This window comes from Rutidosis leptorrhynchoides, unplaced genomic scaffold (assembly GCF_046630445.1).
Source record: "Rutidosis leptorrhynchoides isolate AG116_Rl617_1_P2 unplaced genomic scaffold, CSIRO_AGI_Rlap_v1 contig415, whole genome shotgun sequence".
Classification (NCBI taxonomy): domain Eukaryota; kingdom Viridiplantae; phylum Streptophyta; class Magnoliopsida; order Asterales; family Asteraceae; genus Rutidosis; species Rutidosis leptorrhynchoides.
Window position 1 is genome coordinate 3,675 of NW_027266648.1, and position 66,641 is coordinate 70,315.

General features: G+C 34.7%; 6 protein-coding genes across 6 annotated transcripts; 4 read left to right on the forward strand and 2 right to left on the reverse strand.

Annotated features, from left to right (window-relative positions):
* The first annotated feature begins 4,972 nt into the window (after positions 1-4,972).
* On the forward strand, positions 4,973-7,979 carry LOC139883543 (calcium/calmodulin-regulated receptor-like kinase 2). The gene is given in 11 exon segments (XM_071867707.1): positions 4,973-4,999; positions 6,306-6,353; positions 6,743-6,834; positions 6,879-6,918; positions 6,994-7,077; positions 7,155-7,226; positions 7,497-7,556; positions 7,558-7,683; positions 7,685-7,708; positions 7,801-7,918; positions 7,921-7,979. Coding segments are annotated over 11 exon segments (750 nt in total).
* Positions 7,980-30,858: 22,879 nt separating this feature from the next.
* Positions 30,859-31,434, forward strand: LOC139883544 (secreted RxLR effector protein 161-like). The gene has a single exon (XM_071867708.1). It carries the CDS (start codon positions 30,859-30,861, stop codon positions 31,432-31,434), a length of 576 nt encoding a protein of 191 aa, XP_071723809.1.
* A 2,935-nt stretch (positions 31,435-34,369) lies between these two features.
* Positions 34,370-36,907, reverse strand: LOC139883546 (putative BPI/LBP family protein At1g04970). The gene is made up of 6 exons (XM_071867709.1): positions 36,482-36,907; positions 36,059-36,198; positions 35,208-35,559; positions 34,867-35,115; positions 34,656-34,781; positions 34,370-34,573 (listed from the first exon to the last, which is right to left on the reverse strand). Exons 1-6 carry the CDS (start codon positions 36,905-36,907, stop codon positions 34,370-34,372), a joined length of 1,497 nt encoding a protein of 498 aa, XP_071723810.1.
* A 1,453-nt stretch (positions 36,908-38,360) lies between these two features.
* LOC139883547 (uncharacterized) lies at positions 38,361-41,203 on the forward strand. Its single transcript, XM_071867710.1, has 9 exons — positions 38,361-38,415; positions 38,689-38,822; positions 39,479-39,560; positions 39,676-39,743; positions 39,855-39,956; positions 40,068-40,157; positions 40,401-40,475; positions 40,563-40,703; positions 40,985-41,203. Exons 1-9 carry the CDS (start codon positions 38,361-38,363, stop codon positions 41,201-41,203), a joined length of 966 nt encoding a protein of 321 aa, XP_071723811.1.
* Positions 41,204-41,907: 704 nt separating this feature from the next.
* LOC139883548 (protein IQ-DOMAIN 33-like) lies at positions 41,908-43,441 on the reverse strand. The gene is made up of 6 exons (XM_071867711.1): positions 43,361-43,441; positions 43,102-43,276; positions 42,974-43,066; positions 42,691-42,938; positions 42,340-42,453; positions 41,908-42,246 (listed from the first exon to the last, which is right to left on the reverse strand). The coding sequence occupies exons 1-6, from the start codon at positions 43,439-43,441 to the stop codon at positions 41,908-41,910; spliced, it is 1,050 nt and encodes a 349-aa protein (XP_071723812.1).
* Positions 43,442-56,256: 12,815 nt separating this feature from the next.
* On the forward strand, positions 56,257-58,050 carry LOC139883549 (protein-tyrosine-phosphatase IBR5-like). The gene is given in 6 exon segments (XM_071867713.1): positions 56,257-56,490; positions 56,925-57,024; positions 57,274-57,331; positions 57,541-57,647; positions 57,751-57,841; positions 57,843-58,050. Coding segments are annotated over 6 exon segments (798 nt in total).
* Positions 58,051-66,641: the final 8,591 nt, after the last annotated feature.

Sequence of the window (66,641 nt, forward strand, 5' to 3'; positions counted from 1 at the left end):
GTTTGAGTTCAAGATAAAGGTGACTTCGATTATTATACCGAATAGTTTCCCAAATATTCGTCACTCTCAGATTGGACTTCCTCTATTGTCATCTTCACTAAATACTGCATCAATGGAAGTGTGTTCATCATCTTCAAGTGCAGGCATCTTGAGACCTAAAAGAATACACACCAGAAATTTGCCTTAACACCAAAGTTAAGGAGCTCACATAGTTTTTGAATCTTGAGGAAACCGAGCTCCAACGAACCACAGATACAAATATTGCTCTGCGTGAGGAAATGGAAACTAACAGAAAATAAAATCAACATACTTGGCACCAATTGAATCCATTGTACAGATAAAAGGTTTATTGTCAGCGCCTCATCCCGCAATTACAAGCTGGGATAAGTATGGACAAAACCTATAAATAATAAAGGGAGTTTAAAGTGTAATACAATAAAATAGAGCCACCACATCTGCAGTTCTCTCTGATAAGTTCCATGACTCATCCCGTCTGAATCTTCTCTTAATTGCAAGAATTAGAGAAGAATCAAATTACGACGATCCGGAAATCAGTTACAATCTGGAGACATCCTTTTGGGATTGGGACAAGAAGAGGAAGAATTGGATGAAGAACTCTGACGAAACTTCGGAGCGCGTGGTGGTCGTCACCGGATCGCAAAGGGAAGCAGAGAGAGATCGTCGAAGAAGACGGGACAATGGAGCCATCGATTGAAATCGAGCGGGATTTCTAGAAACCAAAAAAGGAGGAAGAAGAAAGAATTGCATCAACATAATGAATTTACACGCAAAAAATGCGTGAGCAGCGAGAAATGCGAATGCATATAATTAATAATTAATCGATTCGGAATTAAGTTCGAAATTAGGTTCTTAATAATTTTAGACAGGTTCGGAAGCTATTAAATAGGTTTGGAAAACAAATCGAGGTTCGAGAGAGCTCCGGAAAACAGCTTTAGAATGGTTTTTCTTTAATATACAAAGAGATTCTTATTTTGGTTTAATATAATTAATTAATAAGTTTCCATTTTTTAACTCTGCCGATGTCGGTCTTAAATCCGGATGAAAAAGGAGTTGACGGACCACATAAAAAAAATCGATAAGATTTCATTTTGTTTTTCGCCTAGAGCATTAAAAGTGGTTGGCCGGCCTCGCATATACTATAAATTATGGCACTGTTCTCTAGATCATCACTACGTATAAGTAACTATATAACACCACATCTTTTGGGTATCACTTTGCATAATCGTTGTCTTCATCGTGGACTATCCTTGTTACAAAATCGGTCACTCTAATCTCATTGATAGAAGTGATTGTAAAAATTCGGTATATGACCGCATCTTACGCCTATACAAAAAAAATCCAACTTCAAATTTTTAAAGTAATCATTCCAAAATCTAGTCATTATTCCACAATAAAGGTGAATCTAAATGAAGTTTCTAAACATATCGATTCTCTAGAATAAGCATGTATAATATTGCATCGTAAACATTGTAGTTTCTCAAATAACAATTATAACCAAGTTTACAAAATAAGTCATATAATTTCTCATTTAAAATAGTAGTTTAGCATTAAGAAAGTATTTAAGATAATTGTTTATTAGAAAATGGTCATTATCAGGTCCGTCACAATGAAACTATGGTTCGGATGATTCACTCGATCTTCATCACCTATAACATTTAATAATATTGTAATAATTTCGATAGTTAATTTTGTCCAACGAATCTTTATGAAATGTCATGAATACACGAAATGTATCATAATGTCAACGAGTGTGATTAAATAACTATAGATAATTATAGATGGACAAGAACACCCTTAAAAACTCACTAAAACCACACTTTCCTTCATCTTTGTCTCTCATTCCACGATTAAATTGTATGTCTCCCACATCTCTCTTGACGAACGTGATCCGCAATCATTTTTCCAGGTTTTCCTTAAAAAAAACTGATAATGATTAATCCGTTTTAATCCCAAGTTTTCATTTATTTTGTGTTCTTCCTATCTTTCTCTCAATTCTGATTGGAGTAACATCATCTTTCAATTTCAGATTGTGGTGAGTATTTTGTGGATCTCACAATGATTAGATTTTCCAAGTTTAATTGACTTGTAAATAATAAAAAAAAAAATCAGATTAAATATGAACTAAATTCGATGGAGAGCAAAGAGTGGAAGAAGAAATCACAAACGAGAGAGATAAACGTGAGTAGGGTAAGAAAGAAATCATTTTCGAGTGGAAAGTTAAACTATGCATAATTTTAGTGGTTTTTAATCACAATCGTTGATCTATTTAGAATTGACGGTTAAGATGAGGAGTCAAAATAACACATTAACTTCTTGAGTCAATGGATCCCTCCTCTTTTAAGTTATATGAGGGAGAAGAGGAGGTGAGTTCTCACTTTCATGTGCTTTTATTATTTATAAAATGATTAATTAATTACCTTTCACATTAATAAATCTTTATTTGTTCTTTATTAGTGTCGGGTAGTGCTATTTGCACGAAAAGAAATACTAACAACACGAAAAGTTATAGATCAATTCACATTTCAACCTTCATGTTACTTTAACTGATCTTCTCAACCCTTATACAATTTAATAGTGTGCAAGTCATCCCTAAAGTATTGAATTAAATCATGTCTTCCACATTTTCACACTTCCTTCTTTGACGCAATCCATTTTTGAAAAGATGTAAATTCGTCTCTAACAACCTCTAAGATCAACAATCATAGATCCCATCCCACCTCCTAGAGGCCAAATTAAGATAATGATTTTTTCAAGGGTTTGGTGGAACGTCTTTTGTGAAACTAATCACGATTTCACAGTGAATTTCATGGAGGGAGGTTTGTTAGTTGTTACTCTCAAAGAAAAATTGGAGTTGTAACCTCATTAATTGAATTTCTATGAGACTATGGTGGTAATTGATTTCATGGCCACAAAAAGGCAGCTGATCTAATCTGCAGTATATTGTTTTTGGTTTGCCCTCCTCTTGAAGCTTGGGATATTATCCTAGCTGATATGGTGGGTGGTTGCTTTGCTTCGGAATTTTCTTTACTTTCTTCTCCGTTACTATTAGTTATGAAGCATAACAATATTTTTGCCATAGTTTTCTTAAATTTTGCGTCATTGCTTTGATTCCAGAGTGAACCCAAACTCTTTATTTAATTGAAAGAATCTCATGTCATGACAACCATTTTGTTTGTAAGTTCTATGCCTACGTTTTTACGGAAAGGTTTTGGTCAAATCAGTGGCGGATATAGCTATGATTTCAGCCAAAAGAAAAGATATTGGAGGTGGCAGCTCACTTCTTTCGGCAAGACGGCCCATGGGTCCAGCTCCAATTACTAGTGGGTACCTCTAATGCCCAATTGAATTTGATAGAAGACTGATCTGTGATGAAACCATCGCGTATATAATTATGTTGTAGATGTGTTAGATCATTAAAATTATATCTGGATAGAAAAGATAATATAAAATAACAGAAATGACTAGAAGTATAATTTAGCCAAAAACTCTTCGTGTTCTTAGCATTTTGATTCGTATAGATAGCTCTACCCATTAGTGCCTAAAACATGTTGTGCATCTTCTACAGTACAATTTTACAAATCTTGAAAGTAGTATTTTACCTTTTAATAAAAATCAAAAGAATATTTTCAAAAATATGATATAAAATAAAATATTAACCAAGGACAATCACTTAAATAAAGCCCATCAATACATTTAAGGGACTCGGAACTAAAAGTCCATTAATACAGCTAGAAGGCTCAGAACTCACGAAGCCCATATGCTTAACAAAGAGAGGTCAGACTAACAAGACCGGACAGAATAGATTATCACAAAATACACGTGCGTGCACGTTTTTCAAATTCAAATCAATCGGAAGACACAATCAAGTGTATGTCAGTTACATCCCTTTGATGAGCATTAATTCCCCCAATCGCGCCCTCATTAACTTATACAGTGTTCATATCTAAGTTCTGTAATAAGATAGACAATAAATCATTTTCTTGCATACAATAAAAAGTTACTTGGCATTTTCTTGATTGTGAATTACTACCCCTTCCTCAACATACATAATGTTTTTATTAATGTGGCATGATGGAATTAACATGATGTAATGAGGATATTTTTGTCAAAAAAATTTGCTTAAGACTTTCTAAATTAAGCAAAACATCATGTATAACCTAAGGATATTTTCTTTGACTCATTATATCTACCTATATATAACATGCTATAATAACCAAAACATCATGTATTTTGAGATGGAGGGAGTAGTAGTATTTCAAACTACGGATAAGCGAAGAGCAACCTCTAGATAAACATGCCTCAGAACTAATAAATCAGAACAAATATTTTTTTTTGCGTTCCTCATTTAAAATTTCGATTAATGAGTCAGTTTGGTTTTATTCAATTTAAATCAAGTTGTTCTAAGAAGGTTTAGACATATCAAATGGTTAGCTTAATTAGAATACGAGTTTAGGAATGTTTAATTCATGCTATTATATATTTTTGAACAATTTCTGAAAAAGACATATAGGATTTCTCCTTTTGTTTAAAGTAACTCGCGAGTGTCCGTCAACTTCTTTGGATACACTATGCGTGTTGTTCACTCTCTGCTTTTGCAACTGGTCCTGTTTCACGCTTTTAATTTTTTTTTTTACTTTCCATTTGACCAACATCCTCAAAACGCAGCGTTTTTCTTTTACTTCCTTCTCCGATGAATTTCACAAAATCAGAAAGCTCTCTCCTTTGAATAACCAATCTCCTCACACACAATCTCCTCCCCACGACGATCCCACCAAACATCATTAAATTTTATAAAATCTGAAAGCTCTCTCCTTTAATTTTTTTTGGATGTCTGTTTTACGGGCGACTGCGGGATGATGAACGACAGTGGTGGTGGGCGGTAATTGGGAAGGATTTATGTGTAAGGTACGTATTAACTTTGTACTTTGTTTGAATTGGGTCGTTTCAAGGAATGACTCCTCTTCTTCCTCATACAGAGGTTCGTTTTTCATTTCATTTCTATTTATACAATTAGTATTCTCGGTTTTTAGGTTTAATTTAATCACTTTACTGATTTAATTAAATTTTTATATTCAAAAATCAAGAATTGAAAGGTATGAGCTTTGAACAGAGGTCGAATGTGTACTGCATTCTGAGACAGAGCACCGTCGCCGAAGTAAGATCAAAGAGAGGTAAATTTAAAGTTTTTTTTATCGGATAAAAATATGAGCTTTGCAACCAATTTTGCGTGATGGAGTTTTGTTATAGTTTCATTACAAACAGCATAGTGGATTTTGTTAACTTGATCCCTTAGTATGGTAGCATTGGTGGGTAACTCTGTAATAGTTGTTTCATAGTCTCTTGCATTCAACGACTTGATGGCTGGAAACAACATGCAAAATTTAATGAGGATAGTTAATGGGTGTCCCATATTTATGTTCTATTGGTTTCGGGCTAGCTTTGATTATATGAAAGTAGCTAAAAATAAAATTACATATGATTTTTATGTCCTACAGTAGGCCTCTGTAGCATTTATTATTGCAAAGCAATATGTATGTTAGGTATACCAGATATAATAATTAGTCTGTTAAGTGGTGTTATAGTAAGGCACTTTTTTGTAATATTTATTTGTATAAAAATGGATATTGATATAAAAATGGATATGAAAAATCTAAAGCCTCATAACTGGTCTGTCGCCATATCGAGGATATTATCATTTACACCTTTGCTAATCATCGTTTTTGATATTCTTTTCTCTAACAAATGAATGTTCTTGATATGATTTTATTATTTTCTGTTATTTTGAGAATTTACGAGTTCTTTGTTGACTGTCAGTTTTAGAAAATCTCTATACTATTGCCGAAATAATTTTAATATCCACTAAAGGGTAAAAGCTACTCATAAAATTTTTTCTTGAGCTTTCAGATGATGTTTTTACTAATGAACTGGCAATTAACAACACCAGTGAATGCAAATTTTTTGGCACATTTTATGAGATGCTGGAAATGGTGGTTCGCAGGAAAGTTCTCTTATAAACTGAGACATACCGAAACACATAGCCTTACACCACACACGCCATCATTTTCATTTTCAGAGTAAGTTATCTAAGTCCTAAGATTATATTTTGGATTTGATTTTGATCTTTGTAAAGGTTTCCTTATTAGTTCTTCTATTTTATTATGTCCCAGCCATGGAAATGATCTCTCAAAATCCTTATTTATTTCAATGAGTTTCTTCAATTAGTTTGAATATGATCTTGCTATTGTGCCTAATATACAAACCCTTAAGAAGTGGTTGTTGTAAAGGTTCTTGCAGCTGATTTAAAGTCGGGGGAGAGAGAGTTTCAAACTGAGGTAAGCTATTGCTACATCCTGAAGATTTTTGATGACATGCTGCTTTTTTGGATTTCCTTACAATCTGATTTACCACATAAAAGAGAAATCAATTCCATGTTTAGGATTCCAGTTCACTTTATTAGAGTTTCAGTTAATTTGAGTTCAAAATATATAACAATAAACTCTATAGAGACCAATCCATTACTTCTCTGTACTAATTCTTCTTTAAAAGAGTTTTTTTTATGAGTAATTTCCGTTAATCTTACCTTGAAAGATTGGCAAAAAAGAATAGCATTATGGTGATTTTTATCTGCAATTATATCCAGTTAGCAAAAGTATGATTTGGATTTTCTTTTGGAAATTTTTGCATAGGACATTAATTATATAGTATCCTGGTCATTTGTCAGGTATCTCTACTTGGAAGACTGCGTCATCGAAATCTTTTGAATTTAGTTGGATATTGTGTAGATAAAGGAAATCACATGTTAGTTTATGAGTAATGGAAGCTTGGCAAGCATTCTTAATGGTAAGCTCAGAATGCACCTTTTCCCTTCACTGTATTCGGAATTTTGTTTTTGGAGGAGTGTTTAAAGAACTAATGAAAGCCATTTTACGTATTTGACCATGAGATTATCATAGATTATTGTTGCTTATGCAGGTGAAAAAAAAAACTTTAAGTTGGGATGAAAGGCTTCAGATTGCTCTTGATATTTCTCATGGAGTTGAATATCTTCATGAAGGGGTATACTTCCTAAGTTAATTCTACATTTCCTTCTTAAACGATACAATGTCTCCTCAATCTAACTATTCTTAAAATAGGTTATACCACCAATCATACATCGTGACTTGAAGTCTGAAAATATATTGTTGGACCACTCCATGAGGGCCAAGGTTATTTTTCGATTCAGATATTTACTTTAGTCAAATGAATACATGGGAATTTTTTATTTATTTATTTGTTTTTCTATAATTATAAAAAGAAAAGAAAAACTAAGAAAACATAAAGGAAGCTAGAGTGAAGAGTTATCGAAAAGTATCCAAATTGCGTATTACTATCATTTGCATATGTTGTTTGAACTTTGAAGAATTTAGTGATAGTAAATTTTTGGAATAGATTTCTTGAGTTTGATGTAATCAATTTTTTGTCGTTACCATTTGAAGGTTGCTAATTTTGGGTTGTCGAAGGAAGATGTTTATGATGGTAGAAATTCTGGACTAAAGGTACATATGCCTAAATAAACCATTAGACCCAGAATACATAACCACAAAGAAGTTCACAATGAAGAGCGATGTTTATAGCTTTGGCGTTGTCATTTTTGAACTAATCATGGTCATCCATCCAGACCAAAAACTTGATGAAATATGTTAATCTTGTGAGTATATATAGATATCATCTTGCCTTGCATTACAAATTGCTTGAACTATATGATTTTCTGAAATAAGTTTTTTCTTTTCGATTTTTAAGGCTGAGATGAGTTCAGATGGCATTGATGAGATCCTGGAGAAGAAACTGGTTGGAAAATGTAGCACTGAAGAAGTAAGGAACTTATCAAGCAATGCTCATAAATGCTTGCACAAAATACCTAGAAACGACATTCAACTAGAGAAGTTGCACAAGCTATTTTGACGATTAAACAAATGTGAAGACTTGCTAGAGAATATACAATGTCTTTCGGTGGAGGCGACCTGTTAAGAGATGTGAACCGAATTGATGTTCCACAAGTCGATATGACTAGGATTGCTAGCATCAAAGGAATTGACTTGACTAAATAGAATATTACTTGATGGTTGGACATATTTTGTACTTGATTTTTTATTTTATTTTTTCAAATGCAAAAGGAAAAAATGAAGGAACTATTTTATTCGTCTTATTTATTTTTGCTCTTCACATAGGAAAGAATAAAACCATACATATTTTTGCTCTTAACCTACAATATATAAATCTGCTAAAATATCGACTAAATATTTGATTGTTGAATGATACGCGGAATATTCCAAATATACATATAATATAAGAGATCTCAAAATGAAAATATGTTTATATTTGTCAGAGTCTGTGATTTGAAGTATTTTCATTTTAAATCCTCATAATAACATATATAAAATATGAAGTCTTTAGAAAATATATAACTTAATCATTTATCTTTACTTATTGTATATATCAACACAATAAATTATGCCAACCGCGACTTGTCGAATGGTTAAAGCATCCACCTCCCTCCTTGAGTTTGAAGGTTCTAATCTCGCTCGGAATATGTCAAAAAACAAAATAAATTATAACCTCCATTATATAGCTCTCCAAAACGTGGACCAAATATTTGTTCGCCGAAGGATACGCGAGACATAATGTAGGAGATATTAAAATAAAAATATGTTTATATTTGTTGGAGTCCGTACATCGCACGGAGATAAATGCTAGTATATATTTTTTTTTTATTCTGTATCTGTCGAATTCATTTTCCGCTCGGAAACTTCAAAACATAAATTATATATTCATCTCATAACTATATCAGGCTGAGTTAATAATGTTAACCATGGTCGTAATGCCGTAAAATCTTTCAAAAAAATGAGTAAGTTTGGAATAACATTTTTTTTTGATGTTAAGTTAGGAATAACACCTTAACTATATATGTATTAATAAGCTCATTAATTATGCCGTTAGAGAGATAATTGATGAGAGAGAAACTCCCACGACCAAGTCCGCTCTAATTCGATCCTATCGGTGTGATTATTTGGTTCTTGTTTGTAATTTTATTTCAGCTTTCTTAGATCCCTTCTCCGATTGATCCTTTGTCGCCATCTATAGTCATGAGTGAAACTCTAGCTGTGAGTGCCTCCAACAATCTCCCGAAGCTTCCGCCCCCATCGCCGCTGGACGACTGCCAAAAGAAAAATGTGTGTTGAAACTGATGCTGACATGCTAATCTATAAGGGCCTTCCGCCTACCGAAATCCTATTTCCTAAAGAGACAAGCTGGTAACTGGTAATGCTAATATTGTTAATATTGTTGTCAACGTGGGTCATGTCCATGGGTCTGATTGTGCAATGTCCGAGACGGAATTTGACACTGATGAAGACATTGAGGACAATGAAAATGGTGATATTGATTTTCTTAAGAAAGATGACAATTTTGAATTAGAGATGACTCACGGTTTTGAAACTAAGATTGATAAACCTTGGAAAATTGCTATTGTGGCAAAATTAATAGACATAGGCATTAGCTACCTCTCTTTTTGTGAAAAAATAGAGAAACATTGAATTCTAAGGGTGCATACAAGGTGGTGGATTTGGAAAAGAATTATTTTCTTGTTCACTTCGAACAACATGATGACTATATGAATGCTCTCTTGGGCGGTCAGTGGCTGATACTTGGTCGTTACCTTATTATTCAACGTTGGAATAAAGATTTTAATAATGATAAAGTTGTCATTATACTCGCTTGGTTGCGCTTCCCAGGTATGCCAATAGATCTGTATCATAAACATGTGCTTCGTGCTATTGGAAATAAAGTGGATAGACTCATCAAGATTGATTACAATACTTCCTCAGTTAGACCGTGGCAAGTTTGCTCGCATTGCTGTTGAAATAGATTTGTCAAAGCCACTTTTCTTACTTTTATCTTCAAGAGGAAAGTCCAAAAAATTAAGTATGAAGGTTTAGTAATTATTTGGTTTTATTGTGGACATGCTAGTCACTCTATTGACAATTGACAAGTTAGCCTAACCAACACAGAGAAGTTTAAAGCGGTAGATAACATGGCCAATATGCCTCTTCTAAAGGAAAGCTCTCAATCGGCTGAAAACAAATATGATCCTTGGATGATGGTTCGAAGAAAAGGTAGAAAACTTGTTCAAAAAATTCTAACATGACAAATCACAATGGTGCTGCAACTTCAAAAGATGTCAACATGAGTTCTTATATTAAGAATGCCAACTTGCGTTATTTTAGTAGAAAAACATCTACTAGGAAAGACTCTCGATATGCAGTTTCTAAAATTTCGAAGGTGATACTATGGATAACCCTCTTCTTACATTGGACGGTGGCAATCATAAGGTTTTCCATAATTATACTAAGACAAGAGCTAAGCAAAATACTTCGGAATATGAATCAGGTAGCGTGGCGATGACAAGACTGCTTCAGTCGTTGGTGGTTTATCCACTGAGAACATTACTATGTAGAATAGTGAGATAGCTATGGAAGCTTCAGTTGCTCTTGACCCGGAAAATGTGAATCCTAATATTTTTTATGCTTCTTCTCTGATTAGTACTCCTGTTGTCGCCGCTACTCCCCTTGATGTAAATCTTGTCTCCAATATCCTCGATAATTCTTCTCATGTTAAAGTCTCTATGTTATGACCTAAGGATGTGCCTAATGTTTTTCAACATGGTTCTAGTCATGATAGAGTTATGCACAAACCTTTGAAAATTGGGGACAAGGTGCTAATTAATAGTAAAAGTGTTGATGGCATGTTTAAAAAAGAAGAAGACAAAACAACCTCAACATTTGAATTTTACATCTGCTCAACTGTTGAAAAGTGATATTGCTCTAAATTCTGAAAATGTCAATGTGGTGATTAAGACTAAGTCTCCAGTGAAGAATCGACAGGTGTCGTCCTTTCCTTTATTCAAATTTATTTTTTATGAATTTATGCTTGGAATTATCAGGGAACTAAATCTTCTGCAGTAGTATGCTTCTTAAAAGATATGTTGGTGCAACGCTCTATCTCTATTCTTATTTTGATGGAGCCTCGCATTAGTAGTTTTTCAGCAGATAAGGTTGTGCAACGTTTGGGGCTGCCAACGACCTTTCCTGTTGGGAGGAACAATCTTTCTGGTGGTATATGGGTTCTTTTGAAAGATTGCTTAAGCATCAAACTTTACGTAATTTTTTTTGGGATGAGGTTATTTATTTTTCTTCATCTATTAATTTGCCATGGTGTCTTATTGCAATTTAATGCTTTCTTATTCTCTCATGAAAAAATTGGAGGTTCGGGCTGGGGAAGTCGCCCTTGCAAATTGTTTCAGCATTGTATCAACCAATGTCATATAATTGATTTTGGTTTTCAAGGTCCCTCTTGGACTTGGCAACGAGGAAATGTTAGGGAACGCATAGATAGTGCTCTTTGTAATCTTCATTAGCACTTTTTGTTCGAAGATGCCTTTGTCCTTCATCTTGCTCGGGTATTATCTGATCATCGTACTTTACTTTTATCTCTTAACAATCCTACGTCTCACGATGGTCCAGCCCCATTCCGTTTTTTAGCACCTTGGCTTCTCCATGCTGGTTTTCGAGAGTTTGTAAAAGCAACATGGGATAACACTCCTAAAATTTTCTGTGCTATGATGAAGTTTGCTCAAAAGGTTACAGTTTGGAATAGGGAGGTTTTTGGTAATATTTTTCAAAGAAATAAAGTTCTAGCATCGTTGAAGGTATTGAACTTAGTCTTGCTCGAAAATATTTGTCTTTCCTAGTTAGCTTGGAAAGTGACCTAAATCTTGAATATGAAATAGTTCTCAACCAGGAGGAGTTATTTTGGAAGCAAAAATTGCATGCTGAATGGATCTCATTCGGTGACCGCAACACCTCATATTTTCATGCCTGATTCAAAATCCGTAAAAAGAAAATGAGGATCGATCATTTGCAACTATTTTCTAGGTAGTAGTGTTCAGAACGGTAGTTCTGGAAGGCCAAACCATGGACTTCTATAAATCTCTCTATACTTAAGATATAGATACAACTTCTACTTAAGCTATCAAAGGTCTCTTCCCTCCGCTAGACACTCTTGATCGATATTCTCTGAGCTAAGTTGTTTCTGAAGTCGAGATTAAAGATCCTTTGTTTAGTATGGACCCTCTCAAAGCCTCAGGTATTGATGGTATGTGTGCTAGATTTTTTCAATCCTATTGGGATCATGTCAAGTCTTCTCTCATTCATTTTGTATATTTAAGTCTTAATGGATGTGATTTTGATCCTAATATTTGTCTGGCTATCATCACCCTCATCCCTAAGCGAGAGAATCCTGTTACAATTGCTGACTTTCGTTTGATCAGCTTACTCTCGGTGTTATTTAAAGTGCTTATGAAGTTACCATGAACCGAATCAAGCTTGTTTTAAACAAACTTATTAGTGAGACACAATCGAGCTTTGTTCCGTGTAGACAAATTATAGATAATATTGTCATTGTGTAAGAGGTTGTTCATTCTATGAGAAAAAAACAAGGGAAGACAGGATGGATGATGATTAAAGTCGACTAGGAAAAGCTTATGTTCGTCTTCGTTGGGATTTCATTATCGATACTCTTTCTGATGCAAGTTTTCCTAATGACCTGATTCAGGTCCTCCTTAACTCATGGCACGCCAAAGTACTAGTCTTATCTTTAATGGACATTTAATGTGTCCAAGACTTCTTTTGTGTCTCTAAAAACAGTCATGATATCCGCAATCTTTCCGATTTCAAGCTAATTGAAATATGGGATTGTATTTGGGGACCCCTATTCTACATCGGAAGAGTGGTAGACATTACTTTTCATATCTTGTGGATAAAATGAAGAAACGCCTCAGCACTTGGATGGCTAAGTCTCTCTCTCTAGTCGGCCATATAATTTTGGTTAACTCAGTTTTGATGGCCATCCCAACATATGCCTTGTATTCTTGTGTTATTCCTAGGTGTATTTTGGATGAGATCGAGCTCCTTTGTCAGCTGATCATATGGGGTGATACAGATGAAAACAAGAATGTTCATTTTCTTAATTGAAACAAAGCTTTCAAACCTAAGCATTTGGGTTGATTGGGGATTAAAAATCTTCGTTTTGTTCAATGATGTTTTTATTTGTAAACTTTTTTTGAAAATTATTCAAGAACCCTCATGTCTCTTGGTTAAAATCCTTGGAGGTAAATATGAACTTTATTTTTATCCGCTTCCGTATAATCTTAATGCAGGTCAAGAAACCTCCTTATGGAAAGGTATGTGGAGGTTGTGGCCTTTTGTGAGGCTGCAACTTGTTTGTTGGATCGATGATGCACCTATTGCATAAATGTTTTCCATAGATGTCCCAATAGAAGTTAAGCATTCGAAAGTTAGGGATATGGTCTCAAAAACTGGCACTTAGGACTTGGCCTTTCTTCCAAATGTTTTAGCCCTAGAGTTGGTGGAGCTTATCTCTTTTAGCTGCATTCCGAAGGATGATCTTAAAGCGGATGTTCATTATTGACGTCAAACTTCTTATGGTTCCTTCTTGGTCTCTTTGGCCTATTCTCTTTTATTGGATTTTGAGGGTAATACAAATTCTTTGGGGAAACGTATTTGAAAATGGAATGGCCCTCAGCATATTCGTTTGTTCATGTGGTTGCTTGGTCATAATTTTTTATTATCTAACTCAGAGAGGCAAATACGACATATGTCTAACTTATCTTTGTCCTTTATGTGGCCTTGAGGAGGAGTATACTTTACATATGTTTTACGATTGCATTCATGTGCAGCACTTGTGGCGTCACTTTCTTCATAGAGATGATGTTGTTCATTTTTTTTAACCTTCCTTTCTTTGAGTGGCTTGGTTTGAATTTGCAGTGCCATTTTCACATGCATTAAAATTTAATAGCCCTAAATCTTTTGGACTAAGTCACCTAATGTGACAACTGAACGAGATACAACTAGAAACCTATACCAATAATCACTTAAATATAATTTCCTTTTTAACAAAGTGATTAATTAGATTTACGAATAGATCTACTTAAGATTACACTAAATACAAATCTAGCAACCCATTCTTAAGTGAGATACAGAACAACATCGTATAATCAACCAGTACTACCTAAACTGATTACAGTTATTAATCTAAAGATAATCCTAGGCACAATGATTGTAATAAAGTAGTATGGTATGAACTAACACAGTTTATAACTTGTGATCTAATGAATTCATTCAGAGTACAATAAACTATGAAAGATAATGAACAAGTATTTGGTCAGTTATAACTGGACCGGTACTAACAAATCAATTTACGACCTAAAGATAAACTAAGTGTAGTCAACTATAAAGAGATAGTTCAATGAGAACTGAACCAAAACTTACAACGTTAGTCAACGATCTGTTGATGCACCTTAGTATGGTAAACTAATATTGTTTAAGTCTCTTCATATTTGATTCAGTTGAGTTGATACTGAACCAGATACGTCAGTAACAGTTTGCAATATATGTATCTATAGATCTGGTGATCTAGAGATATGATGAGCTGATGGTGCAATAAACTCTTTGTCTTAGACGTCTTTTTGAGATACGTAAGGTTTTGCTTTGAGATTGAATTACTTATAAATATTTTGGAGTTTAACTGATTTGATAAACTGACGTATAAATAATAAGTCTCTCTAAGACTGTTATTGAGATTTAGAGACTTGCAAATAAATCAAATAAAAGATATAATATTGTGTATGTGTTGGATTTGATTTGAACAATGAAGGTAGCACCTGAACGAGTAGCGACTCGACCAGTTGTTACTGGACGGATACAAAAACAATACTAAGTCGACTATTGATTCGATCAGCATTGCAAAAACGTGATTTGATGGAAGAATTGTTCTCATTATAGACTTGATTTCAATAGATCAAACTGTTGGAGCACATAAACGTTGTGGTTAAGTTGGCACAATATAGATCAAACAATTTAAAGAATAACAAGAGATTTCAATGCAAACCCTTTGCGTCTTTTATTTACATCGCTGTTCGGTGTGTTAACGAACACCTAAGTCATCAGACGATTTCGCCAAGTAGCAGTTTCTTACAATGGTGGGAGATTTCCTCCTTAATTACCTAGGAGCTTGGGTACAAGCCACACGCTAAATTAATTCCAATAACTCGCTAATCTCCTATTAAAACAAGACCTAGGCTACCCAACCTATTCTAGGACCCTACTAAACATAGCCGAACCCGAAGTTAGTACTCTCGACTCTCGTTCGCAACCCTTTAATCCTGTAAAATATTTATAGAGAGCCAAATGGTGTTGCAGACAAGCAAGCTAATTTGACCTTCAATCAGATTATTCCATTTTTTATGGCATGATTAGTCCCCTTGAACATTTCTCTTTCAGTATTTGGAGATTGAATCGGCACTACAATGCCTAGATCTATTGTTGTTTAGTTTTTATTGTTATTTATCTTTATAAAAAAAAATCTCATTAATTATATATGTCATGGGCTATATTGACGTTCCACTCTCGTTGGCAACCAAATTTAAAGGTTTTGGATGTAATAAGGAAGAAAACTTTTAAAATGATATTTACATTCAAGTATACAAAACTTGTCATAGGAAGGATCAACACTTTCACAATTTCATTGTTTCACATCACATCCCAAGATAAATTCTTAAGTACACTTGATGTAATACGTCATCCTCATATATTCCATTCAGATTTTAACATGTGTACTATTTGTCTATCTCATTTTTTATTTATATAAATAATTTACTTGCCATATAATAATAGATAGTTATAAATTAGAAATACATAAATCACTTAAATGGAAAATGAAACACACAAATAGTACACATGTCAAATTTAAATGGAATGTGTAATGATGATATATATCAAGTACATCTATGAATTTTTCTACACATCAAAATTTGAATGGAATGTGTAAGGATAAATTACATGCATCTAAGAATTTCGCCACGTCCCAATATAAAACAAACTATATTATCTACAATGAATAAAATGCATGCAAGTTCAAATTGATTACTCTATTGTCAACGCGTGAGAGATTGGCTTTGAATGAATGAATGTACATGATTGATGCGTCACTATACACTGTAATTTTTGAATACGTATACATATGATTTTTGGAGGGTGATCAAACAGTGAATGACAATTTTTAGGAAATATCTTCGATGAAACTGTTTGTATATAAAACATATATAAAAAACTCTGGGAAATAAAATAAACCAATTTAGTAATAAACAGCTAATAGCATGAGTTAGGACACATAGATCCACCCACACTAATTATTTTGATTGATCATTACATACATGCATGCCTAATGCATTTATATTACAATATCAAAGGAAACTCCCTCGTACGTAATTTTAATTAACATAAAGGTGACCATAGTCATTTTAATTTATTCATACATATGGTCGATCTGTCTCGAACATTTTTTAGTTCTGAGGCTGAGCTTGCGATCCGACATCGTCCGGCTTCTCTCCGAGGAACGAACAACACTTATAACAACCGTTGTAACCTCCACCGCGGCAACATCCGTAACGGCAGCCATGACCACCTCCTCCATGACCTCCTCCTCCATGGTATCCACCACCTCCGTGATGGCCTCCACCACCTTGGTAGCCTCCTCCACCTTGGTAGCCTCCTCCACCACCTTGGTAGCCTCCACCACCGTACTTAGCATCTTCTAGCCCATTTGAGTCTGTCACATTGAAAACATTCATTAGGAATTATAAAAGCATGCTTCGGTACACTTAATATAATTATCTCTATTTATAGATATATATATATATATATATATGTAAAACAAATTTAAGTATTTATTCTCACTAGTTTCCTTGGTAGCGGAAGTGTCAGCTTCCACCTCCAATGAGTAGAGCAAGACCAGAGTAGCCAAAAGAAGAGCTAATGAAATAAAGAGCTTTTTCGAACTCATTTTTTTCTCACAAACAAAAGCCAATCAAACTCAAATTATGAAAGATGTGGAGAAAAGATAATGTGAAGATGTGATAATGGTGTGTGCATAGAACCCCAATTTATAGGCAATAATAGAACTTAGAAAGTGACGAGCCATTAAATTCTGAACCCCACATAGTGGTTGGCTGCTAGATAAGTATGTAGAAGAAGCGCGAGTGAGTGAGTGTGTGTGAGAGACGTGTATGTAGTACAGTACTATTACTACACTTGTATTCGATCTATTAATTACTACCGAGTTGACGTTATCACCTGTTCCCTACCGCTTCGTACTGACTATCGCTTCGTACTGACTATTACTGACTAGTATCATGATAATCGGTTGTGAAGATAACTAGCTAAAAAATTTGCAACCAAGTCAGAGCTTATCGCCTGACATGCATCCACATGATCATTGAAAAAAAAAATCTATGCTAATTTCTTTTTTTGGAAATTAATGTCATTTTCAAATTATTGATCATGCAATATCAAAACATATTTATATAAATTTACGTGCACACACATACGGGGGCTTTTAACGATTTGTTGATAGAGAGAGATTGATCCTAATCTTTTGAATTTATGTTTTTTATGAGTTAGGGCACATGATCCAAATGTTTTGAATTTCTTTTTTTTTTTAATAATTTTTATAAGATAAGAAATGTTAAAAAATGTTGATTGACGTTCTACTACTTTTAAACAAATTAAAGCCACTAAATTTGAATAAAGCCCTAGAACATAAATTTATTTAGTAGGGTCTGAATTTCTTCAAATATTAAAGAGAAAAGAAGTCGTAAAAGATTATGTCATAGTACATATATATGGCAAAATCATGCGTTTGATCCCTATTTTCAACGTTTCTGATCCACGTCATGTCTTATTTTCAAAATTACATTATTTCGTCCCTCTCTTTGCTACTCTGTTAGTCTATTTGGTCCTTTAACACTAACTTCCATTAAATATTGTCGAGCTGTCAATTTTAACCAATCCCAATTTGACACGTGGCATCCTATACATTCGATCATGCCACGTAAGAATGAAATAGGCTCTTTTAATAAAACAAGGGTTAAACTTAAAATACGGGAAACTAAACTTAAAATACGGGAAACTAAAGGGAGAGGGACGACTTTTTAAACTAAGGATCTTATTATATATTCAACAAAAATAAGAACTTCATATGAATTGCCAGGTCCCGATGAAGCATGCCGAAACCGAGCGAAGCTCCAATGGATCATATCTATTGTTGCCATCAACATAGCAATCTCATTTTTAATGGGATTTAACTCTAAAGTGATTGAAATTGAATGGGGAACTCAAATATGACAACGAAACACGATTTAACTGTATGAAAATGGATTTCAAATTCCACCAAAAAAATTGAAACAATCAAAACGACCAAAACGTGTTTTTAAGCTTCTGGGTTTGATTCATAATCGCCCTGCTAGACTAATATAACTTGTTTGATCCAATAATTTACACAAAACTATACTAAAACCGACATTCATATTCATGAATACCGACATGACACGAAATTGATTACTTAGATTGATTGGGGTATAACCACCGTCTACCAAAGACTACCACATGCTTTTCTCCATCAATCAATGCCACAGAGCTCCTGCTTTTGAAATATATTTAGACATCAGAAAGAAAGAAAAAACCTGCATTTATAGTCAACCTAAGTCCATTTTGGACGTGAGTGATGAGTGTGAGCATATTCTACTTTAAATATGAAAGTTTACACATCACTCACGGATTGAATCTCCTTGAAATTTATAAGGAAGTCGTAAACAATTATGTCATAGTACATATATATGGTGCAATGTTCTGGTAAAAGTTTTTGAAAATCTCCAAGTCCCAAGTTTTAAATTTGGAATGTTGATGGAATTCTTTTTTAAATTTGAAACGGAAAGAGATCCGACTATGTTTTAAGCATATGATTTGAGATTGGTCTAGCAAGGATCGAGTTGCGCTATTTTACACCGCACGCAAGTGCACGTGTCGCCTCAAGTAATAAAGTGATAAGAATAGTGTCGATCTCACGAGGAGTTGGCTTAAAATCGTCGCTTAGTACTAGTATTATTCTTTTATAAATTTATCCAAACAACACAGATGAATTGAAAATAAACTAACAAAACAATAAAACAGATAAACGGATTACGAAAAATACAGAAAGAGAGAGATAATTTCAGGGTTTCATACTACTACTTTAATCGTCACCAATGTTAATAACATCATCATACTCGGTTTGATTGAATTTTATAATTACCTAATACTCATATTTAGTTAAAAGAATATTTTTATATCGATTAACCCTTTTCATTATACTCTAACCCTATGTTCCCATGGTCTTAGAAGGCGTAACAAAAGCATTAACAGTCAACAAACAAGTTAGATTCATACGACTTATCGATATATTCCTAACCTCTAGGCAAATAACGTCATCGACCTAACGAATTCATTATCATGTGATATCTTATTCAGGTTCTAATCCTAAACGCACTTTTCCAAGATCTTGGAAAGGATAATCAAACAATTCACAAGGTGATCAAGTTTACGAAAGCATTAAGCACACAATAAAAGAAATTTAACCATTCAATAACCAAATACGATAATCATAATCAACATCGGCTAGATAAAATATTCATCTAGCCCTAAAAAAAGTAAATTATCTACTCATGTTCATGTAGGAAAAAAAAAAAAAAAACATGACAAATTATAATTACACAACTACGAAGATAACAGACCACGAAATTTCGTCGCCTCGAATCCACCGCATTGCGCTCCCTCTCGTGAAAACCTGATTTTATCGTGATGGTGGTCTTCCCTTTTCACGCCTGGCTTCTCTTCCTTTTTATACATCACGGTAGCTCCTTTAATTTGCTCACAAGTCAAAGCCTACTCACAAACCTGATCCAATTAGGAATAAAGCCTTCTTAATTAATTAATTATAGGTCCAAGTCAAAGCCTAGCTCTCTTAATTAATTAATGATGGATTGTTGCACGTGTCCAAGCCATCCCTCACGCAGAAACATTCCAGGTCCTTGAAGTCTTTTGGTTTATCCAATTCAGTCCTTGAGGTTTATTTCGGCTTCAATATAATTCAATGTATATCGATCAATTTAAACTCGATTCCTACGATGACATGAAATAATAAAATCAAATTAAAACGTAAATAAAATACAACTAATTTATTCAATAACATACAAAATATTAGATATAAATACAATTAACTATACATAATATATAGTTATCAAATACCCCCACACCCAAACGTTGCTAGTCCTCGAGCAAATCAGAACTAGAAACAAAGGAAAGAAAAAAAAAAGGACAAATTTACGTGTAAGGGTGGGCATCGTTAAAAACCTTAATGAGGGAAAAAGATTACCAAAAATATTCCACTAAAAATCCCTTGCTGCAAATTTACTTTAGATGCAAAGAAATAACAAAAACAAAACAAACATGTGTGGAAACATAGTTATCGTCAAACCATCAAAACTCCGTTATCGTGCAATGCAAGCATGACATATATGCTAGCTAATCAACACTCGTGCACCATCAAAAAGTGAACTCCTAACTGAAATCATGATATAAATTAGATGACCAGCTAATCTTTCAACATTTTATTTGGTCAATTCGCTCAAAACTCACAAGAAATTACTTTTTCCTCACGCACTCGTGCTCTCAATAAATTTTCAATAAGTTTAAGTGTTCATCCCTGCACAAAACTTTCAGTACACAACATAAAATCCAAGTTATGCAATGCTCATGAGGATGTCAAATGCTTATCTTTCATCACAATTTCCATTAATGCAGCAATACAATCATAAGATCAAAAAGATCTTTGGCTTCAGGTTGTAACATAGGGTCAAATGTTTGGATAAATTTCACTTATTGTGGTGTAATGTCTTAACGTCTTATGTGTCACACTCACATCCCCACCCATTGATGCCCTAATTATGAACTTTTGATTTCCAAAACAATAAAACAGATAAACGGATAACGAGAAATATAGAAAAAGATAGATGATTCCTGGATTTTATACTACTACTTTAATCATCACCAATGTTAATAACATCATCATACTCGGTTTGATTGAATTTTATAATTACCTAATATTCATATTTAGATAAAAGAATATTCTTATGTCGATTAACCCTTTTCATTATACTCTAACCTTATGTTCTCATGGTCTTAGAAGGCATAACAAAAACATTAACAGTCAACGATCAAGCTAGGTTCATACGACCTATCGGTATATTCTTATCCTCTAGGCAAATAACGTCAACGACCTAACGAATTCATTATCATATGATCTCTTATTCAGGTTCTAATCCTAAACGCATTTTTCCAAGATCTTGTAAAGGATAATCAAACAATTTACAAGGTGATCAAGCTTACGAAAACATTAAGCACGCAACAAGAGAAGTTAAACCATTCAATAACCAAATACGATAATCATAATCAACATTTGCTAGATTAAAGATTCATCTAGCCTTAAAAAAATTAAATTAACTATTCATGTTCATGTAGAAAAAACTAAAAAAGAATAACAAATTATAATTACACAATTACGAAGATAAGAGACCACGGAACTCCGTCACCTCGAATCCACTGCGTTGTGCTCCCCTCACGAAAACCTGATTTTATCGTGATGGTGGTCTTCCCTTTTCACGTCTGGCTTCTCTTCCTTTTTATACATCACGGTAGCTCCTTTACTTTGCTCACAAGTCAAAGCCTACTCACAAACCTGATCCAATTAGAAATAAAGCCTTCTTAATTAATTAATTATAGGTCCAAGTCAAAGCCTAGCTCTCTTAATTAGTTAATGATGCATTGTTGCACGTGTCCAAGCCATCCCTCACGCAGAAACATTCCAGGTCCTTAAAGTCTTTTGGTTTATCCAATTCAGTCCTTGAGGTTTATTTTGGCTTCAATATAATTCAATATATATAGATCAATTTAAACTCGATTCCCACGATGACATGAAATAATAAAATCAAATTAAAACGCAAATAAAATACAACTAATTTATTTAATTACATACAAAATATTAGATATAAAGATACAATTAACTATACACAATATATAGTTATCAGATCGCCTCAATATCAGAGGTCAAGAGTGCATGAAGAGATACCTATATAGAAAATAGGATTTTGTGCGCAAGTGTATAACCAATAGGATGCCTTCGGATTCCAGAAATATTCGAGGAGTTTATATAGGGTAGAGGTCGTGTCTAATATGACCTAATTGTTCTCGAGTATTCTTAATTAGAGTAGATTTCTTATTTCGCGCGTGTGGGGCAGTTCGGACGAGTGCCGATAGAGTCGTTTTGGACTTCCCTCCGGTCGAACTCCCATAGCTAGTCGACATTGGAGGCCGATCGGGCTACGTTGTACCGAAGCCTATTTCCATACCATATATTACCTTCATCTACTAATACATATTTTTTTTAATTTTTCTAAATACATTCAAATAGAGATGTACCCATTCACTGTTATTGACTAAACACATCTTCGTTTATAGAAAAACTAAAAAGATATATAGTGATATGTATTAATGGACAGAGAATAGTAATTACTTCAGTTCATTTTTTCTCGATTCATCACTCGGTTGATATTAACAATTGTTTGTGATTATGAACCCACTAATCGACATTTCTAGATTCCTAGCTTTTCTACTGATTTTCTTGGTTGTTTTGATAAAAGTCTATATCCAATGGCATATACTCACCACGTACACTTAATTATTTAATACAATAAATTGAATGACCAACCCATATTGATGGGAATGGATAGAGCAGTGGACACCAGTTCTTATTGTATTAATTATATGGACCATCTTTCACTAGCGCCATAGTAGACTTTGTGAGTTCTCTGAAAAATACATGCCTGTCTTTGTTCACAAGATTGATATCTTGTAACTTTTTTTGCTTCAAAAATTAAATAAATATAATATGTATAATTACTATCAACTATACGAAATCACAATTACCAGGAGGTCTTCCAAATTAATAATTATTTGACTAAGAGTATTATTTGAAAAAATAAAATAAAAACTAGGATTTATATTATTATTAATTTTCTTAAGAATAATATAAATGAAAAGTCCTAGTAAATGAATTTTTAGTATAAATAGTGTAGTAAAAAGAAAAAAACTCTAGTTGGCCACTTGTTGTCGCAGTAGGTTGGGCACATGGCTGATGCAGAACTGTATGTACGTATGATCAGAATTTATAGCTTCTTCTAGTTATTACTCCTAGTGAATTATGCCAAAACTTTTAAAAGTACTCTGTAATTATATTACATTACATGCATGCATCAAACAATGCAATCAATATGTACATACCGACATATGCAAAAAAGAATGCAATCAATATGTACATACCGACATATACAAACAAGACGATTAGTGAAATCTACACATCCACGTATCGCATAATTTGGCTTCTGGTCACTTTTTCATAATCGATATCGTTAAAATATCCGTAATGTTTGACCATTTAAATTATCACATAAATATTCTTAAATCTCTCTGTCGAGCCAGTGCCGGAGCCACACAATCAATTAAAAGACTTTGCTTATCCATCTTTTTTTTTTTTTTAAAGACTTGACATATATGTTGTATTCAAGGATAAATTAATCGAACCCAAGAAAATGACACTAAATTTTATCAACGTGCTGAAATTATACTCTTGCTAGTTATTACTACAAAACTGAGTTATGCTGCAATTTTTTTTTTCTTTTCTTTTTTAACAAAAGGATGGTGCCCGAACCAAACATTCAATTTAAAGATTTGCTTATCCATTTTTTTTCTTTTAAAGTGTCGTGACCAAAAAGATCACAGTGACATTAGGGTCACGTAAGTCTACCGCCATGATCGGAACCTGTAAAGTAAACAAAAAAATAGGGATGATAGGTTTAAGCGTCTTCGGTCTGGGTGTGGCCTACAAGGCTCACCTTAAGACCGAATGGTCGATGGTGCGTAGCTTCTTTCGTTGCGAGTTTCTCTAGAAAGCGTTGTGTCATATCCCCGCATACAGTGGGATATATATAAGTGGGATATATATAGGAGGGATAATTAGGATTTCCTAGGTGTGACCTTGTAGACATTGAGTAAAAATCAACTCCTCTAATTGAGAGATTCTCTCAGAATCAGTCTTCTATTAATTTAAGATAACTCTAATAAGCCTTAATTTGGGGGTCCATAAAGTCCACTTATGAGTATCCTTTATTTCCGGGGTTGTCCTGTTGCCTTCACCTCGTCTGGACGACTGGCTCTGCCCTTGTTATGACCCTGTCGAGCTAGCTTGTCCGGCCCGGCTTCGGTCAGCGGATTGCCCCCCATCCCCCCACATATTTGTTCCCTTGCTCGTATTATGGTTTTACCTGGTGGAAGCAAGTACTCCTACAATACAGGGAGGATCTTACGCGTAGCGAGAAATAGCGAGTTTTGGTCCGTTTATTTGCCGATCGTCTCGATATTTTGGCCAGTAGCCTGTTACGAAGACCAGAAGGCGTTTGGTATGAGAGTTTTGCCCGGTGCAGTGCCCCAGGTGAATTTTTCCTTGACCGATACTAAAGGTTCGGTCTTTATGACTTCAATCACTTGTGTTGTCCGGAAGGAGAAATCGTCCTTTTTGTTTTTGATAGTAATCGTGATTTCCTTTCACTAATGCAAATCTAATGCTACATTAAACATGTGAGATGGCAATCCTCCTTGCCAGTTGTTTTTGGAATTGACAATGCAATGTTCAAGGTGGTTGTCATCTCTCCCAATTGATGACATATTACAAAAAACATAGGTGCTTCTAAGCATCCTCATCCTAATGTCATCTATAAAGTTACAATATGTAAGAAAACAAGTATTACTACTATTAGCTGATTTAAAAACAAGGCAGCATAAGAAAACAAGTATTCTAGTAACTTGCCAAACTTTATACTCTCTTTAGTCCAACTGGACAATTTGATGATTTATTAAAATTTGTGTGTTAAATTTCAAAAGAAAAAATCTACAACCAAGCACGACTTAGAAAGAAAATTACAGGTTCTTTTTCTCTATATATATTTGTCATTTTCTGATCGGTGGATGCAGCAAAATATCGTTCCTCTGAATAAACACATATTTAATTTTGAACGATTTCATCAAAATAAAAAATTAAACTATTTACTTATCATAAACTTAATTTATTATTAAATATATTGTTCCACTCAATAAACACATTTAATTTTGCACGATTTCATCAAAATAAAAATTTAAATAATTTATTACTAACATAATTATTTACTCAGTCCATTTTTGAATAGTTATTTTTTGTCATATTCTTACGCATACCAATATTAATATTGGAAACAGAGTTATTTTGACAACCCGCATCGGAAAGGTACGTGGAAGACGATGGAATAAAAGAATTGATTGGTTCTGTCCATATGAACAAGTTTCAACTTCTTTTCGAAAATGCATTTGTAAGAACTCCAAAGTTAAGTTTGGTTGGCATGGAGCACTTCTAGGACTTACCTGTGTAGTGTTGGATTATAATCAAACATTGCGCTTAATATGTAAAAGGATCATATATTATAAGTTGTCGTAAAGTTACGTCTACGAATATGAAAAGGATTAAAATGGATAGTGTAGACTTTTATGTACCAATCAAGATGTTAATCGGAAATATAGGACCTATATAGTAATTCTAATTTATTGATGGACTAAATTAGAATTAAAGAAACATGGGTGTGGTTCCTGAAACAATAAAAGTAACGGTATTCTCTTCTTCCTCCATACAAGAACAGAAATCCAGAAATCCGTCTTTTATCAAGTTTTGAAAAACTTCATCTGATATTCGAAGATCAATCAAGGAATAATCGACGACGATCATTGCATCATCTTCTGATACGCTTCCGCTACGTTATTAATGTCGAATCTTTATTGTTCTACGCAATTAAATTCTAACAATTGGTACCAGAGCCACTGTGTTAGAATAATTAGGATTGACACAATTTTTGTCGTGGCATGATGATGATGTAATTCGGATTCATTGTATATGTGTTTCTTTCGTCATGAATTGGTATCTGTTCTGTATTGCACTGATGATGTCATTCGGTTGGTGTAATTCTTTCGTTATTGTTCTGCATCTTCCGAAACTCTGATTGATTCGGTCTTGTCGTCGTCTGTGTTTCTCTTGTCGGCTTGATTGATTAACATTCGGATTGGCTCACTATTGTAATTACATGTTTTGTTTTCATCACTCGGTTCAACTTTGTAGGAATCGGTTTTCGTTCGCAATTAATTAAGAACGGATCAATTGTAGTGACTGTGATTCTGTTGAAATTGTTTTCTTTTGTATATTGTAAGATCAAACTCTGTTCGTTCTTCATCATGTAATCGCACTGACTGTTTCGGAATTTTTTTTTTTTCGAAAATTGATTTTCAATTTATCCTTGGTAATGGCTTAAAAACGAAATTAAATTCATGGGAAATGCTTATTGATGAGTCCTTGTTGATAATCAATTACAATTAGATGTTGAATTGCTGTTAATTTTCGGATTGAACAAATTAGGGTTCTTCGTCATATGATTTGGGGATTTCTTATTCGTTGCATGAAAATCGAATTGGATGCTATAATCGTGATTGTCGGTCGATATTAATCAAAACCCCTCCGTTTGCTGGTCGGAATCGACCTGTTTTCTGCCGGAATTTGCTCTGGGTCGGGTAGGGTACGGGTTTAAACCCGATCAAAGGTTAAAGATGATTATTTTCATTTTGGTCCCTATGAAATAAACGTTTTGACAGTGATGGTCCTTGTACTTTAACATATGTACTATTTGATCATTGAAAATGCTGAATTGTCGTGTTGGTCCCTGACAAATTGCATGTCTCTCTGAGTATCCGTGATGTTTAATTCTTCAGTATGAAAGTCCCTGATATTTATTTCTCTGTCTGACTGTCCCTGATAATTGTTTCTTCTGTCAGAGTGTCCCTAACATTGTTTTATTCACTATTTGATCCTTGTAACTTTATTTTTTTACGTTTCTGGGTCCTTATATGCAGTCGTGTTGTATTGAATGTGCATTATTGTCGCCAAAATAATTTTATTTGTGCATTCAAAAGATGAAATTGTATGTTAACTTAGGATTGAACATGATCGGCCCAAAGGAAGTTCTATGTTTCGTCTTATTTTAATAAAATATTGGTGTTGAAACATGTGAATATCGTTTAGTTGAATATATAAGCATTTTATTAGCCCAAAGGAGAATTAAATGCTTGTCATGTTGTTTGATTTTCAATGATTCATCACCACTTCGAAATATCAATTATAAGTTATTATTTGTCCAAAGATGAATAATTAATGGAGTGTCGGATATTTTGAGACACACTAAAGTTAATTATTAGCAATTTCATTGTCATTCGGATTTTATATTTTTAAGTGAGCATGTTTAACCTTGTTTTGTTTTATTTGTTCTCTTGTTTAGCTTCAAATCAAGCTAACATTATAGAAAGCATAAACTCGATTTCAATGCTGAATGGCACGAACTTCAAGGCATGGAATGAAAATCTTCTGATTGTGCTTGAAGTCATGGATCTGGATCTTGCACTTAGGACGGATCCTCCCGTGGATATTACTGAATCAAGTACCATCGAGGAAATTGACTTGATGGAAAAGTGGGAGCAATCAAATCGCATGTGCATGATGATTATAAGGAAGGCCATTCTAGAGGCATTTAGGGGATCGATGTCTCCGGATATACATACTGCCACTGAGACTCTTGCCCAGGTGGAAGCTAGGTTTGCCAAGAACAAAAAGACTGAAATTGGTACGATTCTGGCAAAGCTTACTTCCAAGAAGTACCAAGGCAAGGAGAATGTAAGGGAACACATTATGGAAATATCTCATCTAGCTGCAAAACTTTGGGCACTGAAAGTAGACCTCTCTTAGGAACTACTGGTGCATTTGGTGTTCAACTTTCTTCCTGCACAATTCGGACACTTCAAGATAAGTTATAACTGTCAAAAAGAGACTTGGTCTCTTAATGAACTTATCTCACATTGTGTGCAAGAAGAAGAAAGACTGAAGCTAGAGAGGACATAAAGTGCTCATACGGTGAATTATGCATCAAGTTCAAAAGGCATTCAGAACAAGAAAATGAAGAATAAAGGAAAGGAACCTGCTGATGCGGCTCCATCGAAGAAACAACAAGTGGGACCCGGCAAGCCGGGCAAAAGTTGTTTCTTTTGCAAGGCCGTAGGACATATGAAGAAGGATTGCGCTAACTATCATGCTTAGCGTGCAAAGAAAGGTATGAATACTTATGTTTGTTCTGAGGTTAATTTTACTTCGGTTCCTGCATACACTTGGCGGATAGATTCGGGTGCCACTACTCACATAAGTGTGTCCATGCAGGGTTGCTAGAGTTACAGACAGCCAAGTGAGGCTGAAAGCTTTGTTTATGTTGGCGATGGCAAGTCGGTTCCCGTTAAGGCAATTGGGAAATTTAGTATTGTATTAAGTATTGGATTGTATTTGGATTTGTGTGAAACTTTTGTTGTACCGTCTTTTAGACGGAATTTGATATCTATTTCTATTTTGGACAAGTCCGGTTACACCGGCACTTTTGGAAATAGAAGAATAGATTTGTTTCGCAATTCCATATTACTTGGTTCAAGTCATCTCATGGAAAATGAGAGGCTGTATATGCTTGATACAATTGCTTGTAATCGTGAGGAATCATTAAGTTCAACAACTCGTGGGATTAAAAGGAAATTAACTGATAGAAATTCGGTTCAGTTATGGCACAAACGATTAGAACATATCTCCCAAAAGAGAATGGAAAAGCTTGTGTCAAACAGAATTTTAGGCCCTTTAGTTTTTACAGACTGTATAAATTGCATTAAAGGGACAATGACAAACAAAAGAAAATATGAAGTCAATCGAGCATCTAGCGTCTTAGAACTTATACATACGGATATAAGTAGACCATTCCCTAAGGCTTCTTGGAATGGTCAACGATAATTTATAACGTTCATAGACGATTACTTTAGATATGGCTACATATATCTCATACATGAAAAGTCGCAATCATTGGACGTGTTCAAAAGTTTTAAGGCAGATTTTAAGAACCAACTCAACTCAAAGATTAAATCTGTTCGTTCTGACCGTGATGGTGAATATTATGGTAGATACGACGGTTCTGGTGAACAACGTCCTAGTCCATTTGCTAAATTCCTAGAGGAAAGTGGGATCATCCCCCAATACACCATGCCTGGTTCGCCAGCAATAAATAGTGTTGCGAAAAGGCGAAACTGAACACTTAAAGACATGGTAAGGAGTATGATTTCCAATTCTACCTTACCAGAATCACTATGAGGAGATGCACTAAAGACAGCAGCCTACATTCTTAATAGGGTGCCGACAAAAGCAGCTAACAATAGGACTCCATATGAATTGTGGACGGGTAGGCAACCCAGTTTGAACCACTTTCATGTTTGGGGATGTCCAGCTGAAGCTCGTCCTTACCGGCCAAATGAAAAGACGCTGGACTCTAGGACTATTAGTTGTTATTTCATTGGCTATTCGGAAAGATCAAGGGGTTTTAAGTTTTATGATCCTGCGAACAGGTCTATTTTTGAGTCAGGAACTGTAAAGTTCTTTGAAGATGTTGAGGTTATGGGGGGAGATAAGGCTAGAGAAATTACCTTTGAAGAGGAAACTGCATTCGAGATTGATTTGCAACCTCTCCCTAATCAAGAAAATCTATCGAACAAGGAAATCATTCAAGAGAATTTACCGGATAAGGATTTACCGATATATACTCAAAATGATTTACCACAAGGTAATTTACCGGTTGATCAACCTTCAACATCTCAAGAACTTGTTCCATTAAGGAAATCCACCAGGGAAAGAAGAAATGCAATATCGGATGATTATTATGTATTTCTTCAAGAGCAAGAACATGAAGTCGACGTGGAAATGTTGGAGGATGATCCGATTAATTTCCGTCGAGCTATGGGAAGTTCTAAAGCTCAACAGTGGATAGATGTCATGAATGAAGAGATGAAATCCATGAAGGATAATGAAGTTTGGGATCTTGTTACATTGCCCGAAGGTGTGAAACCAATTGGTTGTAAATGGATTTTTAAAACCAAGAGGGATTCGAAGGGTATTGTGGAAAGACATAAGGCACGTCTTGTCGCGAAAGGATTTACTCAAAAGGAAGGAATTAACTATAAAGAAACTTTCTCTCCGGTATCCTCGAAAGATTCTTTTAGAGTCATAATGGCATTGGTGGCACAATTTGATCTTGAATTGCATCAGATGGATGTAAAGACCGCTTTTCTTAATAGAGACATTGAGGAAACGATTTATATGGTGCAACCAGAAAACTTTGTATCAGATGATCCAAAGAAGATGGTTTGCAAACTCAAGAAATCCATCTATGGACTCAAACAAGAATCAAGACAGTGGTATTTTAAATTTCATCAAGTTGTTGTTTCATTAGGCTTTGAATCCAACATAGTTGATGAATGCATATATCATAAGTTCCATGGGAGTAAATTCATTTTCCTAATTTTATATGTGGATGACATACTACTACCCAGCAATGACATGGAATTGTTGCATGAGACTAAGAGATTTTTGACACAAAAGTTTGAAATGAAAGATCTTGATAATGCTTCTTTTGTATTAGGAAATCAAATACATCGGAACCGTATTTCTGGTATACTTGGATTATCGCAAAAGAACTATATCGAGAAAGTGTTGAAAAGATATGGCATGTAAAATTGTAAACCAGGAAATACCTCAATATCTAAGGGAGACAAATTTAGTCTCAATCAATGCCCTAAGAACGAACTTGAAAGAAAGGAAATGGAAAACATTCCATATTCTTCGGCAGTAGGGAGCATCATGTATGCTCAAGTTTGTACGCGTCCGGATATTGCGTACATTTTAGGTATATTTTGCAGATACTTAAGTAAACCTGGTTTGGAGTATTGGAAAGCAGTCAAAAGGGTTTTAAGGTACCTAAAGAGAACAAAAGAATACATGCTCACTTACAGAAGATCAGACATCTTGGAGGTCATCGGTTATGCAAATCATGCCGGATGTACAGATAGTATGAGATCTACTTCTGATTATGTCTATCTTCTAGCAGGAGGTGCTGCTACATGGAGAAGTGTAAAACATTCTCTTATTGCAACTTCTACCATGGCAGTTGAGTTTATATCCTGCTTTGAGGCGTCAGAACATGGCATATGGTTACGAAATTTTATCACTGGACTGCGTGTAGTGAATAGTATTGGGAGACCAATGAAACTATACTGTGATGATCAATCGGCGGTCATGTTTGCCAACAATAACAGGAGCTCGACGAAGTCGAAACATATTGACATCAAGTTCCTGGCAATAAAAGAAAGAGTACATAATGGACATTTTTGCTATTGAGCATATTGGTACAAACTCCATGATTGCGGATCCGCTCACTAAAGGTTATATCTTCGGAGGATTTTCTGTTGTAGTGGGAGTTTGTATGATTTTGTTGAATATGTATGAATGTTTTAAATATAGACATATTTTCTGCAGAAATAAAATTCTTTTGGAATTCATTCTGTCTTTCAGTTTTTGACCTCACTTCGGATTAAGGTGAACCAGTTGGAATAAGCACGTTGCATCACATTGCGTGTAATGTTCCACACTACAGATTTGCATCTAGATCCATGTCATTTGGTTGTGTTGATAAATATGGTCATTGCGGTTAAGTTACGACTAAATGTAACGAATACCACTTTGATCCTTTCATTAACATAATTGATGGACGGGATTGTTCGGGGTGCAATAAGTTTAACGACAATACAATTTTGGAGCTCCCTTTAGTTTTATAATATATGCTCATAAGATTTTATCATATTGCCCAAGTGGGAGATTGTTGGATTATAATCAAACATTGGGTTTAATATGTAAAAGGATCATATATTATAAGTTGTCGTAAAGTTACGTCTACGAATGTGAAAAGGATTAAAATGGATAGTGTAGACTTTTATGTACCAATCAAGATGTTAATCGGAAATGTAGGACCTATAGAGTAATTCTAATTTATTGATGGACTAAATTAAAATTAAAAAAACATGAGTGTGGTTCCTGGAACAATAAAAGTAATGGTATTCTCTTCTTCCTCCATACAAGAACAGAAATCCAAAAATCCGTCTTTTATCAAGTTTTGGAAAACTTCATCTGATATTCGAAGATCAATCAAGGAATAATCGACGACGATCATGGCATCATCTTCTGGTATGCCTCCGCTACGTTATTACTGTCGAATCCTTATTGTTCTACGCAATTAAATTCTAATATGTAGCTCATCTCTAACTTTCGAATTAAACTATGTTTTCATGTTTTGATCACTCTTCAGCTTTGAATCAATTCCTTAGAATCCTGCAATTTCTCAGTAGTTAATCTGACCATAACCTTCAAAATAATTAGAATATATAGCGAAGTATCAGTGACAGTGTCCGAACTCCAAATTATTGATATGAGATGAAGAAGTTGAGTGCATGATTGTCAAAAAAAAAAGTTGAGTGCATGAAGAAAAACCAGAGGCAAAATAGATGAATCGAGTCGGAAAAGGAAATGTGTTTTTTTAAAATAAAAAATTTACCTCTTGCTAATGCAGGTTAACATCCAACAAAAAGTGACAGGTGATAATTATCGATTCTTTTACTTTAACTTTTAAGGATATATATGATGTAGATTTTTTATTATGACATGATAATAATTTTAATATAATATTATAAAATAATAAAAATATACCATATTTGTATTTTATATTATTTTATGTTTTAAGATAAAATAGAAAATATTTAGGAAAAATATTAAAAAAATATTCATATGTCACACGTTCTTAAATACAAAATAAAAAAATTGTCACGTGCTATTGCTTGTTGGTCGTAGACCAAACTTTTTTTTTATTCTGAGAGAAGGAAGAGTGGACTCGTGAGTAAAAAATTAGGGATGAGTCATTCAGCTAAGTCTATATAGGAGTACATAAAGTAATATTAAGGGTTGAAAGTGAAATTTAGGCTAAAGTTCTTCGTGAGGTTAGCATTCCTCTTCGTGCAATCAGCACAGCCCCAATATGGAGACTCATAATTTTCACTTTTTATATTAGATTATTATAATAATTTTATTTTAATTAATTCAGTTAATACTCCATAGTAAATAAAGGATAAATTGAACAATTTATCCTTAAAATTCTATTAATCCGAAACTTTGTACTCATTAATAATCCTAATATAAAAATAATTAGTTATAAAGATAAAATTTTAACCAAGTCCTAACTACACTAATTAATTTAGTAATAAATTATTTTGAAATCCACTTATTTCTCCCATCTTTAAATTATATATTTATTTCTCTATATTTTAAATTGAATTAATTATCTCTTTCCAAATTTTTAGCTCAAATCACATAACAATAAAGAAAACAGACGATTAAATAATCCATCTTCGTCATTCATAGGTAACCAGCAAAATCTTTCGGTGCCGATGTAAAACATATATTAAAAATAAATTTGACAAAATAAAAAATTTGAAACGAAAATCATGTCAAAACTAAGACAAATATATAGAATTGATCGTCTAAAACTTAATAGAAAAATCGGATAGATTACTTCATCTTCAACTTGCAGTTCTTCTTTGAAATGGAACCTCTTTAATACATAAATAAAATGATATTAAATAGATGTGTACCTTAAATCGGTTTATATTTGCTTTTTATAAGGATGAAGTAATTTTTACACCATACTACGTAATTGTATAGTGGCTAAGAGATTGTTAATTTGCTTTAATTGTTACGTGTAAGACCTAAAATTTTGGATTAATAAAATTCATTTAATTATAAAGCAATTAATATATTTTTAAAATAAAGAGAATTTGTTATAATTTATTATTAAGTTATAGTTAGAGGTTAGTTAAGATTTTATCTTTATAACTAATTATTTCTATATTAGGATTGTTAATGGGTGGAAAATTGCACCTATAGAAAAATCCAAAAAGAAAATTATATCTACAAAAATGTAGTATTAAATATACCAAGTAATTTCATGCATTGCAAAGGCATCATGAAAACTAGTATTGACAAACGAAATAGAGAGCCCGGCGCCAAATACATGGTTGATGAAGTGACGAATCTACCCTTGTCAATCTAGAGTCAACGGGGACTTTCACTTCGCCTCGATCATGTCCGACCACTTTGAAATTCCAAACTACTACTACTATATCATATGGAATACTAGTATGAAGTTAAAAATGGAGAACTTTATTCTCTTTTCACTGAACAATGATTTACGACATGAACAATTTACAGACAAAAGTACAAAATGATTCTATTGTGAATAGATGAGAGATCGGTTAAGAACGAATGTATCTGAATATGATACATCACTGCATACTGTAATTTTTGACTCTGTACAAATTATTTCACCATCTTCAAGAGTGAAACCGTGAATGACTGGTAGAGGAAAGCCATTCGATAGATGTGTGTTTGCAAATGGCATGAAAACAGTTTGTATTAACGTCCTCATTACCGGCTGCAGCAAAAAAAAAAGTAAAACTTTGTTCCAAAATCCAGGTTAAAAATTAAATTTAAGCATTAAAAAGCAAAATCCATACCTGAATCAGATACAAGTGCAGATTTCCGATTTCACTCCAGTTCTGTGACATCGTAAAGTCATTCAATTTTACGTTACCGGTGAGGTTATTTCCAGAGATACTGACTGAACCAGAGCCACGAATCACCTGATAAGTTAATAGACAATGATGGTGATGATTTATGAAAAAGGAACGGTATAGATATGAACGCTGGCGTGAACTACGAACTTACCAGTGAAATACAAGCAACAGGAATTACTCGACTTTCATGTAGAACATCAATTGTCAAGTCAGCATATATTGTAGCATCAATGTTGTGGTCTGATATCTTTATTATTGGTGGAGAAGATAGAGTGATATTCAAATTCATATCATCATTTGGGTATTTCTTGTAAAGTTGGGGTATAATGAATCTCCATCCAGCTGTGTTCAAAAGAGACTGGTCTGGAATTTTGTCAACAATCCAATGCATAAACTCAGCCTGAAAGTGAGTTGTATGAAAATCAAAACTTCGTTAGGTGCAACACAGCAAAAGACATTAGAAATATTCATTTTAATGAATTCAGAGCTTACATCATAGTATAAAGTTGATGCAGAGTTAAAGACCTCCTCATCAAGTGAAATACCAAGCATTTTCAAGTTATCGGAGCAAATAACTGAAGACAGAGAATTCTTAGAGAACAGTTTATGGCTAGGATCTTTCTCCCTTGCTCTAAATAGCCCGTTGATGTCAAATCCAATGGAAGAGTTACTTAGTGAAGGATTATTTAAGAAAGTTGCATTCAAGGAAGCATAATCATCCACTGGAATTTCCCTAGGAAGAGACTGCAACACTGAATCAAGCTTACAAATCCCCTCTTTCAGGCTCTTGGTGATAGCATTCTCCACTGCAGACCCAATTTGCTCTTGAAATGCATTAATCATCCTGAGAAATGAAGGGAAAAAAGAATTAAACAAGAAGCACCGTTCATGCTTTCAACCAGAAGATGTTAAAACCAAGGCCTCCATAATAACAACACGCAGTGATAAAAATTAAGAAGAATGAGAAACCAAACCATTGAAGATTTGCTACAAGCAAAATCTGCTTTGGTAGATTCTCATTCTCCAAAATGGCAAATAGTAAAGACTAATGGAGTTTCACCCTAAGCCAGTTCTATGAAGCAACAACGGCATGTTTCAATTATGCATTAACAAATCGCATTAAATGTATCCTTCCGAATTCCAATCAATCTTTGTTTACAGAATAAATATCTCCACTAAGAATCATCATTGTAACTTAAAAATCAATAAATGAAATATATATTACGCCACTAAAGCTACTAAAAAACTTCTATTACGAGAATGCCGCCACATTATGCAACTGCTGATAAATAAAAAGGCATTCAGACTGGATGAGGTAAATCAGGCACAGCAAAACTACTTACCCTTGATAAAGCCAAGAAGCTCCTCCAACCAATTTTATAGAGATATTCTTAACAGAACAACTGCATTCCATAAGGTTAAGGTTAAGAGTCCCTTGGTTGTTCTCCACGCCTAATGTAAGCTCAATATCCATGCCTTCAACCTAATAGCATGCCAGAAGATTATCAGTATCCAAATTGAACTAGACAGTCGCATGAAAATGAAAATGGTTTCTAACACTCGTACTTGAACACGAACAAAGAATCTCTTCATAAAGAAAACCAATCATAGGAACAGGTTAACAACACAATTCCAACTCCCTCAAGAACAAAAAGCCAATGCAAAAACTTGAAATCAGTATACCAGTCCAAACAAAACTCATTAGCTAATGAAGATATTCTACAAACAATGGAAACCTAATAAGAACACATTTCCAAAATCGATACCTGAACAGTGGCCTTCCCTTTATCGGAGACATCAAAAGGAAAAACCCAAGAAAAGTAATCATATTCCCAGTCCATACTTAGATTGCAAGTAGTCCCTGATGCAATAATCGAAACTCCGGTTTCGCCAGGCTTGACAAGGGACGAAGAAACCCCAATTTCATAGATTGTAATGTTTGATAGCTCAACATCAACGCTACCCAGAAACGGGAACTTGATCGATCTATGAATTCTGGGGATATGGAGTGGGATTGCCGAAGAGATTGCTTTGGTTATGAGCAGGCTTTTGACGAAGTCGAGGCCTTGTTCGGATATTAGAATTGAAGTGTAAGCTTGGGGTTCTTGAGGTTGAGAGAGAAGATGGGTTAGTACTGATGATGACGGGATGAAGAGAAGAGAGGTTGCGATAAGGAGAATGGCAATCGCCATTGTTGGTTCTCTTCTCTGCTCTCTTCTTCATTTCTGGTTTCCATGCGGTCTTCTTCTTTATTGCAGAGAACAAGACAGGCAGATAGACAGACAAGCACGAAAAGCAACTTGCAATTCCTAAAATACCCTTATTAATTTGTACTATGTACATCCAATTAAGCTTGACCCGATACATTCAATCTGGTTGATTAGCCTAAACTTGAAATTAATGCAAAATCCTTATCACTTCTTGAGTTAGAATTCTTTGCTATAAGAAAAATTCTACACCAAGTTCAATTTTCATACGGTCACAATTTCTCAACATTGCAATTAGTTTTTCACTAGTTGGACTCTTTGCCAAAATAAATTTTGAAACACAACTAACTATTTACACGTGATTCATCACTTTCCCAACTTTTTTATTTTTCTCTCTTAACGTTATTGATGTAACAGAACTATTATAACGGAAATGTTAAAAAAAAAATTATTTTGAGGTTTATAATTAAAGAGATATATATGCGCTGAATTTTTTTTTTCGATTTCAAGTAATTCTATTATTTTTTTCTTTCAAGTAAACAAATGATTTTATTGGGAGAGACACGATCATGTTCGGCTTCTGCCTTTTAAAGAGGCAATGAGCGTCCGAGAGCAGAAAGACCATCGACCTTTATCATCCTCAAGAGACAACGAGCGTCCAAAGCCGAGAAGATCCACGACCTTCCTGTCACTGGTCGCTATCAAAGAGCTTCTATGTCCATAAGTCATTTGAACCATACTATCAATCATAAATGCATCCGCCGCTGCAAGTAGACACATTTGGACAACTCTCTCGCTCTTAAAGATAGACACTTCTCTCTCTAGACCGAGTGACACCACGAAACTTTCGACATCGTGATGAGTCTTGCAGGCTTGTTCAGGACGTTGACGCTTAAATACTATTCTAAAAACATTATATTCTACGATCCTTACAAGAATCAAAATTATCGAAAAAAACACATATTCTCCATACTAGATCGTTTTACATCCTATCGAAACAACAAATTTTGCTACATTGATCGAGGTGGGGTGGGGTAGTGTGTTTGATAGTTTTGCTCCTAGACAGATTTGTGGTACATCGGCTTATATTATAGTAGTAATAAAACATAAAAGTAGTTAATAATTTAATTACATCGGCTTGATTTTTAATTCATAATCTTATTGAACCAGAATTAGTTCGATCTGACAATATCACACTCAATCAATCTGACCCTATAACCAAAACTTTGGACAAATTGAGGAGTTGATGCTCGTGTGGAATTAACTGGGATCTGAACCAAACCAGAATCGAACTGCCAAACCGAAACAGTAAAAATAATCAGTTGGTGCGGTGTGGCGTAATATATAGTAACAAGGATGGGCATTTCTGGTATTGCCATTATTTTCTTACTCTGTCTAAAAGCGAGATAAAAAAAAAAAAAAAAAGAGGAAGACAGAAATGGCTTTGCAGGCCGGTGTTCAAACCTCCAAAGTCCTCATCCTCGTCGGAGCAGGTATCTATTCTATTCCTCCATTAGTTTTATCTTATTACTAGTAGTTGATTGCCGCTTATATTGCTTATAAATTACTCTAGTATTTATCTTAGATTGAGCTTTGATTGATGATTCTACCAACATCCAAATTGCTTGTTGAAGACACTTTTAATTTGTTGGATTCTTGGAAATAATTATAATAGCTGTTTATGAGCTGATTGTAGAATTTTTAATTGGATTGTGAGTGTATAATAAATAAACCCATTTCTTGCTTTTGATTGGATTTTTATGTAGGTTTGACTGGTTCGATTGTTTTAAGAAGTGGTAGACTTTCTGAGCTCATTTCACAGCTTCAGGAGTTACTCAAAGGTGTCGATGAAGTTGAGATCGGATCCCATAAATACGATACTGCGCTTCTTCTTGCACAGGTATTTGCAAAATCCATCCTCTTTTTACGTCTACTGTTTCATCCATGAACAAAGATAAGTGACTTGTTTATCTATGCCGGCTAGTGGATCACACTCATGTCCATTCTACTATTATTCAAATAGCCATTTAAGTATATACAACTTTGGCCCTTCCTCGTTAGGATGTGTGTGATATGTTTCCATTACTGTTCTGTCATGGTAAAATGTGTGGAATATGGTAGTTTATAGTTAATAAATTCAAGTCTTCGTGTGAAAAAACTCTCCAATGAAATCCGCCCAAGTCGGCTTACTAAAGGGATAACCCGTAACTGATAGCCTACTGCATTACAAAATCTCGATTTCGATAGATAATGACTGAATACGATACTGTTGATTTTTGAATATACTAAATGAGCTGGTATTGTTCTTCAGACTGCAACATGTAATTGTTCTTTATCAACAATTTAAACATTTAATTCAATTTGATGGCTCCTTAATTGACCAAATATGTTTCTTGCCTCTGTGGAAAATACCCTGGAGGACTGTTAACAAATATAATCGAGTTCGTTTACTTCTGATATGTCAAGTTGTAGCTTAATTGCTATTAATGGAGAAGATTCAGAACTGTTTCAGTCATCTATAAGAACATTATGCTTAATATCTTCTTCTGTTCTCAGATTCAACAATTGGCCCAAGAGATCAAAGAATTAACCTTGTCAAGTCCTGTAACCATATTTAATGGAAATTCTGATTCTAATGGTACGTAATTACTTTACTCTAGAAACTCTCATATTGAGTTTACACTGCTGATTCAATGAGGAGTTAAAGGATGGATACTTATGATGTTCTGTCCACACATTATCTTTTCACACAGGTTTAGCATCATATTTGGTTCCTGCTGCTGCAGCTGGAGCGATGGGATATTGTTACATGTGGTGGAAGGTAAATGTTTCCCCGAATGGCAAAAGCTTTTTCAGTTAAAACTACTCCGGTTTCGTTTTGTTTTTTCTTGGTTATTGCAGTTTTTGCTGAAATATTCCCAATGTTGTGCAGGGCTGGTCATTTTCTGATGTTATGTATGTGACGAAGCAAAATATGGCAAGTGCTGTAAACAATGTGTCAACTCAGCTAGACAATCTGTCAGAAACATTGGCTGTAAGAATGATTGTTATACTTTTTTTGTGTAATTTTCTCTTTGTCACTTGACCTTTCTCTATGATTAAGCTGCATCATATTCAATTCTATTCCAAAACTTAACGTGTGCAGTCGACAAAGAAACATCTAGCAAAGAGACTGGAAAGTTTGGATTGGAAACTGGAAGAACAGAAGGAAACCACCAGGCTAATTTCAAATGATGTACGGGATACTCTTTTTCTTTTGTCTACACTATTTTTCTTTTAAGTAGATATCTATTTAGTGCTTACAATAACTACAAATGGGATCTATCAACTCGATGTTAATCTTTTTTCTGGAAAATTTTCAATTTCAATAAGAAAACTTATAGCTTAGCATGAATAGGCCCGACATGTTTTTTTGAATAATTGTATGCTTATAAGTTATAACTATGCGTTGTTAACTTTAAATCTTACATGAATTCAGGTGAGTGAGATGAACTCAAACCTTTCGCATATTGGTTACGATGTTGATACGATACACCAAATGCTCTGTGGGTTGGTAAGTTATAATTTTTTGTTCAATTTGGCAGGCATGTCAATCTCTAGTGTAGGGTTACTGATGTTGTATTTTCATTGAACTCAACAGGAAGGGAAGATTGAACTTCTTGAAAGTAAACAGGATATAACGAACAAAGGTCTGTGGTATCTTTGTCAATCTGCTAGAGGCTTCAAAGATGGGGTAGATCCTAAAATTAGAGTAAAAGGGCTAGATCTTAAACTTCTCGAGGTCAGTTATCTGTCTGTGTTTTGCATATGATTCACTCCGTATCAAAATACTTGCATTTTAATGTTGTTTAGCATACATTAAGGAAGCTATGACATAACTGATACTTATACTTTGACCAAAATGCCATTAATGAACATTACTAATCACATAGAATACATATGGAGTGGGCAGAGTGAGTATACTGAATAGAGCGTAATGCGTACAGTCTCCGAAAAGACAAGTAGTTTTAAACCAACCTCTTTCACAAGGCATAACAAAAAATGTTTCTTACAATTCAACAGGATGTTGCTAAACAATCAGCAGTCAAATATAAAGAAGACAACTCTCTCAAAGGGCTCCAATTCCTTGCTGAAACTAAGGAGTCGGCTGTACTTGAAAAATCAATGATCTGTGCTAAGAAATCAGACGTCAAAAAATTACCTACAACTGATCTACCACCCATAAAATCTAGAATACACAGGTCACACCATGTAGGAATATCATGGGCTCTTGGGACATGACAACATTATACACTATGGATGATTGTTTGTTCTATTCTTTTGGTCAAACAGCCCTTTAAATTGTTTTGTTACTATATGATTTGTTGTTGAAATGTGATTCTATAGAAAAATAATTACAGTGAATAATACTGTATGTGCCCATATACATGCACTGCACTGAACAGAATATTGAATTGCTTGGAATTCAAGAAATCGAAGACGATAGATCCCTTGTCGCTCAAGTATGGATATTGCAAACTCAATTTTGGATATCATAATGCGAAGATTGTTTTCTTGAGCAAGTTGGTTGTTTAATAAGAAAATTACATTAGTTGCACAGATGATCTTTATTTACATCAATGGGGAGTGCTATTTTGTAACACAATTGACATTGCAATATATTCCCTCCTGTTAATACATACTACCTCCATTTCAAAATAGATGCAATTTTTTACATACAATTTGTATTGAAAAATTTGCATCTATTTTGGGACGGAGAGAGTATTTATTTAGCTTTTCTTCATACATTCAAAAAGAGATGCACTTAGTCAATATTAGTGAATATATACATCTTTTCTTGAATGTATCTAGAAAAGTTAAAAAAAACATGTATTAGTAGACCTCACAACACCACCTAAAACGATATACCATTGATATTCCAAGCCAAATTCACACTAACACATCAATTCAACCAATACTCTTGAATATCTCACTGTTTTTCAGATTCATTCATCAATTTTGTCTTCAGATATTGATTCAGTTTTGCATTTCTTGTAATCCCCAGCTGCTTGTTCATACTCGTTATCTTTTTCTGATAAGGTATCATGATGAACAGATACCTCGTTTGATCCACAGCTCTCCTTTTCTTCTCCGATGGAAAAATCAAAGAAACTCTTCCGCACAACAAAGTTCGGCACATTGTGATTATTGTAACTTTGTTTGCTTTCAACTGGTAAACTTTCAGGAAGACGTGTCGCCATCCACCTCTCTAGCCAACTCCATCCCATGTTTGGTTCTTCTGCACTCCCGTCGGATTTGTGTTTCTTCTTCGAACATATCCTCAGCTATATATAAAAAACAAAATAAAGTCCAGTCAGACTGAGTCAGCTATATCATATACATACATAAACTAATTGAAGAGATTTGTTTGGTTTTACCTGTTGAGAAAATGCATAAGCTAAAGCCCTCTCTCGTCTAGTCATCGCTTCTAGTCTGTTCTGAATTCTCATTTTCGATATGTTGCTACTCACAGTGCTATCATCCCAATCTTCCTGTTACTTCCAAGAAAACCATAAATTCACTCATTATCTGTTCTAAGTGGAAAAAACTTTATGTTATTTGTTGGATTTTGCGATGAGCAAGACAAAACAACGGCATTATAGTCATTATTCTTGAAAATTTCGAATACAAATTATAACATTTGCATTGTATTCAAAATCGCCCAGGATTATGATCTGCATGTGACGTCCTGTCCCGCATAACAAATGCTAATTGCTAGTTTCTTTCACCTTTATCCTGAAGACCTGAGTTCTAGCTTTTTGGTGATGTAAAACTACACTTTCTTCAGAAACAGAGAGAGCTTCCACAGAATTTCCAGCCTGAACTTCGACAGATGTTGCGATGGAATTCCTACTGGGACTTTCAGTCGCAGTGAGGACCTCCTCCTGCTTATCATCTTCTAATTTCATTTCTTTGCTTTGACGTCTAGCCTGAAGATATAATTTATATTTAGCAATGTGAGAAATTATATACTTTGGTTGAGTAAGGATTGATACTAGAAAATGTGGCTATAAGCAACCAGGAAGTCTCTGAAGGCTGATTGTATGATGATCGCAGCATCGTCTTCAAGGAACAACTTTGATATTGAATTCTTCATCTCATCTTCTGTTATATTATTATTTTTTTGGTCTCCAGTTTACTCTGAATTTCTCCATTGTCTTGATGAAAATGTAAAGGCTGTGTTATAGTGACCTCGGAGCTCTTGAACGAAGCTGAATCTTCTTCCGCAAGGACGGAATTGAATAACTCATTTCCACAAAGGTATGATCTAACAGAATTCCATCTTCTCTTACTCATTCCATTATAGCTCCTAACCTGAAAGATTAATTAAATTACAAACACAATCCTTGAATTAATACTACTACAAGATTAATCGCGATTATGATGATATATACTTACACTGGCAGTAGTGCTTTCTTGTGTTGTCCTAGGCTTGTTTCTAGAGAATACATTCTTCACCATTTCTCCAGGTATCTTCATCTTCTAAAATTATTCTTGCAAGTACTATTTAGTTTCAATTATTTAAACTCAAAATCATTATTTAAACTCTGGAATAGAATAATAATGTAGCTTCTTTGGCAGTGACATTCTTCTCTCAGTTGCACACTTGCACTAAATTAATATAGTATAAACTTAAGTATCTGACTTTAATGTTATAAATAAATATATCTCACATGTAATTAACTTAGTATAATCTGCAATTAGCTGAGCTTTAGAGCTGTACAAGTACCCTTTTCAGTGTAGAATATTTATTTTAATTTTAAAAAGAAGATCAGATTAGAAGAAGAGTGATGATTCTTTTTTTCTTTTTTTTTTCTTTGCACATGGCTTGCAGTGCAAAAAGTTTGCTTGCAAATGGGGCTATGTGTATTCCTTTATACTGACTGTACTGATCATTTATCATTGTCCTCTAAAAAGTGGGTTGCCCTTCATTTACAGTTTTTGTTTTATCATCATAAAAAGCATTCCCACATACAAAAAATTCCTCAAATCAATTTTATTTGTACCGCTCATATTTAGACTACGATAATAATGTATGCTTCAAACACGAAATCAACTAACAAATCATAATTTATATATGACCTACCAGATATAAGGAAATTGATGGAATATTTATTTCAATAGTGAAAATTGTTTTGAAATAGAAAGCTGTATATATATGTTCCAAAAAATGTCTGCAATTAATTTAAAGTTATGAGAAACCTTTTTTAGCTGTGTCATTAGTTGATGTGTATAAATTACAAAGCAAGGCATGTGGTATTAACTGTAGATTGGGATAAGAAGAAGTGTTCCATTCGATGATTGAAATGTGATACTTGAATAGTGGTGTGGGGGGAGTGAAATTAAGAAAAAGGTGACGAGATGAGATTCTTTTGAACCAATTATGTGACAATCTCTCACTTTATTCAAGGATATATAGTTGATATTTTAGTTTGGTTTGAAAACTCAATTAGAAAGAGAGTTCTTCAAATTCAAAAAGAAAAGAAAAAAAAGAGAGTTCTTCATAAGAAAGAGTTCGGGTCTTCGTTCGATCAAAATAGATATGATTTGGTCGTAAAGATGTAATTTTGATGTTAGAACCATATTATGAAAATTCAAGACGTGAATTCGAGCTGGAGGGGACGATATGCTCTTTTATATTATATATTGAGGTGTGTGTTAAGTATAAAGCGTTCCACAAAAATTTTAGTTATCGCTGTATCGTGTCGATATTTATTTATGGTCAAACAAAAAAAAGCGAAGATGAAGAGCTTAGACGGTAGAGTTTATTTATAAAAGTTTTTTTTTTTTTTTTTTTTGTGTTTGATAGTCTTATCTTGGTTGCCTATTTGACAATGACTTTTATAATGACATTGTAATCGTCCCTTAGAAAGTTATGGACGATATGTTTTGTAATACGTATGATGTTTGCCCTTGAAGGGGATAAAAGTTTTAGCCTAAAATTATCAAAAATTGATATGACTCGACTCGACCATGATCTCTACAAAAGTAATGAGGTGGATTTTCCAATGAGCAACATAACATTAGGCCATAAAATTCCAAATAAAATTATACTTTCTACGTATCAAAATAAATTTTGTTTTTAAAACTACAAACATCATGTATTTTAATACGAAATTAGTATGATATTATTAGGTTTAATTCAACTCCAAATTAACTAGATCGCTTTCTCTATAGTTGCGCAATCACAAACAATACGAGTTACGAGATCGCATCATTTTCCATGTGGAACAAACCTTAAATTTGGTTCGATTTAGAAATTGGGCCGAACTTTGACCACCGTTGACGGACAAACTGATGGACACAAGCCAAAACCCAGACACGACACATGTTGACATCTGGCTTTGGCTACATCTCTGTCTAGGCTATCTCAATTCCCCCGTTAATTTATCATTAGTCTCTATCTATCTCAATATGTTACTAATAAAAGTAACTTCAAAAAAAAAAAAAAAAAAAGACTACAGATATAAAAGTAAACAAAGAAGGCCAAACTATATTTCAGTCCTTCACGTTATATTATATCTCCCTTTAGCCCCTTTCAAAGTTTAATATTATGAATGAACATCACGTTATCCATTTTATTCTATATGAGCTGGTGCCTAGAGAGCATATGACACCAATCTTATCTAGAGATGGCAAAGGCCGCGGATATTACTATCTCCACCTCCGCATCCTTTTAGAATAATCACCCTCTATTTCCGTCTCCATATTCGGGATGGATAAAAAGCTACACATGTATCCGTATCCATGTCGGGTAACAGACATTCATGGATATCCATTGATTTTTTTAGTTCATCGGTTTGCGGAATTTGAAATTAAATAAAGAGTCAGTGGCCGTCGAAATCTAGAAATTTTTTTAGAAGGTTGATGATGCGGACGTGTCATTTTGGCTGAGTTAGCACGTGATGTGTTGCTTGTTTGGCGATGATTGTGCAAAATTGACGGAAGTTTGCTGCCACATAGGCAAAATTTGACGGCATATATGACTTTGTTAGTAAAATTAACGGATGTGTAGCAAAATGATAGCAAAAAATCGCGAGGTAGCATTTTGTTAATTTTTTTACTATTGATGTAGCAAAAAATTTATTATCTCGTGAATTAATGGAGTGGACTAATGTAGTGATTCATAATATGGTGATATGTGTCATTAACTTTAATATTTTAATAGCTTTTACATTGAATTTAAGAAATAAAATCAAAATTCAAGATTTTTTATGCCACTTGTCATCATTTAATGAATTCACTACATTAGCCACTACATTAAGTCACAATCTCAAGCATTACTCGTAAATAAATGAAAGATGTAACAAAACTATTTTATTTATTAGACAATGATAGCTATATTATTTAATAGTTACAATAAAATATTTTTAAAATAAAATTGATGTAACTTAACAAATAATAGAACGTTGCTATAGATATCTCTTATTGGATTAAAAAACAAGACATCAAAATTAAAAAAATCTATAATTTATATATATATATTAATTAATAATTATTTCTATTTTATGTATGGAGATATCAACGGATAAACATTCCATATCCGTCCTAACATCTATTTATGAAGTGGATAATTTTCTTCCATCTGTCTTATATTCATGGATATTTTTTTCTAGTATAGTGAGTATCCGTGATGTTTCAAAGCCTACAAATGATAAAAACTCTAGTTACCAAGAAAGGTCAAGCTCTAGGATTCTTGTTGGAGGCAAGCCTTGATTGCATATACAAAACGATTATTTAGCTGTTATCGAGTATGTGCTATAGTTAGATTATTTTAGCAGAAAGTGTAATAGCTAGCTACTAAACTCTTATCTAGTCGTTGAACGCTATTTGTAATCGAGGCTTGCCTCATCGGCAGAGTGCCCTAATAGGAGGCCGTCTCTTATGACGAACGGTTCTTGGTTAATCACCCCCAACTTTCATCCGGCGGATTGGGGATGGCGGATTTCGAAACTCTCGGCCACCCTAATGCAGATTGTGAATGCACGATCATGAAATCAGAATTGTCACTTTTTGACTGGTAAATAAAGTTAGTTATAAGTCCTGTAATATATAATTGATCCAAGTATTTTGAATATCAACGAAATAAATAAACAAAGGATAATGACATAAAGGGTGCAACGATCAATGCATTGACAAAGTAAATCAATTGAAGATCGTTGATATGGAAGGATCAACGATCAATATGTTGAAAAAACAAATCATAAGAAGATCATTGACATGGAATAATCGATGGCTAGGGAACAACTACACAATTCGCAAGAAGCAAGAATCAAAAAGGAAACTAAATCGTGTATATTTTAATTAAAAATATACTGATTCAGTTCCTTGTTAATCAAGAAATTATATTTGGAAAGTAAAGGAAGAAAATTATTAGAATCAAATCAAATCGCATCATTCTATTCATCAAGTAAAGGAGTGACGATTAAGGCACCAAGCAAGTATAAATAGAAGACGATTTGTCGACAAGCATTCTTTGCACAAACGGAGCACAAGGAGGAAGATAGAGTGAAGTTTATTCCACTCTACCCTTTAGTTTGTTGCCATACGTTATCCAGATTCTTAGAGTGGTGTGTAGAGATCGAGAGTACTAGCCGGTCGTGGCTCGTTATTGGTAGGGTCCTAGAATAGGTCGGTCCTAGGTCTAGAATTTACATAGGAGATAATTGAATTACGAACAATAGTCTTGATGTGTGGCTTGTACACGCATCTGAGTAATTCGGGTTATATTACTCTCCCCATTGTAAGAAACTTCTACCCGGTCTTTTGGTCCGCGGACGTAGGTGTTGGTTATTTAACGCCGAACAACGATATATCATTATTGAATAAATTTAAACAAAGTTGTTATTTGTTTCGTATTGAATCTCTCGCGTATAATCTCTACTATTCTTGTTATTGTTTAATCTATATTGTGCCAAAAACCTACAACGTCTATATGATCCAACAGTTTGATCTAATCTAAACGAGAACTGTTCTATCCACCTAAACGCGTTTTCCAAGTCTGGGTAAATCTGCATTTGTTTTAGGATTGTTAACGCATCCACCAAATAATAACAACTGGTCAAGTTTCTAGTCATTGAGGTGTTACATCACTTAAATCAAACCAGCACGCTCAACATAATATTATCTGTTTGATTTGTACTTAAGTCTCCAAACCTCGACACCAATCTTAGAGAGGCTTATTATATTTTATACGTCACTTAGTTAAATTAGTTTAACTCTAATAGTTAAGACCGATCCATTCGGTTAAAGTTTCTAAGCACAAAACATATTTATTTAGAGAGATCTTTAACACAAACAGTTTATAGCACAAACGTCCCATTATATCTTTAGATCGTCAGATTTATAGAATTGATTGATGTTGCTGACGTAGCTGATTCAGTAATTCTAACTGAGTCAGATCAGAAGGTTTTGGTTCAGTACCAACTCAACTGAATAAGATCCTATAGGCACTAACTCAGTATTCCTTAGACTGAGTTGGTTCGACTTGAACAACACTAACTCAAGATTAGTTTAATCGAGTTAGTTCGACACTCGAAATGCTAAGTCACGATCTACATCATCATCTAGACAAGGGGTTTAGGCCTCATCAACTTACTTGACTAAAGTGCATCAGCAGGAGCTTAGAAGTCCACTGTAAGTCTAGTTCAGCTCTTGCTGAACTACCACTCGTTTTATATTGCATTTAGTTTGTTTGTAAGTTGTAGTTGATTTGTAAGTACTGGTCTAGTTGTTACTGGCCAAGTACTAGTTTATCTTTCGCAGTTTATTGTACTCTGAACTATCATTTGATTATTAGTCATAAACTGTGTTAGGATTTGCAATACTTTTATTTTTACAGTTATAGTACTTAGATTGTTTCTAGAGTAGCTTGACTGTTTTGATAGTATTGATTGTTTGTTATCTGCTGCTGTTTAACATCTAGCTTAAAAATAGGTTTATCTTAGTTGTATTGAGATTATTCTTGAGTAAATCATTTACACATCTGATTAATCACTTTGATAAAATCGAGATATATACAAGTGGTTGTCACATTAGGTTTGAGTTGTAACTGGTTAAGTTACTTCTTAAGTGACTTAGTCGAAAAGAGTTAGGGCTATCAAATTTCACAGATTTCCCCCCCTACCCCCTCTCCTCTCCTTTTCTTTTCCCCTCTCCTTTCTCAATTACTCAATAAAATCTAACCTTTTATCATAAAATAAATATTCATCAACATTTTTTGTCCTTAAAATATGCTTCATGATGGATAAAAAATAGCAGATTTTCGCGGATTCAGATAGAATTGCCATCACTAATTTTAGGGCTCGCTCGGATACATGGATTTTGGACCGGATTGGTTTGACAAATCTAGTTCATGTTAATACTCAGTTTGGATTAATTGATTTGTGAGTCGGAATTCGGCTTATTGTCGCTATTATTCAGATTAGTTAGCTTTTTTGATTCAAATTAAACTCGAATTCGCTACGTTGCAACTTTTTTTATGAATTGTCCATTTTGTCCTTAAAATCTTAAAACAAATGACATCAAATACCCTCGTTTTATTTGAATTTTAATCCACCAATTTTATTATCTTCTTCTCCTTCTCCATTTTGAATCAAACACGATAACTCCTCTCCAACCACTCGACCAACAAATCTGACGCCCAGATCCAGATCAACCCTCGCTATCCTCCCCTCTCCGGCCATAATCCGACTAGCCCTACATGACCTGATCCTTTACTCTTTTAATTCCAATTAAAATGAGAGGTTAATTGAATTTGACTTGATTATTTCTAATAAGTCAAGAAGAACAATGGAGAAGAAGAAGTTTTTAATTTTCCTTCTTTCTTATCTGATGATGAAGAGGTCGTTGGACAATCTAAGCAATGCCTACAATGCTATCCAGGTAGTCCTCCAAACTATGTAGTCTAAGCATCAGAGTGAAAGTTTTAAAGATAGGATTAATGATAGAATTGCAAATGTTTAGACGTTTGTTTAACGAGGTTTGTAAAGGTACAATGGTTGGTAATCTTAGAATGAATTTTCCAAACTTTGAGAAATTGGTCTAATATGCTGGAATTTTATGGTGGTTTAAAAGAAAATGGCCATGTCTCAGTTGAGGAACATGTTGCAATGTTCTTGTATATTTGTTATGACATGTGTTGTAGGCATTTACATAAATCGGTATTACACATGTAAGGGTAGATTGTCTCTTTTTGACACAATAATAAGTTAGAAGTAGATTAGTAATTGTATTATTCAAATAAAGAACATTATGTCATTTTAGTGTATTAATATAATATATGGTTGTAATATAAATAAATGCGATCAATATTCATCATTCGGTGATAGGCCGAAAATACATCGACGAACAAGATTTGATAAAATAAACAATCAGGATTGATGAAGTGGCAAGATGAACAGTTGGAATTAAAGACATCCTCTCCAAGGCAAGGATTCAAAAACATAAAGACTTATAGCATATAAGGAAACTAGATCATTGCATATAAAAGGAAATTATATTTTTTTGCTCTCAAGTATCTCTACCACACGCAATATACTTATATATGGAAACTGAATTATGAGAGATCATATATTGTCTGATTTTGTTATCAATTATTTAAGTGCCGAGCAAGGCAAAGGAGCAGCTATAAAAGGAGGACGAGTTTCCATCAGACCTTTTTGCACAAACAGCTTACTTGAGAGAGGATATTCGAGAGGGAGTTGGACTCCACTTCTGACCTCTGTTTGTTGTCATAGGTTTTACATGGTTAAATGGTTGGGAATAAGAGTCGAGAGTACTACCTTGTGGTTCGACTAAGTTGAGTAGGTTCCTAGAATAGGTTGGGTCACCTAGGTTTAGATTTAATATGAGATTAGCGAGTTATTGGGATTAGTTGAGCGTGCGGCTTGTGCACAGCTTCAAGGTAATTCAGGAGGTAATCTCCCACCATTGTAAGAAAAGGCTACTTGGTGTAATCGCCCACTGATTAAGTGTTCGTTAACACACAAAACAACAATATAAATAGAAGACGCAAAATGTTTGCATTGAAATCTTTCATGTAAACCTCTTGTTATTTTATAAGTTGTTTAATCTATATTGTGCCAATTTAACCACAACGTTTATATACTCCAACAGTTCCATCTATTGAGATCAAGTCTTTAGAGAGAACAATTCTTCCACCTTATCACGTTTTTGCAATAGTGATCGAATCTGTATTCGCCTCAAGATTGTTTTCGTATTTCATCATAGTAACAATTGGTTGAGTCGCTACTCGTTTAGGTGTTACTTTTATTATTCAAATCAAATCCAAAGCCCACAACATAATATCTTTCATTTTATTAGTTCATAAGTCTCTAAACCTCGCAACCAGTCTACAAGAGACTTATTACTTATACGTCAGTCGTGTAGAATCCATTTAACTTCAGATCTAGTTATAATTGATCTATCCTCAAAGTCTCAAGCACAAACTTACATATCTCAGAGAGACTTTCATCACAAACAGTTTATCTCACAATCAGTTCATCAGATCTCTAGATCAGCAGATCTACATATTGCAAACTGTTGCTGATGTATCTAGTTCAGTATCAACTCAACTGAATCAAATTTGAAGACATTGGTTCAGTGTTAACTAAACTGAATCAGTCCAGACGACACTAAGTTAGTATCAACTCAACCGAACTAGTCCATCATCGTTCAACGCTAAGTCTCGGGTTCCACCGACATCTAGAGAAGTGACTTAAGCAACATCAACTAAGGTGCATCAGCAGATCATAGACTAGCTTTGTAAGTTCTGGTTCAGTTTCCATTTAATTATCTCATTAGGGCTTGTTTGGAATGATAGACATAATTCAACGGTTATGGAAATAATAGTAACACGGTTATGGATATGGTTAATATTATGTAATCTGCCGTTTGGATGCAACATGGATAAAGTGCGGATAGCTTTATGTTATCAGCTTGTGCAGTTGGATCGCAAGATTGTATGAACAAGATTATATGGTTTAATTACCTAAATACCCTTACTTTAATAACACATGTAAATTCTTATTTATTTTTAGTATTACAAAACACGATGATGTATTCAGTCACATACACGCTTTTCATTGAGTTTCACTTTGACAATTACAGAAAAGTATTGAGAAACAAGCCTTTGGATTTATCATCCTTCTCAAATTCAGTACAATACATCCGTAAGAAACCCAAATCCCCAAATCGTACGAAATCCTAATTCCAATTACAAGCCAAATTACAAGCAATCATGAACAGGAATCGATATTTAATTAACCTAATATAACCATACATCCCGTAAGAATCGTAAATTAACAAAAGTCCCAAAGTTTTTTTGAAATCCTAAAAATCCAGTCTATCCAAACATGGAATTGAAGTTAATTTATGGTAGTTCTTACTGTGTTAAAGGGAAAGAAACGTCGAGAAGTTGATTTGGACTACTCCGGCATCGAATTTTGATCGGGTGATGATAGGACGACGAACTAGTTTTTTCATACGAGAGAGGGACGAACGAGAAAGAAAAAAAATGAAAGAGAAATGAAAAAAAAATTGGATTTGATATGATGTTTGACTTTGAGGGCATTTGTCATTTTTTTTTAAATGAACTGGGGACAATTGCGTAAAAAACACGCCAATTCCCTTATCTAGCGCGCAACGGATAAAATAATAAGGCATATCCCTCTAAGATGGAGTTATCCATCAAAAGTCCACCCAAATCAGATTAATATAAGTTTATCAATCGATCCAAACATCATTCTTGTTCCGAACTAGATAGTTTTATCTTATCCGTTGCTTTATCTACCATTTCAAACGAGCCCTTATAGTTTACTGCACTTAGTTTATCTTTAGATTGTAAACTGTTTTGTTAGTACTGGTCCAGTTACTATTGATCAAGTACTTGTTTATTCTCTTTCATAGTTTATTATACTCTGAATCAATTCATTAGATCACTAGTTACAAACTGTGTTAGTTCATACCGTACTATTTTATTACATTCATTGTACGTAGGATTGTCTTTAGATTAATAACTGTAATCTGTTTAATTAGTACTGGTTGATTATCTGCTGCTATATTAGTATCTAGCTTAAGAATAGGTTGTTAGATCTTTGTTTAGATTATTCTTAAGTAGATCATTTGTAAATCTAGTTAATCATTTTGTTAAAAAGGAAATTATATTTAAGTGATTATTAGATTAGGTTTCAGTTGTAACTCGTTGAGTTGTCACATTAGGTGACTTAGTCGAAAATAGTTAGTGCTATCAAATTTCAATATCCTAAGATGATTGTAGTTGCACAAATGTTCATGAGGTCTAAAGAAATTGTAAGTAGCAATTTTAAACGAGCTCCTTATGTAATGTGTAAGCTATAAAAACTATTGCTCGAACAGCCTTAGGCTGTAAAAAATAATTGCAATGACATGTAATGGAAATGGTTTAAAGGTTGTGTATGAGGTTTATATGGTACTTTCTTAGATGTTAAAGTTAGTGAGGTTGATAAAACCAGATATAGGACTCACAAGGGCCATATTGCCACAAATGTATACCCAAAATATGAACTTCATCTTTGTCATATGCCCGGTTGGGAAGGTCGACATCAGATTCCTGAATCTTGCGTGATGCCCTCTCTTTAGAGAAAATGGATTAAAAGTGCTAAAAGGTTCGTAATATTTTTTTTATAACTTTTTTTCTTACATTATATGCTTTTAACACTATTAGTTGATCTTGTAGGTAAATACTATTTGGTCGATGTTAGTTTTGCTCTAGGTTTTCTTGCACCATATTGAGGAATTCGATTTCATCAGAACAAGTGGAAGAAAGGGTTGCAACCCTTAACAAAAGAGGAGCTCTTCAACCTGAGGCATGCTATTGCAAGGAATATCATCGAGCGATGCTTCGGCGTCTTGAAGATGCGGTAGGGAATTCTAAGGAGCACAACCTGATACAACATGAAAATCTAGAACAAGATAGTTTTAGCTTGATGATTGCTCCATAATTTCATCATTTAAATTAGTTTTTAATCATTAACAAGATAGTCTTTTATTTAATCACTTTCTCTAACCATTGAACCATATAGGGAAGAGATGGCTCGTGACTATGATGAAGAGGAACAGAATGCACCTAATAGGAAAAATAGATGATCAAGTGTTGTTCAAGGTGATGATCTTCTAGACGTAGCATTTGTAGAGACGACTCCTGAATGGAACGCTTAGAGAGACAACTTCACATACCAAATGTTTGAGGAGTGGATTGCATCTAGGCAAGGCTGAAGTGTTGTGTCATTTGTGAGAACTTATGAGAAAGATGTGACAATTTTTTGAACTTGTAATATGATAGATACAATTTGTTGTTATAATTCCTTAAACTTGTAATTTGTTGGTGACAATTTGTAACATTTCTAAAGGATGTCACAATGTGTATTAAGGATTGTACTTGTAATAGTTTGTTGTGTCTTCTTATGTTAAAACTAGTTGTGCTTCTTGTTGAGTTGAATAAAAAGAGGAAGGCCTCTAAACAATAAGGACATGTCCAATTTTTTTATTTTACAGTTGTAGAATGATCATCATAATAAGAATGACACAAATAATTACCAAGTCATTATCAAAACATTACCAAATCATTACAAAGTCATTAATAACAAGTCAATACCAATACATTACCAAATCATACAAAGTCACTACAATCCATTACAAATTCTCACTAACAACCTAAACTGCATCCATTACAAATTATTTAGAATCCAAATACCTAAAGATACAACCACAAAGAACCCAAGAAACTACCATTTCGATTCTTCTTGATATTCCATCAGCATCTAACATGACCATTCTTGCTTCTAGCTGCAGGATCTCGATGTCTTTCTTAAGAGATTCAGCCACTTTCTTCATTTTCCCAAGCTCATCCTCTAGACAGTCAACGTAGGTTCCCATGACATCTTTGTCATTTTCTAATTTGGACATTTTTGTATAGCATTAGTACCTTTTCATTTCGAAGCTAAACTAGTTTACTTCTACATACTGCATTTTAGCCACAAGTTGGAATCGTGCATCCCTTTCTAAGTCATAAGCTATCTTAAGGATTACCATGGCATTGTTGCCCCATCCATGACATGGTTTCACATTTCAACTCAGGATACAATCACATATTATAAAAATATTATTAGACCAATAATCGTGGAAATAGAATAAGACTCGAAAGACTCGACGATTTCAAAAGACTCAAACAAGACTCGACGATTTCGAAAGACTCGAACAATCGATCAAAACACATGATTTCAACCACAACTAATAATTACATGAACAAAGCATTAATGACTCGACCAGTACTCGACCAAGGCTCGGTGATAGCTACAACTCGACCAAGAGAACCCAACGAACTGGTAGAACAAAAAAATGACCAAAAGTATAACTTACATTATTGTAGAGATTGTAAGTACGAAATCGTTGCCCATGATTGTGCATTGTGTACCACTTCAACACGACCGCCGACAGCTTTTAGAAGAAGAGAATGTTCCGGAGTTGATAGCCATGATTCATATCAAACATTCAAAGTAATCGTTTGCATGGGGTTATGAGAGTGAGGTCAAAGGAAGGGTCGAATTTCAGGTGAACTAAGAGAATCACAATCAAATTTGGACGAAATTGGATCAATTGAGGGCGGGATGGGATAGGGTTCTTCTTAGTGGGAAAGTGTTTTGATTTTGTGAAATCTCGATTTGTTTTTTAAAAATTGGGAACTATTAAAACGACGTCATCATGGGTAGTTAGGTAATATGACCACTAATCCTCCTGCCTAAACCAGCAATCCAAATAACTTTCTTAATTTGACTATTTAATCCATCCCTTTAAGCCGATCCGATCCGATCCGAACATAAAATTAGATCACGAATCCGAAGCCGTATCCAATCAACACAGTATGGGCAAATCCAATACTGCATCAATGTATCCAAACAAGCCATTAGCTCCCAATTAATTAGATGATTACATTGGATATCAATATCAATACATTAAAACTATTAAGGGAAAAATGAGTTAACAAATTTATGCATGGACTAAAGTATAGTTTTGCCTAACATTAAATGATGGAATGGAACCTCACACAATCGCACAGGAAATAGGTAGTATAATAACTCTCTCTTTCGATCATCATCAGGATTCAGGAGTCAAAATAATCTTGGTTTCGTCTCCGAATCAGAATTCAAAAAGTTGGGTTTGCTGCAAAATCGCAACTTGAAAATTGGGTTGCATTCTTTTCTTTTCTTTTCATTTGGTCATAGCAATCTGAATAATACAGAGTGATTAGCTAGAGTATGAGGAAGAGGGAAAGAGAGAATCCTTGTGCTGTTTGTGGCCACTATCATGATTACGAGAACGGAGAGATTTGCGGGATTTGTGGTCACCGGAGTCCGCAGGCTTCCGAGTCGGCGGTTCACGTCAGTGCATTCCCGTCTGAGATCTTGCCGGAATTTCTGTATCTGGGCAGCTACGACAATGCTTCACGGTCAGAGTTGCTAAAGACTCAGGGGATTTCTCGTATACTTAATGTGAGCTCTTATTCTTTCATTATTTTAATTATTTCAATTCGTGATTATTGTTGCTCGGAAATCAATTATTTCTTTCCTATGGTGCATCAATTATCGTTCTCGTATCGATATAAATCAATTGGCAATATAATAACACTTGGGAAATTTTGATCAGGCAAGAAACAGCTAATAGTAATTGTGTTTATGATCAGGGTTTTGTAAAATAATCCAGCTTTTAAATTTAATTACTCATTCCAATTATCTGTGTTTACAGCAATCAACAGGTAATGTTTGCTGTTTTTTGTTTCAGTGCTCGAACAGAATGCTTAGTGATGATTTGCGTCTCTAACATTGGTGCTTCTTTTACAAAATTAGCCATTCTTATTGATTCTGACAAGTTGTTTGATGTTGCTTGTGAATTCTTATTGGCATCTTCTAATGTTGATCCAATGCAGACGGTGCCATCTTGTCAAAATCTCTACAAGAGTTCATTTGCATATCACTGCCTTGAAGACGACAAAGCTTTAGCTTTTGACGATGCTAATCAATACTTGGGTGCGTTTTCTTTAAAAACATATTTTTATGTCTGTATCTTTATACTACTTGTAGAAAGATCTATTAGTGTCATCTCAAGTACCCTTATTAATGTTATGTCCTTTTCTAAATAACTTCCCTCAATTCAATTTCAAAATTAAGCATTCTACTTATTGATACCTCTTCAGTAAATAGAAAAAAAAACAAATCTTTTTCCGTCTAGCACAAGCCTGTCTTTGCACAGAGTAATTTTGCTTATAAACTTTGCAGAACAATGTGAGAAAGACAAAGCTCGAGTTCTTGTGCACTGCATGTCGGGCAAAAATAGGTTTGTTTTCAGAATTTTCTGATTTGTTTTTCAGCATTCCTTGTAATTGGGTTTGTGGTTTGATGATGATTAAGTATATTTGAGAGTGTTTTCTCAATGTAGGACATCAAAGAATTGGAAAAAAAAATGGATATTTAGATTTGTGTTCTAGAGTATAGCAATGAAATTAAACTTTTAGTAACTATTTATTGTCTATGATCAATTTACAGATCACCAGCTATTGTAATAGCTTATTTGATGAAGACGAAAAGATGGAGGTTGCCACAAAGTTATCAGTGGGTCAAAGATCGGAGACCATCTGTTGAGCTAATTGAAGGTGCTAACATTTATTTATTGCTAATCTATGTTTTGGCAATTCAAACAATATTTTGATTTGGTAATCATCAATTACCCGACTATTAAGTATATTTTTTCTGCAGCTGTGTACATGCAATTACAAGAATATGAGCAGAAAATATTCAGGTCAATCGAAAATAGCAACAACCAGGCGACGACAAGTTTTCAGGCTGTCTTCCTTCAGCTTTGGTTTTCCAGAAGCTAATGAGCCATTTCCTAATTCTAATGCATCAGTTTTCAACAGTGTTGGCAACAGCTCTATTTTTACAAGTCTTCCTTTAAACGTCGTTCCACAAGAATTCACATTTGGAGCTACACGGCCTGAGAACAACAATGTCTTGCAGAACCAAGGTAGTAGTGATATTCCAATGGACGGTTCCTAGGCCAAAGATTTTTATTTTGAGATTTATTTTACATTACAAAACTCTTATATCTGAGATGCTTGCCTGGGGATCAGGATATATGGCCTAGGCGGAGTCCCCAACTTCATACATGTTTTTCCTTTTTCGGATTATACCCATAAATTTCATGTAAATCTTTTGCGCCAATATATGCAATAGATTGACAATATTCGGTGAAGCCATGCTAATTTAATGGAAATTTCATTCATAGTAATGAGGGTTTCTTTGCGAATTTTGCTGTCAAAAAAGCGAGTTACGTTCTTGAGTCCACATTTGTCGAGCATGAAGAGGGATATTAACGTTAACGGTGTTGTATAAAAGGCCGAGTTTAACGGACATGCATAAGAGAGTATGGAGCACTTTGGTATTCCTTCCGTCTATTTTAGCTTTTTTTCATACATTTAAAAGGATGTGTGTTTAGTCAATATTAGTGAATTTGTACATATCTTCTTGAATGTATTTAGAAAAGTTAAAAAAATATGTATCAGCATGCGGAGGAAGTATTATTATTATTGGAGGTAGAATTACTACTGGAATTGTGAATTTGTGATGACTAGAACGTGGAATGTGATGAGGAGGAATGATGTTTTAGAACCCATTCTATATATCAACATCACTTCCTAGTTCCAATAAACTAAATTTAGAGGTAATGAATTAATCAAGCTAGCTAAATATATATTGATGTCTGTTTTCTATGTTTGCTTTAGAGGGAATGTTTGGGTCTTATGTATATATAGATTTTCTCATCATATATTGTGAAAGAGGTATCTACGTCTTGGCATATGCAAGTTGTCAAATATCTTTCAGATTTGGGGTTAATCACATTTGTCAAATATTAATTTTATTCCACAAATAAATTAATTTCCTTGCCCGCATTTTGTATATAGCACTGCCTTCTGCATGAAGGCCTATCAAGTTATAGTCTAACCAAATATAATTTTGTTTCAAGTATATTGGACGTTTACTATTTGCTTTTAAAAATCGATCGCATCTCAAAAAAATTCTCCTCAATATAGGCTGAGCATACAACTTCTGAAGCAAATTCAATTTCCTCCGAAGTTGCCTTGGATTGTCCCATGCAAATGCAGTACGTAATCTTATTTACAATGAGGATAAAAAAATTGAGTTATTCCACTCATTGTGGATTTATTGCAGGATAAGGTTATTACGAAAATTGATGGCATACGGACGGCGGCCGTGAACGGAGCTTGGTCGGAAAGCAGAGAGACGAGTTCCGACGATTGGGCGTGAAAGGTGGAGGCTTTGTGGTGGAATAGAGAGTTTACAGTGGAGGGAGAGATGGGAACGGCGTGGTCGCTAGGGTTCGAAGGGGAAAGAGAGCGGCGATGACTGTGGGTGGTGGTCGGAGAAGACAGAGATGGTGGCAACGAGAGGAGGTGGAACGGATGTGAAGGGCGGTGGTGATTGTCAATGAAGAGTGACAGGTGGCGGAGAAGTGGCGTGAAGAGTAAAGAGGAGATTAGGGTTTAGTGCATAAATTTTAATTAATAAAATTCGCTTTAATATGATAGAATGACACACAGCTCATCTTACACGAAGATAGTTCTCAAAGAGATATTCCTTCAATTCCATCATTCAAATCTGAGTCTTAAATTATTAATACAAACATATATATATATATAAACTACGAGGATAGACCCTCAATAATATAAATATAAAGTCTAAAGACTAACATAATGCAAATAATTATTATAGGACTTAATATACGGAAATGCACATAACTTCTGGCGCATTGATTTTTGGTCCTCGAACTTAACATGATGACTGGACCTCCTAGCCGATAAACACAACTTTTATCGATTTAGTCCTCCAATTTCTGCTCTTTCTTTAATGACGCTCTTGTCTTCTTCTCTAAGTAATCCGAGACAGCCTTCTCAAGGAAGGCTCTGATAAAACATTGCAATGTAATTCTAGCTTTGACCATATATTGACTTTGATCGAGGCCTTCTAGCTTCCGTAATGCATGAATCAATTTCCAAATAGATAAAATCCCATAGTATTCCCAAAATAAACAAGGTTCAAACACCCATGAAATTACGAAGCTATAAAATACATCAATGTGGAAGATTGACCATGATGGTCCGCCATCATCCTCCCTTTCTTTGGAGAGTTTCCTATATATTAGAAGGCTCTTTTCAATGAAACTCAATATGCCCGTAGACAATCCAATGATGAACAAGGCAGCCACAACAATTCATCCACATAGATCACATATAATGCTATGCACGCTATCATTATCTCTTAACTCATCAATAATAAAGCCCACATGGTGGGACAAAGAGATATAACAGTATATATGGCAGCAAGATTGTTGAGCAAATACAGCGAAAGATACATTACTGAGAGTCCATGATGGGCTGCAATATTGACTCTCGCTTGGCTCGGCATTTCCGGAAACTTGGTCTTCATGTCCATTGCGATGGGCTGACCCCTTTTGTCTAAACTTCCAGCACAGTAAAGATGAATCAAGATAGTTCACAATTCCGGCCAACATAGGTTCAACAAATTTTACCAATTCTGCCAATCCTGCACTAAAACTGATCTGACAAGTGCTGGTTACATCAACCTGAACTAGCTGCTCCTTTACAGAGGTAATAAAAGTAGTAACAACCAAATCAGACCCATCGATCTCATTATCCGAAGAAAATATCAGTGCTCCATGTATGATTGAGCAAAGAAATATTTCACTGCAAGCTTCTACGATTATCGAAACAGTAACAAATTTCCGATTCTCGTAACTCATTAGCATAAGCATTGCCACTGTTTTGCTGCTGTCCACAAAAGGAAATAAAAGTCCGTGAATGCTAATGACGAGCAGTTTACAACAGTAAGCCTTGTGACAATTACTCCATATATGAAAGTTACAAATTAAACCATTCCGAGCACCAAAAAATAGCAAGAGTGGACAAAGAGCAGGAGACAACTTGTATCGACAAACTTTGATCTCTAATGCAAAGGATAATAGTTTCATGTGCAACTTGAATCCAATATAGAACACCATCGGCAGTAGAGAGTCATTTCGAGTTGCAAAAGAAAGCTCAGGATGAAACATTCTCTGAAGCGATTTCACAAGAAACCGATGGAAACCCGGTTTCATCAAAATTGCAAATCCAACATCGAGATTATACTCTTTACAGTTCAAAATTCTCAGTCCTTTACAGCCACAATCAGAAAACAGCAACAACGATATTCCTAGCTGATAAAATTCCAAGCTAGAGACAACTTTCCAAGTTTTGTCATTCAACATAAACAACTCGAAACCGACTACCAGAGTTTTGCAGAGAGGCTGAAGATCATGGAAATGCATATCTAACTCACTGCTCGCTAAACAATTAGAGCTAACATCAACACAGTTAACACAAGGAAGCTCAAGGTAGTGATGAGTCAGTTCAAACATAGACTCAGATTCCTCATCATGAAACATCAATATTATCCTAGCTTCATTCTCGCAGAACACAAAACAAACATCCACGAGATAAACTTCCAGTTGATGATTACTCGTGACAAAACTCGAAATATCATCATATAGCAACAGTCTTAGCTCAAAGAATTTCCACAAGCTATAATCACTTCCAAATTCATATCCAATACTCACGCACAAAATTTCACAGCTAATATTTAACTCTGGACCCCTTTCAAATAGGTTCGAAATTACCTCAGGAGTTAAGGGAAATTCAGTAGAGCTTCCTGTTTTGGCTTCCCATTTCCTTCCGACCATTACACTAATCTCATTGACGGTACACAGGGAAAAATCACTGCCTGCGAGTTCTTCGTCCTCCTTGACCGCAACAGCAACGGGAATCAACAATGAGATAGGCTCTATTTCTGAAGTGTCCGAGGCGATTGGTGTCGATTGATGGACTGATTCATCATCATCAAGGAGCTCGCCTTCTTCCGGCAAACAGAACACATGGGGTTCATCATCGAGGAACTCATCGTAGACTGCTAGCTTCTCGGCCACAACCTTTTCAACGACATTGACAAACTCGAGAGGGGATGTGCCTGCTTCAATCTCATCGTTACTGAAACAGGGAGAGAAAGAGCACCCATCTGCTTCACACTTGATTTCAAGTTCAATCAACGAGGAATCACAATAACGAGTGCAATGGCTTTCAACCAAACGCCAAGTCGCCATAAATTTCTCCGCTTTGGCGGCAGCCTTGCAGCGTCGCCGATAGTCACACAAAATCTCTTGTACCTCGTCATCGTTGTTCCTTTTCTTCTTCGTTGGGTTCTGACGAGAGGGTTTTGCAGGGGAGGGGCAGTAACGCGACTTGGAGTCGCGATGCCAACCACGGTGATGACAGATGATTGAGACTTCAGAGAGAGAGGACGACGACGGCATAGCTTGTCGTTGACGGCGAGCCTTGGAGTTGCAGAGAGACGGCGGCGAGCTGACTTAGAGACGGAAAGAGAGCGCTGGCCAAGGACGAACCACCGGGAGAGGCGGCACAACCTGGCTCTGATACCACTCTGATGGCGTACGGACAGCAGCCGTGAACGGAGCTTGGTCGGAAAGCAGAGAGAGCACGAGTTCTGACGATTGGGCGTGAAAGGTTGAGGCTTTGTGGTGGAACAGAGAGTTTACGGTGAAGGGAGAGATGGGAACGGCGTTGTCGCTAGGGTTCGAAGGGGAAAGAGGGCGGCGATGACTGTGGGTGGTGGTCGGAGAAGACAGAGATGGTGGCGACGAGAGGAGGTGGAACGGAGGTGAAGGGCGGTGGTGATTGTCGATGAAGAGTGACAGGTGGCGGAGAAGTGGCGTGAAGAGTAAAGAGGAGATTAGTTTAAATTTTAATTAATAAAATACGCTTTAATATGATCCAATAGCACACGGCTCATCTTAAACGAAAATAGCTTCTAAATATTTCTCCATTTTCATCATTTAAGTCAGAGTCTTAAATGATTATTACAAACATATATTTAAGCTACGAAGATAGGTCCTCGATAATATAAATATAAAATTTAAGGACTAATATAACGCAAGTAATTATTATAGGACTTAATATAAAATACGAAAATGCACATAAATTCTGATGCATTGACTTTTGGTCCTCGAACTTAACATGGTGATGACTGGACGTCCTAGCCGATAAACACACAACAGCTTTTATCGATTTAATTCTCCAATTTTTGCTCTTCCTTTAGTGACGCCCTTGTCTTCTTCTCTAAGTAATTCGAGACAGTCTTGTCAAGGAAGGCTCTGATAAAACGTTGCAATGTAGTTCTGGTTTTGACCATATATTGACTTTGATTGCTTTGATCAAGGACTTCTAGCTTCCGTAATGCATGAATCAATTTCTAAATAGATAAAATTTCATGATATTTCCAAAATAAACAAGGTTCAAACACCCATAGAATTATGGAGCTATAGAATACATCAATGTGGAAGATTGACCATGATGGTCTGCCTTAAAAAATATATTCAAAAGACATATTTTTCTATTCAAAAGCGATGTTGCCGTTTCAAAAGTTATATTGCTTCAAAAAATGTGTTTTTTATAGTATATATAAAGGCATGTCCACCATCATTTCAAGACAACTGAAAATTATCAAATTCACTATGGTTATTCTTCACTATTCAAATAGAATTAAGGCTAAAAGATACTGATTGAACTTTTCTATCAAATTCACTATGGTTATTCTTCACTAACTTTATATTCGTTAGTTTAGACTAATGGGACGAATTATGGCTAAAGGATAGTGAACCATTTACATGCCTCGAAGAGTTTGTCCATTCATTCTAGTTTTACAGATCTCCCATTATACATATAACAATCTTTTGGCATAATTTACGTTTGAAAACAATGGCAGCAATTTTGAAGGAAATTGATACGAGATATGTTTTAGGACATTTATCAAGACCTATGTTTTGCTCGGGCGCGCATACATCGACTCGTTAGTCTATCCGAGCAGAACAGTTAAGTCGGGCCTTGTCACAATCGTTAGGTCTCTCGCAAGTAGAAAGGCCTACGGGAGCCCGAGAGAGAGACCCGATCGGTATCTGGCGGACGTCTGTACTCGGAGGCATATAGATCCTTACGGATTTAAACCCCATACCTATATAAACCCCTCAATAAATGTACTATCTCAAGAGACTATTGGTCAATAACTATTCATACTCTCTAAGCATCCATTCACACGTGGGTCCTTTTTATACGACGATACGTTCAAGATCTCAAAGCCTTGGCCTAACTTTGTAGGTAACACCCCAAACTATAAGTGCTTAAATATAGTCGTCGACACATTTAGTCCTTATTCATCCGAAGACTCGACCATTCATCTCATCTTGTCGACATCTACCTACCCAAGACTCCCAAGACTCGTAGTAGATCAACATGCTCCCCACAATTCTTAGATTCGTCTCATCTTTGGACGAAACATTTGACACCGACCATGGAGAGTGCTACAAAAAAGTCCTCGTAATTTTATAGCCCTAACTCTTTTCGACTAAGTCATCTAATGTGACAACTCTACGAGATACAACTTAAACCTAATCTAACAATCACTTATATATTATCTTTGTTTTATCGAAGTGATTAATTAGATGTACATAAGATCTACTTAAGAATAATCTAAACATAGATATGACAATCTTATTCTTAAGCTAGATACTAAACATCAGCGAATAATAAACCAGTACTAACTAAACATCTTACAGTTAATAACTCGAATGTAATTCTAAGAACAATGAAATGTAATGCACTAGTACGGTACAAGCTAACACAATTTATAACTAATAATCTAAAGATAACTCAAGAGTATAATAAACTGTGAAAGATAAATAAGTACTTGGTCTGTAGTAATTGGACAAGTACTAACAATCATTTTACAACCTATAGATAATCTAAGTATAGTAAATACTAAAGAGATCATTCAGTAAGAACTGACCCATAACTTATAGAGCTTCGCCTCCATTATGTTGATGCACCTTAGTCTGGTAAACTGATGACGCCAAAGTCCCTCCTCTGGATGACGGTGGAAACCGAGACTTAGAGTGATACGGTGATGGACTGATTCAGTTAAATAATTACTGAACCAGTGCCCTCTCTTCTAATATGATTCATTTGTGTTGATACTGAACCATAGTCTTCAAATCGGACTCAAATAAATAGATACTGAATCAAATATGTCAACAACAGCTCTGTAATATGGGGATCTACAGATCTAGTGATCTAAAGATCTAATGTGCAGTTTGTGCGATGAACTATTTACGATGAACGTCCCTTTAAGATAAATGTGTTTGTGCTTAAGACCTTGAGACTATATGAGTTATAACTAATTAGAATTAAGCTGAATCTAAGTAGGTGATGTACAAATGGTAAGTCTCTATAAGACTGGTGACGAGGTTTAGAGACTTATAAATAAATCAAACAAATAATATTGGATAGTTTGTGCTAGTTTGATTCAATCGATAGAAGAAACACCTCAACGAGTAACTAATTGACCAGTTGTTACATGTGGCGGATACGTAAAAAATCTTGAGTTGAATATTGATTCAATCAGTATTGCAAAAACGTGATTTGATGGATAGAAAAGTTCTCACTTAGAATAGATCGAACTGTAGGAGCATATAAACGTTGTGATAGTTTGGCGCAAAATAGATTAAACAACTTTAAAGAATAACAAGAGATTTACACGAGAGATTTCAATGCAAATACTTTGCTTCTTTTATTATATATCGCGATTCAGTGTATTAACTAACACCTAAGTCCATGGGCGATTGCGCCTGGTTGTAGTTTCATACAATGATGGGAGATTGACCTCCTGAATTACCTAGGAGTTCGTGCACAAGCTGCACAGTCTACTATTTCCTGTAACTCGAAAAATCTCCTATATAAAACTAGACCTAGATTACCCAACCTATTATAAGACCTTAACTCACTTAGCCACACATTGAGTAAGTACTCTCGACCCTTGTTCCCAACCCTTTAAACATTGGATAATCTATGACAACAAACAGAGGTACGGGGTGGAGTCGAACTTGAGCACGCCCTTACAATCCTCTCTCGGATAAGCTGTTTGTGCAAAATGAACTGATGGGAATTCGACGTCTTCATATAGCTCTTCCAAAGCCTTGATCGTCCCTCATACATTTGATGCAAAGATCCATTATGATTTGATCTTTATATTCTTTCAGTTTCTGATCTAAGCTTTACTTTCCTAAATTGTATGCTTGAGACACAAGCAACTTAATTACATTTGGTTTTCTTTTGAGTATTCTGATCCAGTTTCCTTTTTAATCGAATTGCTTTGAATTTGAAAGAATAACATCCTTGGCCACTATTTCCTTTTATAGTGGAATTTAATCCTTCCTCCTGGGGGACCACTTCTTCAAATCTCAGACTTCAATCTACCCATATCATCGATCTTGTTTGAAGGAATCAAATTGATCCTGATCGTTGACATATTCTGCTATGGCAACAAATGATTGCATATTTAATTACTAACACTAATACACTTAACATTATTATATCTTTGATTAAAACCACATTCTAAGCTTTTGAACAACTAATATAATAAACTGCAAATGTATGTTTATAGTCAAAAAG

What these genes read in the sequence shown, in the direction of transcription:
- LOC139883544 (XM_071867708.1), top strand. Translation starts at nt 30,859, where the DNA reads ATGGAAAACATTCCATATTCTTCGGCAGTAGGGAGCATCATGTATGCT.
- LOC139883546 (XM_071867709.1), bottom strand. Translation starts at nt 36,907, where the DNA reads ATGGCGATTGCCATTCTCCTTATCGCAACCTCTCTTCTCTTCATCCCG. An exon ending in CTGTTGCTTGTATTTCACTG is followed by an intron (nt 34,782 to 34,866) that starts GTAAGTTCGTAG and finishes TTAACTTATCAG; the next exon opens with GTGATTCGTGGCTCTGGTTC. An exon ending in TGCACTTGTATCTGATTCAG is followed by an intron (nt 34,574 to 34,655) that starts GTATGGATTTTG and finishes TTTTTGCTGCAG; the next exon opens with CCGGTAATGAGGACGTTAAT.
- LOC139883547 (XM_071867710.1), top strand. Translation starts at nt 38,361, where the DNA reads ATGGCTTTGCAGGCCGGTGTTCAAACCTCCAAAGTCCTCATCCTCGTC. An exon ending in CCTCATCCTCGTCGGAGCAG is followed by an intron (nt 38,416 to 38,688) that starts GTATCTATTCTA and finishes ATTTTTATGTAG; the next exon opens with GTTTGACTGGTTCGATTGTT. An exon ending in CCAGGCTAATTTCAAATGAT is followed by an intron (nt 40,158 to 40,400) that starts GTACGGGATACT and finishes ACATGAATTCAG; the next exon opens with GTGAGTGAGATGAACTCAAA.
- LOC139883548 (XM_071867711.1), bottom strand. Translation starts at nt 43,441, where the DNA reads ATGAAGATACCTGGAGAAATGGTGAAGAATGTATTCTCTAGAAACAAG. An exon ending in AAGAAAGCACTACTGCCAGT is followed by an intron (nt 43,277 to 43,360) that starts GTAAGTATATAT and finishes TTAATCTTTCAG; the next exon opens with GTTAGGAGCTATAATGGAAT. An exon ending in CTTATGCATTTTCTCAACAG is followed by an intron (nt 42,247 to 42,339) that starts GTAAAACCAAAC and finishes TTTTATATATAG; the next exon opens with CTGAGGATATGTTCGAAGAA.